The sequence below is a fragment of the Eulemur rufifrons genome, chromosome 16 (assembly GCF_041146395.1).
Source record: "Eulemur rufifrons isolate Redbay chromosome 16, OSU_ERuf_1, whole genome shotgun sequence".
Taxonomy (NCBI): Eukaryota; Metazoa; Chordata; class Mammalia; order Primates; family Lemuridae; genus Eulemur; species Eulemur rufifrons.
Window position 1 is genome coordinate 88,367,258 of NC_090998.1, and position 69,937 is coordinate 88,437,194.

At 52.5% G+C, this 69,937-nt stretch overlaps 2 protein-coding genes across 2 annotated transcripts in view; both read left to right on the plus strand.

Annotated features, from left to right (window-relative positions):
- The window catches only part of SYNGR1 (synaptogyrin 1), a 21,088-nt gene extending 13,587 nt beyond the window's left edge, over positions 1-7,501 (plus strand). Inside the window, exons 2-4 of the mRNA XM_069490055.1 lie at positions 3,614-3,851; positions 5,252-5,397; positions 6,730-7,501. Coding sequence (XP_069346156.1) covers positions 3,614-3,851; positions 5,252-5,397; positions 6,730-6,822 — 477 coding nt within the window. The 3' untranslated portion in view covers positions 6,823-7,501. The remainder of the gene's footprint in view (positions 1-3,613; positions 3,852-5,251; positions 5,398-6,729) is intronic.
- A 19,266-nt stretch (positions 7,502-26,767) lies between these two features.
- On the plus strand, positions 26,768-54,454 carry TAB1 (TGF-beta activated kinase 1 (MAP3K7) binding protein 1). Its single transcript, XM_069490054.1, has 11 exons — positions 26,768-26,823; positions 40,449-40,585; positions 40,925-41,078; positions 42,294-42,380; positions 42,881-43,019; positions 43,962-44,075; positions 44,725-44,836; positions 47,137-47,281; positions 49,329-49,551; positions 50,746-50,908; positions 52,519-54,454. The coding sequence occupies exons 1-11, from the start codon at positions 26,791-26,793 to the stop codon at positions 52,724-52,726; spliced, it is 1,515 nt and encodes a 504-aa protein (XP_069346155.1). The 5' UTR covers positions 26,768-26,790; the 3' UTR covers positions 52,727-54,454.
- The last annotated feature ends 15,483 nt before the right edge of the window (positions 54,455-69,937 follow it).

The following is a 69,937-nucleotide window of genomic DNA, read 5'->3' on the forward strand; positions in this document are numbered from 1 at the left end:
CCGTCTTGGGGACACATCGTCTCCAGCACTTTCCTCTCCTCTCTCCGGGGACTCCCCACCTCTCTCGCACAAGAGGGCCCAGTCTTAATGGTTCCTCTGCTGCTGTCCCCAAGGCCTGAGCTTCTGCCTGCCTGTTTCCCCTCCCACCTCCCTCTGCCCTTGGGGAGCCCAATATTCTTCTGTTTTTAGAAGGGGATCCATACCTGTTTCCACCACTGGAAAAATGGGGTCTCCTCCAGCCCCTGGGGAGCACATGTTTGTGGGGAAGTATTGCTCAAGAGGGGCCTTCTTAGAGTAATTCCTCCCTTCCTGGGGCCTCTAGAGAGGAAATGAACCCTCACTAAGCTCCTGTGAGGCACTGCTCTGCTCTGGGTACTGCTGCAATTCTCCCATCAGGCCCTGAGGGGAGGTTAATTTTCACAGAGGACCAATCTGAGGCTCAGAAAGGTTAAGTCACTTGCCTGAGACCACACAGCATGAGCTGCAGGCCTCTGATTAGAATCTGGTAGGTCTGCATGACTCCTCATTGTCTGAAGTCTCTCTCAATCAAGAGGCTTTCTGTTCTGCTGGTTTGGTAACATCTGGTGACATCCGGGACTAGACCTCAGGTTCCTGACCTGGCAGTTTTCTGGTAGGAGCCCTGGACTTGTCATAGTGCACAGGTCCAAGGGGCTGCATGTTGGCAGTCTCTAGAGCGGTGCAGTCTGTGGAGTTGTGCAGTGCACGACATAGGCAGCCAGCTGTCAGAGCCTGCCTGCCTTTGCCTCCCAGTGCCCAGAGTCTACCTTGTCTGGGTTGTCAGGAGCTCAGGAGCCCCTTTGACAATTGCTTCAGTTTTCTTGTTTTGTTTTGTTGGAGACAGAGTCTCATTCTGTCACCCCAGCTAGAGTGCAGTGGCAGGATCACAGCTCACTGCAGCCTCAAACTCCTGGGCTCAAGCAGTCCTCCCCCGTCAGCCTCACAAAGTGCTGGGATTACAGGTATGAGCCATGGTGCCCCGCCTCTCTTCTCTTTAGGCCAATCCACTGACCCACCTGCACGGTTTTAAGTGGGAACCAGTAATTACTGTGGCCTTTGGTTAAAAGGGGATTGAGCCAAACTGCAAAATAAAAATATTATAAATTTTAAATGTACTGGTATAAAAACATAAAATTTATAGCAAAAAGAAGATTGACAGAAGATCAGATAGTGAAAGATTATTTTAAAATCTATTGTCTGTGGTACATCTAACAGGAAAGATTCTGTATTTTCAAGTTCAACAGAGATACACATCTGGGTAAAACATCTCACAAAAAGGCTATTTCTGAGCATAACACACCATCGGCAGGACTTTCACAGGAGGAATCACCTGGCTCCTCAGAGAGCAGCAATCTCACCTTTTACTTTGGGTCTGCTTCCTCCACACCAGAACCCTGCACCCAGAAGGTGCTCAAGGTCCTGGCTGAACCAGGACACAGCCTCACAATCCTTTCTTTTTAAAAAATTGCAGCCAAATTCACATAACATACAAGGAATCATTTCACAGTGTATAATTCAGTGACGTTTAGTGTATTCGCAGTGCTGTGCAGCTGCTACCTCTCTGCCTGCAAAACGTTTCATCACCCCAGAGAGACACCCCATGCCCATGAAGTAAGAACTCCCCACCTCCCCTCTGGCAGCCTCCCCTCTGCTTTCTGTCTCTTGCCTGGGGTGGGTATAGCGCACAAAAGAAATCCTGATTTGTTACCTTGTATGTCTGGCTCCTGTCCCTTGTTTTTTCTTTGTCTTGTTTTCAGGTTTACGCACATGGTGGCGTGTGTCAATACTTCATTCCTTTTTATGGCCAAATGGTAACGCATCACGTGGATCCTCCTTAACACGCTGTCCCTAAACCAGTGGTCTCCAAACTTGTGATCATGCCCTGCCTTCAGGAAAAATTTTTGAGTCAGTCCTCCCATTAAATGTAAATTTAGCTGGGCACAGTGGTGCCTGTCTGTCCTCCCAGCAACTCAGGAGCCTGAGGCAGGAGGATTGCTTGAGGCGAGGAGTTCAGGGCCAGTCTGGGCAACATAGTCATACGCTGTCTCTTAAAATAAGAATAATAATAATAAATGTAGCTTTATTTGTTTTTTATATATATTGCTACTGTACTAATATATTCTGTACATTATAAAATCCATGTAAAGAATAGGTATCGTCAAAAGATAATTTTAATGCTCTCATATTTTTTCCTATACCTGCCACGGAATCCCGACCCATCCTGGGCAGGGGCTATGGAAGAAAATGTGCGTGGCTCATATGGACATTATAGTTTCTTATTGCACAAAAAATGGGAAGTAAAGAGAAGTGGAAAATGGACAATAAAAGTCCCCTCCAGCTTCCGCCGCAAGCCCATCGCAGGCCACACCTGGGGCCCTGCCTCTTTGAGAGTGTGTCCGTCAGATCTGGCCTTGGCATCCTCACACGGGGAGGGAGAGGCACAACGAAAAAGCGGGAACTTTGTAGAGTCAGGTCCCCTGGCTCTGAAGCCCGCGGTGTCACTTCCATGCCTGAGCCGCAGCTGCCTGGTCTGCAGGGCGCTGGGGATGCTGAGCGCGTTAGTGAGCTATTGCTGCGCAGCACAGTGCCTCGAAACTTAGGGCTTAAAACAACAGACATCTGTTATCTCACAATGTCTGTGGGCCCGGAATCTGCCAGAGTCACAGCGCCGGCCAGGGCTGCGGTCTCCTCTGAAGGCTCAGCTGAGGGCGGGTCCACTCTCAAGCCCACTGACCGGCTGTGGGCAGGATTCAGTTCCCGTGGGCTGTCGGACTGAGGGGCTCAGTTCCCTGCTGACTGGTGGCTGGAGACGTCCCTCAGCTCCTTGCCATGTGGGTCTCTCCAAGGGGCAGCTCAGAGCACAACAGCCTTCATCAGGCAGGGGGGCAGGATGGAAGCCAGAGTCTCTTGTCTGTTAGAAATAAGTCACTCGGTCCAGCCGCTCAGGGGCAGTCGACTGCACAAAGGCATGAATGGCAGGAGGTGGGTTCCTGGGGGCCCTCTCAGCCGGCTGCCTCCCCCGTCGCGGAGGGTCATTGAGGTAGCACACGTAACACCTTGGTACCGTGCAGTGCGCCCTGCATTGGGCGGGATGGTGACTGCTGTTGTTTTCATTCATCACTCCATCCACTTGCTGGGCCTGGGTAGGAACCCGGACACGGCCTGAGACCCCAGGCCGGCCCATGGCTCTGCAGCGGGAAGGGGCACACAAGATGGGGCTGGGCACATGCCAGCATTGGGAGGAGTCAGCCTGGGGGGTGGGGGCTTGGTAGCCCCCGGGCTCCTTGTTCTGGGGGCTCAGTCCAGTTCTAGGATACCCTGGTGTCAGGGCCCAAGAAGGCTTCTCAGGGCCTGGCCGGGGGTTGGCAGGTGGGGCCGCATTTGTGGTCAGAGGCTCCTCAGTGCCTGCGGCTGAGAAAGGAAGCGATTGACCCCACCTGCCGTGTGGCCCTGAGCAAGTGGCTCTCCTCTGGGCCTCCCCTCTGAATTGCCTGCTTAACACAGGCCTTGGGGCTCACAGAGGGGCAGGCAGCAGGCTGAGGGCGTGCTGGGGGCCTGCCTGGGTCTAAGGCGCCCCCTCCCGCCCCTGTTGCAGCTGTTCTCCATCGTGGTGTTCGGCTCCATCGTGAATGAGGGCTACCTCAACAGCGCCTCAGAGGGCGAGGAGTTCTGCATCTACAACCGCAACCCCAACGCCTGCAGCTACGGTGTGGCCGTGGGCGTGCTCGCCTTCCTCACCTGCCTGCTCTACCTGGCCCTGGACGTGTACTTCCCGCAGATCAGCAGCGTCAAGGACCGCAAGAAGGCCGTCCTGTCCGACATTGGCGTCTCGGGTGAGCCCCGCCCCAGCAGGTACCCCCTCTGCACACAGTCTGCAGAGGACTGTCCCAGCCAAGGGAGGGGGCTGCCACCCTTCTGCCCATTTTCCAGATGAGGAAACTGAGCTGCAAGCAGGTGAAGGGACAGACAGGGTCACAGGCTGGCAGTAGGAGGACAGCACCAGGACGGGGCCTGAGACCCCAGAATAGCCCATGCTCCTGGGGGGAGGGGAGCCCAGGTGGGCCGGGCACCTGCCAGCCCGAGGAGTCAGCTCCTGTTTCAGTGGCCTCTTCCGCACCACCGCCCTGGTGGGGCCCCATGAGAACTGGGCAGGGGGTGACTGGACGCCCGGCACACGGTAGGGCCTGAGGGCCTCAGTCTCCCCGTTCCCCTCCCCAGCCAGACCTGGCAGGACCAGGACCTGGAACTGGGGAGCCAACCTGACCTTTGCCCTTCAGAAACGGCCTTTGGCAGAGGCACGTGACTCTGCCTGAGCCTGGGAGTCTGACTGGCGGATGCCTAGGTCAGGGGCAGAGCCACGGGCTTCAGTCTAGGCAGTGCTCTTGGCCTCTGAGCCGGGGCTGCCCCCCTGTTTCCAGGCGTGGGGCTCTCAGGATGCCAGGCTGACTGTAGGCAGTGAGGCCTGGGGCCCTTAGACTAGAAGGAACTAGAACTACCTGAAAAATCCTCAAACTTCCATAGAGCCCCAGGGTCCCTGGTAGGGCCTCTGGGAGGTGGGCTGGGCCCCAGACACCCCACCACCTTGGCCCATGCACACCATGTCCTGAGCAGCTCTGGGCTTCTCTGGGGAGACCCTAGGCACCCACAGGCTTCCACTACTAAAGTCCCCAGACTGCAGCTCTCAAAGATCCCCTCCCTAAACTCAGGGGCGTGGTGAGGCTGCAGCACACCAGGCATCGAGGCCCAGACTCGCCCCAGTCTGGTCCTCCCCTTCCCACACCCCAATTCTCCAGAGGCCTGTAGGAGGGCCGGGGCAGGGGTCCTCCCAGGAGAGCTGTGGGCCTCGGGGGTGGACTGTGGGGCCCAGGTCAGGGGTGAGGCTGGAGATCTGGGTTTGGCAGGGCTGGAGCAGCGTGGCCTGAGTTGATCGCCTCTTCTTTCTGTCTCTCCCTCCTCCTCCCCTCTCGCTGCCCCTGCTCTCCCCTGCCTGGCCCTGCCGTGCCCTCCGTGGCCTCTCTCCCCATCTGCACCTGCCTGGTCTCTCTCCTCTCCTGCACCTTCTCTTGACACGCCCCCACACACACCCCTTGTGCCTCTCCCTTTGGGGGTGGGGGAGCATGGGAGACACGCTCTTGAACTTCCCCCTGCTCCTCGGTTTCCCCGCTTTCTCCTGCTGACTTTCTCCCCCACGTGTGGTGCTGCGCCTGTTCTGCCTGGCCCTGGTGACCCCCAGCCTTCTGGGCCTTCCTCTGGTTCGTGGGCTTCTGCTACCTGGCCAACCAGTGGCAGGTGTCCAAGCCCAAGGACAACCCGCTGAACGAAGGGACGGACGCGGCCCGGGCTGCCATCGCCTTCTCCTTTTTCTCCATCTTCACTTGGGTGAGTACAGCCGCCCACAGAGCCCACACTCCTCCCCCGCCAGCTGCACCGTTGGGCTGGTGGCCTCTGGCATCGCCAGGGACTGGCTCTGCCTCCTGGAGCCCACATTTGTCCCTGCAGCTCTCGAAGCGGCCCTGCCGCCCTGAGGCTGTGGCCCTTGCCAGCAGGACAGTCGAGTGGCAACCCAGACCCTGGCTTTGGTGCAAAGCAGCCTTCCTGGGGTCATGCCCCCCCGCCACCCCCTGCAGATGGGGTTTATTGTGCCCTTTTACAGATGAGAAGGCAGAGGCCTGGATGGGAAGATGAGGCTTCAGGCTGGATGAGCCAGGCCTCGGCGTCAGGAGACCAGGTTCCCGGCAGGGCTGCCTCTAGTTTTCCCACCCTCGGCCTTCCTGTCTGTAGAATGAGGGGGTGGGATCTGGGCCAGCAGAGTCACAAAGTCGGGGGCCCCGCAGGCCCTCCTGAGAGGGCACCCTCTGCTTGGCTCCTGTTGCCATGCAGCAATGGGAACCCAGAAAGGCCAGAAATCTAAATTTTCACATGAAATCTGTTCTTTATGTGTTGCCAGTTTATTCAAGTTTAAAAAAATGTTGCGTGGGCCAGAGAAAACATGTCTCTGGGCCTGACTGGCCAGAGACTGCCCCTTGCAGGCGCTGGCCCTGAGGTCTGGAGAGCCCACCAGCACGACAGCAGGGCTGGCCCCCCTTTCCCACGGTTTCTTCTCTCCTAACCTCCCCCTGCAGAGACGCAGGTCACATCAGCTCCACCCCATCCCAAGGCCTTTCCCTTCCCATCCACAGCCCCCTCCCCTACAGGCTGTCCAGCTATCCTGGGAGACCCTTGAGGCCATGCAGGCTGCCAGACAGCCCTGTCTCCCCCATCCTTCTGGGCCTGCCCTGGGGTGACTTCTTTCTCTTTTTGAGGGCCTCTGGATATCCATTCTTTTCAGAGATACCCACCCCGAATACAATATTGGGAGCTAGAGTTTAGAGGGGAGACCTGTGGTTCAGGCCCTCCTTGGCTGCTCCAACCCTTGGTGTTCTCAAGACTAAGCAGGAAGAACCAGGTGACCCCAGGGAATCTTAGGTGAGAGAAGGCACCCCAGGAGTGGGGACCGCCCAGCCTACAGGGAGGAGTTGGGAGCAGTAAGCCCTGAGATGGGGCGGGGCTCACAGAGGAGTAGTGGGTGATTGGACAGCAAGATTTCTAGGGGCAGGTCTGAAGCACCTGACGGACAGGTGCCTGCCCAGCCTGCTGAAGCCACCTTCCCCACAGGCACCTTGCCCTTCCTGGCTCTTCCCCACTGGCCTCACCCCTGCTCTCTCCTGGCAGAGCCTGACCGCAGCCCTGGCCGTGCAGAGATTCAAGGACCTTACCTTCCAGGAGGAATACAGCACACTGTTTCCCACCCCGGCACAGCCGTAGGCCTCCCGGCCTGCAAGGCAGGGAGCCCCGTGTCACGCCCGGTGGTGAGGCTGCAGGAGCAGCCTGGTGCTGGAAATGTCCGGGACGCAGGGCGTGCAGGGCAGTGGAAAGCTGGCTTGAGGAGCCAGTTAAGATTCGCCACTTACTCATTCATTCATTGCCTTCTTCGTTTATTCTTCATGTGATCATTCATTCAGTAAACATTTATTGAGCAGCTGTTTTGTGCCTAGTGATGAATTAGCCAGGATCCCTGGCTGGGGAGCCTCCAGGCTGGGGAGGGGAAGACAAACACACCAAAATCTCCCCAGATGGACTGCCAGGGGTGTTAGGGGGCTACAGCTGGCTCCGTACACAGGCTGCTGGGAGGTGTCCAGGGTCCCAGGTGCTGAGCTATGGGCATAGGGTGATAGCCTGTCCTGCAGTGTGTAGGTGAAAGATGATCTCACTGTCCCCATGGAGGGCTGGCTGCCAGAGGGTCCTGACCTAGGGTGTTCCAGCTCTGCCCTCATGTGCTGTGTTACCCGGATAAATCTCTGGACCTCTCTGAGCCTTAGTTCACTTCCCTGAACTGAGGGGATGATCATGGATCAACCTCTCAAGGCCATGGTGCAGATTAAACAAAGGCCAGCACAGGGCTTGGCACAGGGATGCTCAATAAATGTAAGCTCTTGTTCATTCATTCACTCATTCATTTTCTCCATAATTATGGAGGTCAGCTGCGTCTCCATAATCTCTACCTTGGAAGTGATTCTCATACATTCTTCCAAAGGACTTTGGCCTTCGGATCTACAGTTTGCTCCTTGGGGCCCTCGGCTGCCTGGGTGGGAATCACCTATCTGTCCACTGTCTGCAGGAGTTAAGGAGGCAGTGGGGCACAAACAGACCCCCCAGAGCAATGCCTCAGCCTTGCTCGGGGCTGAGCACACAGAGAGTGAGCTTCCTGGCTCTGGAGGTATACAAGAGCAGACTGCTTGCTGCACATTGGAGATGCTGTGGAGAGTGTACCTGCTCTGAGAAAGTGGGACCAGGTTGAGCACCAGGTCCCTGGGCTCAGCAGAATGCCCAGCCTCCCGTCTGCAGCCCAGTCCAGCAGGGACCCAAGGCCCTGCTTTGCTCCTGTCTTGTGGCCCCTCGAAGTGGTTGGCCACTGGAGGCCTTGACTTACTGGGGGCAGAGGGCTGACCAAGGAGACAGTACTCGGTGCCTACAGCTGGTGGCCTCTCCCTGGAAGGGTCTGCAGAGGTCATCTGCTTCAGCCCTCTGCCCCTGTGCAGGACACCAAGCCTGGACAGTGGAGCCAGGGAGCTTGGGGAGAAGGAGGTCACAGACATTGCTGTCAAGGATTCTGTCTCTGAGCCCTTGCGGGCTCACCGTTGGCTCAAGGGTGCCCTCCGGGAGCTCTTTAGCTCCAGCATCTGAGCCCCCAGCAGCCGCGACCTCTTGCCAACATAGTGGGAGAACCCCAGAGCGCCACACCTTGTTCTCAGCAGCCTCCGGCTCTGCCTCCCCCAGGCCCCTGGCACTTTGCTTTAAACAGCCACTTCCCAGAAAGGGCTGCCCCTCAGAGTTGTCGTCAGTGAGCACAGGTCAAAAGTGAATCCCTAGTCACTGAGCTTCTGGAACTTTCTGGAATAAAACACCAAGCATACTTCATTCCCCACCCTTTTATTAGATGGCTCTTTTTGGGCCCCTGGTTGACTGTCAAGGCCAATCAAAGGGAAGGAGGCGAGAGGGCCCTGGCCTGGGAAGGGACAGGACCCCCATGTTCAGGGCTGGGTTCTGGCCCTAACTCTGCCATGGCTGCGCCTTCTTCAGGCCTCAGTCTTCCCAGCCCCAAAATGGGTATGGGGAGCATTAGCATTTTCCCATCACAGGCAGATTCCCTGGGCTGGGAAGATTTCTGGAGAAAGCGTCACCATAAACCTCTAAGCTGTTTTTTTAAATGACAAGTGTGATTTACTCCTTAGCTGGGTGTAGTCAGTGTCCCTGTCCTTAATAACAATGTAATTGTTTTTATTGAGATATAATTTCCTAACTATGCATGTGTGCTACGGACAAGTCTTTCCCAGTCTGGGTTCTGTGAAAAAGGGCTTCAGTGGTCAGATATGGTTGGCAAATGTTGCTCGCCATAGTTTCTCCCTTGGGCATCCAGTGTGCATTGAGTAGTCAAGGCTCTGACAAGTCGGATGGTCGTGAAACTTGTTTCACTCTGTTTAACTCAGTTTCCCAAGCTCATTTGACCAAGCGTTTCAGTTAGAGTTAGATTCAACAGCAAGTGGCAGAAATCCCAAATAATGGTGGTTTAAACAAAGTCCAAGTGTGAGGAGGTGGTCCAGGGCTGGTACAGTGACTCCAGAGGTCTTCAGTGACCCAGGCCTCTTACAGTCCTACAATTCTGCTCAGGGTCCATTTTAGCAACTAGAGCTCCAGCCATCACATCTGCATTCCAGGCATCAGGTCAGAGGTGGGACAAAGAATATGTGGGTGCCCCAGTGGCCAAAACTTAGTCACATGGCCACTCATAGCTGCAAAAGAGACGGAAGAATGGCTTTTTCCAACATTTCTCTGTCCCACTAAGAAACTTTTTTCCCCTTCCATGTAACACCCTGGGGAACACAGTTTAAGAAGGAGGCTGTGGGCCTTTGGGCCATCTTAATGCTCCCTAGTCTAGAATTTTGGTGGCCTAGAATGACCTCTGGGATTGAGAGACATGGGCAATTTCTGAGATTCTTTCTGGCTGGACCTGTGGTTCTGGGCCTCTCCAGGGTGCCTGTGAGGACAGCCTCCCTTGGTTTCATCTGCAGTGCTCTGAGGATCTTCAGCCCTCTGCTGCCTGTGTCCTGTGAACTAACCACCACTAACCCAGTGCTCTTGTCTGTCTCTCCCCTAACCATCCCCTCCCACCTGTCCTTGTCCCTGCCGGCCCCCGTCCCCAGGCGGGCCAGGCTGTGCTGGCCTTCCAGCGGTACCAGATTGGCGCCGACTCGGCCCTCTTCTCCCAGGACTACATGGACCCCAGCCAGGACTCGAGCATGCCTTACGCCCCGTACGCGGAGCCCAGTGCCGGGCCGGACCCCGCCAGCATGGGCGGCACCTACCAGCAACCGGCCAACGCCTTTGACGCCGAGCCCCAGGGCTACCAGTCGCAGGGCTACTGAGCCACAGTGACGCCTGCCCCCCGGCTGCCCCTACCCCTCTACCCCTGCCCCCTCCCTCTGCACCCGGCCCCTGCTCCCTCCTGGGCTGCCCTGCCCAGCAGCTCATCAGCCTCGGAGTTGTCCCGCTGAGGTCCAGGGTAGCTCAGTGTTGGGGGGTGTCTACATGTGTGTGCAAGTGTGTCCAGGGGCATGTGCCCGACAGGGGCCTGGAGGGTGGGGGCCGGGGTGTTTGCATTCATTCATAGTGTCATCAAGCATTCATTGGGCGCCTACTGTGTGTCAGGCCTGTGCTCACACAGAATATGAAAGAGGCAGAAATGATCCCTGGAATGGGGAAAGATGAGACGTGGAGAAGACCCTGGTGGCACAGAGGTAGGAATGGTGGGAAAGACAGACTGGATGACGCTGGCTCAGTTGCAGGGCAAGTGTGAACACCCGCAGGACATTGGGGCCGTCACCCCCAGAGCCCTCTCGACTTCGCAGCAGTCCTGCTAGGAGTGTCAGGGCTATCTCCATTTTATGGCTGAGGAAACTGAGGTCTGGAGAGGTCAAAGTCACTCGCCCAGGATCCCCCAGACAGCTCATGGTGGAGGTGGGCCAAGCCCCGGCCGCCCAACAGCAGAGCGCCTGCTCCTCCCTGGCCTCCCACCTCCCCGGCCTCCCACCTCCCCACCTCCGAAGCTTGGGGCTCCACTGCTGAGTGTTACTGTCATGGGAGACCTTAGGGACCTCAGTCCTGTGAGACACCCCGATTCTGCTACCGGCCAAGGCCTGTTCTGCCCCAGCTGTTCCACTCCTCCGAGGGACAGCCCTGCCCTGGGTCCCTCTGTCCACATCCCCACTGGCCCCTGCCCCTGGCTGCCTCCTAGAGGGCTCGCCACACCTGCTTGTTTCCCGTGCACTGCTCTGTGCTCTGCGTGTCCCATGGGGAGCTTGTTCCAGGGTACTCCGGCAACCCCCTTGTGGCCTCCCAAAGGACTGGTCACCGTCTTTTCCTCTAGGACAACTCGCTGAGCCCTTGCCCAGGGCTGGGTGGAGGAGGAGGCCCAGAGGGGGTGTGACTTGCCCAAGGGCACAGTGAGTAAGTGGCAGAGCGGGGCTTGCTGCCCAGGTTTCTTGGCCCCAGCCACCCAGCAGGTTCCCCCATTCCTTGCTCTTGTGGCCTCCCAGGAAACAGAACAGATCTGGGGCACTATGTCATCTCTCCCGTCATCTAGGGTCAGTTAGGGGCTGGGGGGCTGCAGCAGCCAAGCGCACTCCAGAAGGCCCCCTGAGAGCCAGCCTCCCTGTGGGAGGCAGAGTGGAGAGGACAGGGATTTGGAATCATCGAGATCAGCTTGCGAGCTACAGCCACGGGGGTGCATCACCCCCAAGATGACACCGGTCAGAGCCCCTGCTGCATGGTAGGCCCAGGGAAGACCATGGGCTGTAGGGGAGAGTATAGCAGGTGACCCCAAAGGCCCAAAGAGGGCTGCGGGGCCTGAGGGGGCAGTGACTCCCTTCTGAGCAGGGGCATGGAGGGATTCTTGCACAAAGTGGGCTCTTCACTGAGCCTTAAGGGACAGGGAGAGAGCTGGGGGCCCATCCTCCTGTCTGCCCAGCGTCCACTGGCCAGTCTCTCAGGGAGCAGAGCAGAGGGGGTGGTGGGTTGGGCACAGTGCTGGGTGTGTCCATGACCATCACCCCAGGCCCCTCCTAAGAATCCTAGGAAGCAGGTAATCACTCACCTGCTCGTTCATTCAGCACTTTCGGGGCACCTGTGCTGGAGATACGGCAGGTGCGTGTGGTCCCTGCCCTTGAAAAGTTCACACTCCACCAGGGAAGATGAACACTAGACAAATAATGGTGAAAGAGTCCATTGCAGGTGGGAGGCACTAAACAGTTGCAGGGCAGGCCTGAGGCTCCCCTGAGTACAGGCCTAAGGGTAGGCAAGAGTTAAGAGCAGAAGGAACTTCCTAACCAGAGAAGTAGCAACATCGTCCTCATTTAACAGAAGGGGAAACTGAGGCTCTGTAAGCATAAGCAAGTTAGCAGTGGAGCACAGATCTGAACTCCAGTTTGTCCTAGTCCTCCCAAGGGACAGCAGTACTGGAAGAGGACCCCAGACAGCCGAGTGGCAGCTGGTTGTTATTGACTTCCATTTTCCACATCTGGGAAAGGGGTTCTGTCTATGGTCCCCCCCAGGTGGCCCAAGTGGGGACAGATTGAGGACAGGTTATCTGCTGGCCTGAGCAGTGAAACCTTGACCAGGCCAAAGGTGAGGGTGGGTGCAGGAGTGTTTCCGGCAGAGTGAAGTTCGGTACCCACTGCAGGAGGCTGTGAGAGGTGCTGCCACCAAGAGCTTCCCCTGCTAATGGGCATTAGGAGACCCCAGGGTGGGACCCGTTTCTCCCTGGGCACCAACCAGTTGCTGGTGATCATGGGTCAGGGCAGGTACCTGTTAAGCTTTGCCCAATCCTAGGTGTTTATTATAGACCCTCCCCACCAACCCAGGCTAGGAAAGTTTGCAAGGCTCTGGCAGGAATGGGGGGGGCTGAGTCACGTCACTGCCCAGTGTGTGGCCCAGCAGTACACCCCAGGCACAATCCCGCCACCAGGCTGGGCTGTGGCAGGGACCTGCCCATGGTGGAGATGAGAAACAGACAGGGTGGGAGATGTCCCAGGGCAGGGTTTGGATGAGACCCAGGGCTCCTGCCTCTGCCACTGGAACGTTAATGGGGAAGCCCACTCCTGTTGACTGAGGACAGCCCCCTGGGGCCCCAGGCCCACAGGTCAGCACTATCTAGTATCCCCTTCCCCCTCTCTGCTGCCTTCTCTGCGTCTCCCTTGCTCCCAAACCTTTCCTTGCAAAAGGGCCCCCCTTCAGCCTGACCTTGCAGAGTTTGGGCTCCCTCCCCATCAAGCACAAGAAAGGGCCCAGGAAACTGGGTTTTCCATACAAGTTTAGAGCTGCAAAGACGCTTAGAGATGGTAAAGTCTGGGGCAGGCAAACAGTGGCTTGTCCAAGGTCAAGCACAGAGTGAGAGGTTCAGGAGCCAGGTCTTCTGCTTTCTGAGTTGACACTTATCCTGTGCAATCACAGACCGTCTTGCCTGGGTGTCTCCCAAACCACCTGGGGGTGTAAAAATTGAGGGGCTAATTCCCAGGGGACTGGCATCGGTTTCCCCACCCATCCTTCCCTGGTGATTCTTGATCTTCAAAGACTCTTGGGGATCCCAGGTTCTCTCATGTAACCAAGAACCCTCCCCTGTTAGCCCTCGGGGACCCCCAACCTTGGTCTGAGACCCCTTTGATTGCTAAGGAGCATGAAGGGAAGTGCCCTCCCAAGAATTTATGGGAGGACGAGCTGGTCCAGCCATCTCCCAGTGCTGCCCCAACCTGATCTCCCCATCCCCTGGTGCCCGCAGCCCTTGTTTGGGTACCCTGGCCCCTCCTGCAGCGTTACTGCCTGTGTATAGTATAAATATATATATTTTCTATATATAAAATGTATAATATAAGGCTCCACAAATATATCTGTGTGTGTGTGTGTGTGTGTGTGCGCGCGTGTGCGGTGAAGGGCGGTCCCCATCCTAGGCCCCCACTCCAGAACCCCCAACACCTGGTTAAGTCTCTCAAGAGTGAATCCAGTGGCCCTGTGGCACCCTCCTTTATGACATCCATCCATTTGTGGTGAACCAAGTGAAGGTGGTGACTTCTGGTGACATAGTAATAAAGTGAAGACTCAGAACCCACCAGCAGACTGCAAGTGTGTACCGGTGTTTCTTTGTTCTTCGTGCCTGTGGCTTAGGGTTGCCCATCCCCTCTGCCTCCCCGACCCGGGCCGTTTCTTATTTGTTTACTATTATTTATTTAATTATATAATGAACCTATGAATATATTTGCCTTTTATTTATTTACTTATTTTTTAGAGACAGGGTCTTGCTCTCTTGCCCAGGCTGGAATGCAGTGGTGAGATCACTGCGCACTGCAAACTTGAACTCCTGGGCTCTAGTGATTCTCCACTTCAGCCTTCTGAGTAGCTGGGACTACAGGCCTGCACCACCATGGCCAGCTAATTTTTAATTTATTTTTATTATTTGTAGCCATGGGGTCTCACTATATTGCCCCATCCAGTCTTGGACTCCTGGCTTTAAGCTATCCTGCCGTGGCCTCCCAAGGTGCTGGGATTACAGGTGTGAGCCACTGTGCATGGCCTAGTGCCCTTTTAAAAAGTGAAATCCTTACAGTTGAAGCCAAAGTCCCCCACCTTATATGTGCACGTGTATACACACACACCCCATCACATTCCCTATCCTGGTCCTTTCCCTAACTCCCGTAGGTAACCAAGATTAGGAGCTTGGCCTCATTCCTTCCAGACCATTTCCATGCTTTTACATACACATATGTGTACAGGACGTGCCCTTGAGCTGACACAACATTTACCCAGAGCCTACAGAGTACCAGACATTGTGCTAAGCCCTGGGAGTTGGACATTGAACCAGGTAGACAGTCCCTACCCTCACAGAGTTAGACATATAGTGGGGGAGATGGACGTTAAATAAACATGCAAGCAAACTTATAAATTGTGCTAAGTGCTGGGGTGGGGTTGGAGAGAATGTCAGAAGGCGCAATTTGGACCACCCCTCTGAGCAGGTGAGCTAGCGCTATTAGAGGAGCAGGGTTCCGGCAAGGCGGGGTGGGGGGGGATACTGATGAGTCCTGGGACGCGGAGGTCCCAGCTGGGGAAGAGCTTGGAGTGGCAGAGAGCAGGTGCAGTGGGCGCATAGAGGGGAGAGGAGAATTGGGAGGGACAGGCAGAGGACACTGTGGATCCCACTGCGCAGGACCTGGAGGCCTCCGTAGGGGGCAGTTCGGTCTGAGGGATATGGGAAGCCACTCAAGGGTGGGTGACCAGACTGGTGTGTGCTCTCAAAATACCACTCTGCTGGTGAGATGGCAGTCAGGAGGCAGCAAGGTCGCCGTCACAGTGGAAGAGTGGAAGTCAAGATGTATTGGAAGGAGCCGAGCTGCAAAGCGAGAGCGAGGCTGGTGTGAGAACTACTCCCCACCAGCAGAGGGGCGGGAACCCCCGCCAGGTGGGACGGGCAACGGGAGGGGCCTCTGTAGGGCCGCCAATCACTGTGCTGCCACGCCCACACCCTCGAGGGGCGGGGCTATTCGAGGCCAATCGGATTGCGGCCAGCCGGGAGTGGGCGGAGACGGGAGGAGCCTCGCGGCGCGGCGGGGTCCGAGGGGAAACCGAGCGCGACAGGCACTAGGGCGCCCGGGTGGAGGCAATGGACCCGGGTTCTCACCCCCTTCGCCTTAGGTAGACCGGAGGGCTGCCACTCCCTGCGGTCGCAGGAGCCCGAGCGCCCTTGAAAGGCCGCCCCTGGGGCTGCTGCCCGCCCACAAGGAGAGCAGACCCCTTGGATACAGCGGGGGCCGGGCTTCAACCAGTCCCAGTCTGGTCAGGCCACCCACCCTGCTTAATCCCCGGCCCTCACACGTGACAGCCCCTCACCTGCCGCCCCCTGCCCCACCCTCCACCCGAGCCTTCAAGATGAAATGGAATTGGGATCCGTCAGACAGCAGGACACGTGTGCGGAGTTACTGTTACTACTTAATGGTCACACCGGCCTCCATTTGCGTTTCTTTTCCTCGTCATCATTATTCAGGGATTCGCTCCACTCTACAGTTACTGAAGCACTGTCACATAAATTACCTGCTAAAGGGCCCCCCTCTGCCCCTGTGGGGCGATTCAAACGGATGAGCCTCAGGTGCAGAAGATAGCTCCCCGGAAGGGTTAAGGGGGACAGCTTGGGAAGTTTGGAGCCAAGGAGGAGCACGTCAGCCTGTCACAGGGACCAGTCGTGCACACTGTGGTTTTTAAAAACTGATAGTGCGATCTTCATTCATTGGTTGTGAGGGAAGTCATTAAACCCTGAAAGGGTTTTAACCAAGTCAGGACAATTTGGGGAAATATGTAAGCCTTCCAAAGAAATACTAGTTTTCAGAATCATGGCTGCTGAGTAATCTGCAGGGCCCAGGGCTAAGTGAAAATGCAAGGCCTCTTGTTCAAATGGCAGTTTTCAAAAAAAGTGCAGTTAAAGGGACACATAGGCCAGGTGCGGTGGCTCACGCCCGTAATCCCAGCACTTTGGGACGCTGATGTGGGAGGATCACTTGAAGCCAGGTGTTGGAGACCAGCCTGAGCAACATAGCGACATCCTGTCTCTATTAAAAAAATTTTTTTTAATTCCATATAAAGCGTTTTACTTTTTTAACATTTATTTTATTATTTATTTTTATTTATTTAGAGATAGGGTCTTGCTCTGTCACCCAGGCTGGAGTGCAGTGGCACCATGATAGCTTACTGCAGCCTCCAGCTCCTGAGCTCAAGTGATCCACCTGCCTCAGCTTCCTGAGTAGCTAGAACTACAGGCACCTGCCACCGCCCCTGGCTAATTTTTCTATTTTTTTGTAGAGACGGTATCTTGCTCAGGCTGGTCTCGAACTCCTGAGCTCAAGCAATCCTCCCGCCTTGGCCTCCCAGAGTGTTAGGATTACAGGGGTGAGCCACAGCGCCTGGCCCCACCTAGTTCTTAAAAAAAAATTTTGTAGAGGGCCTGGCGCGGTGGCTCATGCCTGTAACCCTAGCACTCTGGGAGGCTGAGGCGGGAGGACTGCTTGAGCTCAGGAGTTCGAGACCAGCCTGAGCAAGAGCGAGAACCCGTCTCTACTATAAATAGAAAGAAATTGGCCTAACAACTAAAAATAGAAAAAATTAGCTGGGCACAGTGGCGTGTGCCTGTAGTCCCAGCTACCCGGGAGGCTGAGGCAGGAGGATCACTTGAGCCCAGAAGTTTGAGGTTGCTGTGAGCTAGGCTGACACCACGGCACTCTAGCCTAGGCAAGAGAGTGAGACTCTGTCTCAAAAAAAAAAAAAATTTTGTAGAGATGTGGTCTTGCTACGTTGCCTAGGCTGGTCTCAAACTCCTGGCCTCAAGCGATCCCTGCCGCCGTGGCCTCTCAAAGTGCTGGGATTACAGACGTGAACAATTCAGCCACTTTCACATTCAGCCATTTCTATATCATTTTAGTAATTTGTTTATGTATTTGATTTCTATATCTTCAATTACAAGGAAAAATTAATTTTTAAATTGCCTTTGTCATTAACAATGAAGTTTCACATAAAAATAGAATTATTTCTGTGCACTTTACATTTAATTTCTATTTCTAAACCTGTGGATATTTGCAATATTGCAGCAGTTTTCAAAACAAGAGGTTCTAAACTCTTTGAAGAATCCTAACGACCCCTTGACATGCTTTGTTGCAATGTCCGTATGTATGTTTTCATTTCGTAATAATTTATGGACAAAGTTTACTGCCTGAGTGCTGGCAGTACCTGTCCCAGCTCTTAGGGGGAACTATATTTGTGCAGATGCTACAGGGATGAGCTCTTCCAAGTGGAGTCCCTTCCCTCGCCATGTCCTCGGTGATGGCATGGCACCATGCTGCTGCCATCAGTTCCTTCTGCTACTGCTGCCAATCTGGGCACAGATCCTGGCCCCTGCAGTCCCCTTCGAAGGCCCACAGTGTTCCAGACTGCCCAGCCATGTGGGTGCACACAGGGTGGCCAGGCCAATTGCTAGGTAACCATGCTGCCCATTGTTTGCCATCCTTGCTGGCCTGAGCCAGTTCGCAGCCACCTGGTGTATCTTCTCTGCTCGTGCACATACTTCATTATCTCACTGGACTTCTCTTACAAAACCTAAGTTCAAAAATAAAATTGTAGAGAATTTCAAGACAATGAAGGCAGAGCATTAAACCAAGTGCTGGGCCTATTCTGAGAGTGGGCTCTGTGGGACTGCACGGTCACCCACCCATGAGTGCAGCCCCCCGCTCAGAACACCAATCGCAGCCCCTCTCCACTTCCCCTTTGTTCTATTCTGAATCTTTTCTTCTCCTTTGAGTCTCCTTGTCAATTAGGTGGATGCTCTTGACTGTGGGCCAGAGCTATGCTGAGCACTTTGTAAAACACCGTCTAGTTCACTTCTTTGATCACCTGCGACAGGGCACTAAGAAGCTCCCATTTTACAGGTGAGGAGCTGGGCCAGAGAGGAGAAGTGGCACAGCAGGGCACCCTGGGGCAGGGTCTGACTTGAACTGTAGTGTGTCCAGCTTTAAAACCCATGCGCTTAGCCACTTTGCTGCCTTTTGTTAAACTATTTTTATACATTTTCGGTAATTCACATATCCTTAAAGCCTATTTTTTATGTGAAAAGTCCCCCAGCTGTGCAAGTTTCTGGATGTGCAAAGGCTTCGGCTTTGGTTACCCATCTGTTCTCCTTTGTGCTCACCCAGCGCTGGGGTCTTCCTAAACTCTGTCCCAATTATGTGACCTAGAAATGCTACTTCAAATGTTTGAAAGATCTCAGACAAAACTGAACGAGCTCTTTTCCTCAAGGATTTTTTTTTTTTTTTAAGAGACAGAGTCTCTGTCACCCAGGCTGGAATGGAGTGGTGTGGTCATAGCTCGCTGCAGCCCTGAACTCCTAGGCTCAAGCGATCCTCCTACGTCAGCCTCCCGAGTAACTGGGACTACAGGTGCACACCACCACGCCTGCCTTCCTCAAGCCTTTCCAAAGGCTGCAGGCTTTTCAAAAGTTGCATCCACTGGGATTGGCATGGGCTGAGCCTTCAGTGTCAACATGGTGGACTCCCAGGCCCATCCTTGGACCTCCTCCATCCACACTTGCTTCCTTGGTAGCTGATCTAGTCTCATGGCTTTAAATATGCTCTGTATACTGACCCCTCTCAAGTGTACACCCCAGCTTGGGCCAGTCATATATCCAACTGCCTTTACTCTGAGATACCTGGCCGACATTTCCCATTTAACAAGGCCCCAAGGGTCTGCTTCTCCCACCCATGTCCTGCCACTCTCCCCCTTGCTCCAGCCACATTGGCTTCCTTGCTGTTCCTAGAACACACCTAGCACATTCCTGCCTCAGGGCCTTTGCACTTATTACAGCCCCTGCCTGGAATGTTCTCCCTGTTCCCTCCTTGCCCAGGTGTCTTGCAGAGACCTGAGACCTTTGCAAGGGACCATCCCTGGTTGTGGTTTTAAAAAACGCAGCCCCACCCCACTTTATGTTCCTCCTTAGCACTTGTCACTGCCTGACCTATATTTACTTGTTGATTTTTTTTTTTTTTTTTTTGAGACAGAGTCTCACTCTGTTGCCCAGGCTAGAGTGAGTGCCGTGGCGTCAGCCTAGCTCACAGCAACCTCAAACTCCTGGGCTCAAGCAATCCTACTGCCTCAGCCTCCCAAGTAGCTGGGACTACAGGCATGTGCCACCATGCTCGGCTAATTTTTTCTATATATATTTTTAGCTGTCCATATAATTTCTTTCTATTTTTAGTAGAGACAGGGTCTCGCTCTTGCTCAGGCTGGTCTCGAACTCCTGAGCTCAAACGATCCGCCCACCTCGGCCTCCCAGAGTGCTAGGATTACAGGCGTGAGCCACCGCGCCCGGCCTACCTGTTGATTTCTTTATTGTCTGTCTCTCTTCACAGAATGTGTAAGTCTCATGACGGCAGGGATTTTGTCACTGCTCTATCACAAATGCAAGAGCACCTGGCATATGGTAGGTGCTTAACTGAGGATTGTTGAATTAATGAATGAATCTTCCCACCAAACCTCCTCCTTTCCCTGTGTTCACCATCTCAGGAAAGGCACCATCATCCCCCGGGGCATTCTCCTAGGGTATTATCCTAGATTTGTCCCTCTCTTCAAAAATCCAAGCATCTACCACATCTTGTTGACTCAACTTCCTAAGTATTTTCCAAACCATCCGCTTCCTGCCATCCCTTTTGCTCCTGCCTGGGTTCTCCCTTTCCACAGCAGATGCCTGGGATACGCACGATAATATGCTGCATTCTGCACATTTGAATGTCTCAGTGTCCCCTCCCCTCTCCGTCTACTCCCAGGCCCCTACCCCAGGCCCAGACCTGGCCCTGCTCTAGTGCCCCGTCTCAGCAGATCCTCCCCCATCGACCCTGGCCTGAGTCCAGAGCCTGGGAGTGATCCTCAGCTCCCCTCTCTTTCACTTCCAATCTGCTGCCAGAGTCTTTCTACTTGACCTATTTGGATATTTTTGAAAATTGTTCATTTCCTTCCATTCTCATGGCCACCACCCCCTCTTACCTGGGTTATTTCAACACCCTCCTAAGACTGGTCTCCCTGCCTCCATCTGGCCCAGGGTGATCTTCCTAAAACACATGATCACATGACTCCCCCACTTAATGAATCCCTACCCTTGCAAGATAAAGCCAGTTCCTGCTGGTGCACCAGTGTCCCTCCCTAGCTTGTTGTCCTCAGCTCCTGCCACACTCAACTTCTGCCGTTGCCCAGCCCCCCATGCTCTGGTCATGCTGTTCCCTTGGCCTGGGATGCCCTTTCTACCTTCTCTGCCTGCTCATTCCTCTCCCCTCCTAGACCCAGCTGGAAGGTCACCTCCCCCATGAAATCTCCCCTGAGTCCCCCAGAAGAATTAATTGCCCCCCTATCCCCGAGCCTGTGCTCCTGGCTCCACCCAGTTTATCCCAGCCCTGCTGAGCAAGGACACCTTAGCTACGACAATAATGGCCCAAAAGCAGTTTGGGGACCTAATAGTGAGGCCTTCGAAAGCACTTTCTGTGTATCTGGAACTGTTGCCAGCAACCCAAAGTCAAAGGGTAGAAGCATATGGCACGAGGAGGGGAAAACAGGTCTGGGGAAGGGAAGAGAAACCCACATATTTGAAGCACGTCCTTTGTTCCTGTGCTAAAGGCTTTGAATGTAACCTTATTAAATCCTCATAACATCCCTGGGAGGTAGGGATTTTAAAAATAATGACACTGGTGTATAAGATTTACAAAACCAGTAAAGGTAGCATTTCAAAACAGTGGGGGAAAGAAGAGATTATTCAATAAATGAATTTAATACAAGATTGGCTATGTTTCTGGAAACTATCAAGTTGGATTCTTTACACTGTACGAAAATACCACATGCAATAAAGATTATCACTGAAGATCACTGAATGAATATTAATATGAATTTGGGGCAGGGGAGGTCTTTCTCAGCATAACACAGAAGGCACAGACCATAAAGGAAAATACCAAGAGAAGGAGACTGAGGTGGGAGGATACCTTGAATCCAAGACTTCAAGTCCAGCCTGAGCAACACAGTAAGACTCCATGTCTGAAAAAAAAATTTAAATGTTTAATGTGTTAATAAAATAAATAAAGTGGAAATAAAAGTAAAAAACTGGGAAAAATATTTCCAACATGTTAGCAAACAGAGATATAGACTCATCATGGCAACAGACAGCTCACATAGGAAGAAATATAAGTGGGCCAATATATGTGTCCAAAAAAGTTCAATTTCCCTAGTAACCAGAGAAATGTGAATTAAATTGAATTGAGGAACCACTTTATTTATTTTATTTATTTTTTTTTGAGGCAGAATCTCATTCTGTTGCCCAGGCTAGAGTGCCGTGGCATCAGCCTAGCTCACAGCAACCTCAAACTCCTGGGCTCAAGCAATCCTCCTGCCTCAGCCTCCCAAGTAGCTGGGACTACAGGCATGCGCCACCATGCCCGGCTAAATTTTTCTATATAGTTTTAGTTGTCCATATAATTTCTTTCTATTTTTAGTAGCGACGGGGTCTTGCTCTTGCTCAGGCTGGTCTCGAACTCCTGAGCTCAAATGATCCACCTGGCTCGGCCTTCCAGAGTGCTAGGATTACAGGCTGAGAATGCATCTTAAAGCCACCAAAGCTGGAAACTGCCATTTTGAAGGTTATAGGCAGCTTTTACATTCGAGGGCAGGAGAAGGAATTTGTTTTCAGAGAAGACACTCCCTTTGTTCTAGAAAAAGGCCACCTCGGTGGGCCCTCCTGGTCAGGCAGCTGTGGGGAAGGATTACTTGAGCTCAGGAGTTTGAGGTTGCAGTGAGCTATGATGACGCCACTGCACTCTAGCCCAGGTGACAGAACAAGACCCTGTCTCAAAAAAAAAAAAACAAAGAAAGTCCAAATTATAATATTCAGTGTAAAAAAACAGGTTAAAAATATTTACAGTGATATCCAATTTTTATAAAAGAAAGTATGGATTATACACATAAATTACATGTTTTACACATATACCCAAAATTTGGATATTTGCCAAATTGTTAACGATAGTTACATGTAGGTGGTTGTGGATTAAGGGTGATTTAGTATTTTTCCCTGCTCTTCTCTTTTCATTTTCTGCATTAAACATATATGAATTTTATAAGACATAAAACCACGTCAAAAGTTTTAAATTTTTTAATTATTTTGGGGGGTTTTTTTTAGAACTCTGCCTCAGCCTCTCAAAGTTCTGGGACTACTGGTGTTCACCACCACGCCCGGCTAATTTTTTTTATTTCTATTTTTAATTGGCCGGCTAATTTTTTCTATTTTCAGTAGAGATGGCGGGGCGGGGTCTTGCTCTTAATCAGGCTGGTCTCTTGCCCTCAAGTGATCTTCCCACCTCGGCCTCCAGAGTGCTAGGATTACAGGTGTGAGCCACCCCACCCTCCGAAATTCAATAGTTTTTAAATGCATGAATGACTCTTCATTGCAGAGCTGTTTATAATGGCTCCCAGCTGAAAGCAAGTTTACTAACTAACCATCTGAAAATGATGGTATAGCCGGTCAAAGGATTATGATGCGTCCATTAAAACCATTAATACAAAGACAACTCAGCCACAAGGCAAATGCTTGTGATCAAGAAAAAAACAGAGAAGCAAAGAGCCGGGTCTAAGCTGGTCCCTGCACTCTCACTGGGCAACCTGGCCAACACATATGCCTGGGTTCCCCACCAGAACAGAGAGGGCAAAATGGGAGGTGAGGATGAGGATGAGGGATGATGCATAAATATCTGTTTCTGCCTTCACAACAGTCTTCAGTGTCCTTACTTACATCATCTTGTCACCCTGGTATTTGCAAACCAGACTTGCTGCAGTGGCTATGTGCAAGGGCAAACAAAGGATTGATCAGAATCTCCCGACTGTGTGGGGAGCTGGGGGAGGCGTGGGAGCGGGCAGCCTCACTGCAGACCTTATGACAAAGGAGGTTTCAACCTTCCACGCAACGCCCTTCTCAGTTCTCAAAAGGTGGCCCAAAGCACTGCGTGGCTGTTTATTCTGTCTGGTGTCTGGGGTCTGGAAAGGCCATGGTGCAGCTATCTGAGGTTCTGGGTCACGTGTGCATTTCACAGTACATCAGGGACTCTTGTCCATGCCAGGCGGCACCCCCATCTGGGTGCATGTGATACAGTCTGAAGCTGGCTCAGGCTGTTTAAACATTATCAAGGTCAGTAGTGGCAGCATCTTTGTTCCTCTGACAGAAGCATATCTTGAATTGATTGCAAACCCTGATGTGACACAGTCGGTTGTCCAGGGGATAACAGGATCCATTTTGCAGCTTGGGTTCCAGGCACACAGACCCGAGAGGAGATGGGGCCTGTGCACAGCAGACGTCCTTTTATCCATCCCCCTGCCCCTGGGAGCTCAGTGCCCTACAAACAGAAGGCACTGACACAGTGCTTGTTCTCCCAAGCGCCGTGCTAAGTCTAGTGTTCCTTTCTTCCTTCCTGGAAAACCAGATGCCCTGGAATTTTGGAGGGAGAGCATGCCATAGTGCACTGTTTAGGAAGTTTGGTGTGGAAAGAGGGGTGAGGGAGGCCAGAAGTCCCAGGTTTTCGTTCCAGCTCCCCTCTAAATTGCTTGGGGACCTTGGGATGGCTGTGCCTCAGTTCCCTCATTTACCAATGTGTCCATTATTCTCTGTCTGACTCTTAAACCAATCTGATGTTGCAAATATTTGCTGAGCAGCTTCTTTGGAGCCTGTGTGGAAACCCAGAGCTGAATTGCCATAGATTCTGCCCTTGGGAAGTTCGCTGTGAATAATATGAATGGTTTTAAATGATGAAAAGGGACTAAGGGAGTCATTTTTGCGGAGAGAATCAAGAAAATTTCCCGAGAAGGGATTTCGTTAGATAGGAGCCGTAAAGACTGAGTAAAAGTTCACTGGGTAATCAAGTGTGGGAAAGCCTTCGGCCAGAGGGAACAGCTTGTCCAAAGGTGGAGGCAGGAGGCCACTTGGCTGTTCGGGAAACTACAAGTAGTTACCTGGAGGCCGAGCTGTGAAGGGATGTGGCGGGTCTGCTTACCTCACAGGGGTGCCGGGGCAGCACCCTGTTCAAACCTTGACATCTATTTGTTGGGTGACTTGCTGAATTGGAGTTTCCTGCTTTATTAAAGAAGGACGACTAGGATACCTACCTCACAAGGTTAGAGTGAGAAATAAATAAGCGTATGGATGAAAAAGCATCCAGCAAGTGCCTGATATATAGCAGGTGCTCTACTTGTATTTATTACCTTAAAAAAACTTAAATTGTAATCTGAATGTAACAAACATCAGTGCCTCCCACAGCTTAGATCTTTCCACTATTTTCATGTAATCTTCGCAGCCATCTGCTAAGCAGCTTGTTATCCCCTCTTTACAGGGAAGGACACTGAGGCTCAAGGAGGGGAACTGGCTTGTCCAAGGTCACAAAGGTGACAGGACATGCAGCTGGGCTTAGGAGGAGGTGGGTTGGGCTTCCAGTCTTCTTTCCAGATTCTCAACGGACAAACCATCTGGCCCCTCCCAGCCCCTTCATGGCAGAGACTGCTCACAGCCCCCTGGTATCCATTTTCCAACCTTTCTTTAGCAACAAAACCCGTTTATAGTTGGGCACACTATAGCTCAATCTAAAGCCCACATTTCCAGACCTCACTTGCAGCTAGATGTAGCCACGAGGCTAGGTTACAGCCAATGACATGTAAGCAGAAGTATCACGTGGAACTTCTGGAGGTCTCCTTAAAAGGGAAGGGAGGTTGCTTGCAAATAATTGTTCGTTTAATTTTTTAAAAGGTGGTGAGGGGGTGGGAAGAGAAGTGTCATCTTCCTACCTTCCTCTTTCCACCTGGCCGAACTTGGACAGAGTAGCTAGAGCCCAGGCAGTCATCTTGGGCCATGTGAAGCTATGCTGGTAGGGTAGCAAGATGGTGAGACTTAGACTGCCTCCCCCATTCCCATTTGAAAAGCTCTTCTCTATTAAGCTTTCCCTTCTTGCCAGGTGCAGTGGCTTACGCCTGTAATCCCAGCAACTTGGGAGGCTAAGGTGGGAGGATTGCTTGAGCCCAGGAGTTCAAGACCAGCCTGGGCAACACAGTGAGACCCTGTCTCAAAAAAAAAAAAAAGAAAGAAAAGAAAAGAAAGAAAGAAAGCCTTCCTTCAGTATTGACAAAGGCTCAAGATTCTCCCAACCTAAAAGAAAAAACCCTTCCTCAATCCCATGTGCCCCTCTCTGTCTCTTAGAGCCCACCAACTGGGAAGGACCACTTTTTCGGGAGGTCTTCTTCTGTTCTGCCATTCCACATTCCACCTTAATTGCCTGGGCCAATGGCCACCAGGCCTCTACGTCTAATGGACTTTCTTCAGCTATCTTCTAACTAGACCTCTGAAACGCATCTCACACTTTGCCCATGCCCTCTTTAAACACTCCTCGCCTTGGGTTCCGTGCCGCCTCGTGCTCCCGCCACTCATTCTCTGTTGTCTTTGCAGGCTCAGCCTCTGCTCTGAGCTCCAGTCCCCTCTATCTAACGATGGACTCGATCTCACTCCTTGCATGTCTCAAAAACACCTCAAACTCAACATGTCCAAACTGAACTCATTCATGGTCATTCCCATCTACCTCTGCCGAAACCTAGCTGTTCTTGCCATAAATCTGGGAGAATCTTTGACACATTTCTCCCCATCACCACTCACAACCAAGCCATGACCAAGCCTTGACAATTTCATCTCCTGAATGAAATCTACCTACTGTCATCATTCACCTCTTGCCTCGAACTATTACAAGAGTCCCTTAATTGCTCTTCCTGTTTCCACTCCAATGCCCCTAAAAATCTGTTTTTGTTCACAGTAATCAAAAGGACCATTTTACCAACGGGACCCTGTCAATGGCTTGCCTAGAAGTCAACATCTTCCCACTGTCCTCCAGATGAATCGCCAAACCGCAGTCTGGGGTCCACTTAGTCAGAGCCTGCTCCTACACCCCTTTCATCTCTCCCTTTCTCCATGTCTGTTCCGGCGCCAGCGCCTTCTGTGACATGCATGCTTCTTGAACCCGCAGGCTCCCTTCCTTGGGCCTTCTGCATTAGCTGTCCCCTCCACCTGGCCTGCTCTACCCTGTTGCCAGTTAACGCAATACTCTCATGCCTCCATCCATAAACTTCTATTCCTAGCGTTTAGAACCACTTGTATGTATGTAAATGCTGTCCTCCCCAATGAAAATGTTAGCTTTTGGAAGGCCTGTTTTTCTTGCTGTAGCACCCACTATAGGGACAATGAGCATTTGCTGACTGAATGAATAATTCGCCCTCCCCTGCCCCCGCTGTTTACAAAGAACGCTAATTGGGGGGCCTTACGAGCCCCAACTTAAAGGCAGGCTGGAGAAAGTGCACAAAGATGGGCGAAGGGCTGTCAGATCAGGACCATGAAAGCTCTTTGCACCCTTCTCAGTCCGACCAGAGAACGGTAGACGAGCGCGCCTGCGCACACGTTCCGCTACGGCCCCATCCCTCTCCGGCCGAGGGGTGGCGCTGGGCGCATGCTCCCCGGCCCGCGGTCCTCCGCGCCTCCTTCAGGCCGCTCTATCCGCCCTTCTCGCTGCTCTGTCGGGAGGCGGGCGCGCCCGCAGAGGTCCCTCCAAGATGGCGGCGCAGAGGAGGAGCCTGCTGCAGAGTGTGAGGAACCGGCCCGCTCTCCGGGCTAGGGGTTGGGACCCTGCCGGGGTGGCTGTCGGGTGCAGGAACGGCTCCCTCTCCGCTTTTGGACCGCCTCCTTCTCCATGGCGAGGTGTGACCTCCACCCTCCCCTCTCGGACTAGCCCTTCACTCCCGAGGCCCGGGCGCTTGGCGCGCACGAGACTCGCGGCGGGTTTGGCCCCGTGGGCCCGCGCGTGCGCGCTGCCGCCCCGGCCCCCGGGGGTCGAGGGGGCCGGGGCCGCTGGCTGCCGAGCTGGCGCTCCAGCCAGGCGCTGAGGGTGGGAGCCTCCTGCAGCCAGAAGGGAACGTGGCGCGGCAGCGGAGCCAGCCAGGGTCGCAAGCCCACCGCGGGACCGAGCAGTCGTGCAATGATAATAATAATGGCAACATCCACTTGTGCACCGCTTACCTGTACCCCAGGCATTGTACTAATTGCTTTACATTTGTAAATTTAATTTTCATAGCAGCCCCATGAGATATGCTATAGTTATTGAATTTTTACAAACTGAGGCACTGAGGGGTGGTCATTTGCCCAAGGCCACACAACTGGTGAGTGTCAGAGGCAGGGTTAAAATCAGGCAGTCTGATTCCAGCACTCTCCTTAACCTCTGGGTTATACTGAAGGAATAAGGAGTGGTGGCCTCTGGGTTCTAGTCCTGACTCTATCTCACTATGTCTCTTTCAGCCTCAGTTGCCTTCTCCTAAGGTGAGAGCAGGGAGTGGGAGGATTGTCTTGAGGCTCACCCCTACCCCCAGTCTGGACCCTCATGAGTTTGACGCTGTCTTCCAGCCCCTGCACCCTCCTGACATGCATGTGCACATAGATGCACACACAAGTTGGCACTATGGCCTACTCTGACCTGCCAGTGTAGGGTGCTGATCCCCTGGGTCCTCCCTCCTGGTGGCACTCTGTTAGAATTGCCTTTGGACTTGTGTGCCTCCTGTGCTAGAAAGTAAACTCACTTTGATCTGTGATCTCTTGCATACCATTGTGTCTCCAGCATCCACCACCACTATGTGCTGGGCACTCAGTAAATATTTGTAAAATAACAGCCAGGCGTGGTGGCTCATGCCTGAAATCTCAGCACTTTGGGTGGCCGAAGTGGGAGAATCCCTTGAGGCCAGGAGTTCGAGACCAGCCTGGACAACATAGCAAGACCCTGTCTCTACAAAAAATGCAAAAATTAACTAGGCATGGTGCATGCCTGTAGTCCCAGCTGCTTGGGAAGCTGAGGCAGGGGGATCACTTGAGGAAAAAAAAAGAATAGTTAGCTTTAAACACATAGCATCTTGATGCAAAGCAAGGGGAAGGCAGGAATGTCTACACAAAGCCCCGCCTGCCCTCCTGAGGATAGGACATCCCTGCTCATAGGGTGTCGGAATGTCTATGCAGTGTGTGAGACTTGCAAGTGAGAGTAGCTTGGACACCTGCATTCAACAGATGGGTGTGAGGCAGGGGTGGGGAACCTTTTCATGTTGGAAGGCCACATTAATTTAGCTGTAATCAAATAAGACTGCATTCAAGAAACTTCAATTAGATACACTTAATAATATACATTATTTTGTAAAAATCTAACTATATACTTAATAATTTCAAAAATTGAATACTATTTGTTAAAGTTAACTAGCGTTTTAATGATTTTGTTGTGTCTGCTTTCTGTTGGAAAGCATTTGAGTATTTGTTTGCAGCATGGAGGTCCGCAGTTTCATTTGATCCTCTAGATGGGTTTCAGTCATTTGTGACCTTAAGGGCATCTTGATTTGGGTTAGTTAGGAGAATGTAGATTCACAGCAATAAGTGGTTGAAAAGCAAGAAAGCATTTTTCAGGCGTGTTGCTGAAGGTGTGGGTATTCAACTGCATTTTTCCATATTTCAATTGGATCTTTCTTAGCATCAAACAATGACTTTAAAATGTCATCCACGGCCAGCTGTGGTAGGTCACGCCTGTAATCCTAGCACTTTGGGAGGCCAAGGCGGGAGGATCGCTTGAGGTCAGGAGTTTGAGACCAGCCTGAGCAAGAGCGAGACCCCGTCTCTATTAAAAATAGAAGGAAATTAGCTGGGCGACTAAAAATATAAAAAATTAGCCGGGCAATGTGCACACGCCTGTAGTCCCAGTTGCTCGGGAGGCTGAGGCAGGAGGATCTCTTGAGCCCAGGAGTTTGAGGTTGCTGTGAGCTGAGCTGATTCCATGGCACTCTAGCCCTAGCAACAGAGCTATCTCGAATGAATGAATGAATGAATGAATGGTCATCTACTGAGAGCTCAATCAATTCCATCTGCAGTTCTTTAGATATCTTGGTGATAACTAGGTGAGGCTGAAATGCTAATTTTAATGTGATGTCATGATTCTCTTTTTATTCTGAAATCACGCAGTGAGATGATGTCATGATTCTCAAAGTCAGTGAACCTTTCATTGTATTCTCCAATTAATAGATCTGTAACAGCTGTGTATTCTTCAAATGATCTGCAAATATCATCCTGCTCATCAATGAACTTTGCTAACTGGGGAAAATGTTCATCCAAAATTTCCTTTTAAAGAGGTGTTTTGAAAAAAATAGCTTTTTTCAAAATGCTTGGATTTTTTGCCACATATCATATATAGACTTAGTTTTACCTTGCAAAGAAATATTCAGGTCCTTTTGATTTGACTTGTCACATGGAAATGCAGCATTCCTATAGAAATCTTTAAATAATTCATATTGCTGATTCTGTTCTTCATAAAATTTATCTATTCTTATAGAGATAAAATTTTGGCTAACACCTGTCCCTGTAATTAGCCAATGCACTTTAGAATGATAGGGCAAATATGAATACCTCATCGTTCAACTTTAGCATGTTACAAAACTGATGATGCTGTGTTGCATTTGCACAAATATAGTTACAAATATTTATAACTTGTTGCAAAGTATCACTTTAAATAGGAGCTTTAGCACAGAGATTTTGCTGATGCAAGATACAATGAAAAGAAATGAGAGCATCTGGATCTGTTAATGCTTTTTTTTTTTTTGTCTGTGCAATAAACCCTTCATGTTTTCCTGTCATGAAAGGTGCACTATCTGTACACACACTCGCTAAATTTACCAAATTCAGTCCAACTTCACGACATTTATCTTGAAAGTTGTTGAAGATATCTATTCCCCACGTTCTGTTCCCAAGAGTGCCCAAAGCGAGTAACTCTTTATGGCAAAGAAAATCTTTATGACCTGAATGAAGTATAAAACCTGCCCCAAGTCAGTAGTATCAGTTGATTCATCCAAAGCAATTGAATAATATATATTTTCCTTTTGAAGTTGTTCTATTAAGTTGAAGGCCAATTCATGTTGCCAATCAGTTATGGTTCTCCTTGAAAGAGGCAGTTGTTTGTGCTTTGAAACGTTATTGGGGTCTAAGCATCCTACAACTTCGACAATGCATTCTTTCACAATTTCTACATCACTGAATGGCTTCCCTTTTTTCCTGAGTGTATAAGCTACTGTATAAGTTGTTTCAGTGGCATTATTTCCTGGTCTTATTGCTGCTTAAAAGAATTGTCTTGGCTTTTGCTTTTCATCTTTTAATTTCTGCAATACAATCTTTTGCGCTTCTCCCTCTAATTTAAAATATTTGTGGTCCTTATGAGTGTTATAATGATGAGCGTTGAATTTCTTTTTTTTTGTTTTGTTTTGTTTTTTGAGACAGAGTCTCACTCTGTTGCCCGGGCTAGAGTGAGTGCCGTGGCGTCAGCCTAGCTCACAGCAACCTCAAACTCCTGGGCTTAAGCGATCCTACTGCCTCAGCCTCCCGAGTAGCTGGGACTACAGGCATGCGCCACCATGCCCGGCTAATTTTTTGTATATATATATTTTAGTTGTCCATATAATTTCTTTCTATTTTTAGTAGAGACGGGGTCTCGCTCTTGCTCAGGCTGGTCTCGAACTCCTGACCTCCAGCGATCCACCCGCCTCGGCCTCCCAGAGTGCTAGGATTACAGGCGTGAGCCACCGCGCCCGGCCTGAATTTCTTTAATGTTGATACTGCAGTATCACAAGGCAAGCAAATCATCTTTAGCAGAAACAAGGTAATATTGCAATTCCCAATCCTCATTAAAAAATCTGTTTTCTGTTTCCTTCAGCATTCTTTTGGTCTTCTTTGACACGATGGGCTGTTCAGCAGATAGAATTAAAAAATACTGTCGAGCTGTGCAACTATTCACAAATTCCACTTCAAACAGAAACACAGTGCACTGTTGTCAAAAGCTGATAACAGACTGGCGTACTTGACCCCCATAAACTCTGGCCAACTAGCCTTGTGTGGTAGTGGTGCCAGTCAGTCGGGGAAAGTTAGACCTAAATCAGGAGCATAGCAGCCATCAATTGAGCCTGTGGCTAGTACTAATGTGCTAATTGTGCCAGTCAGTCTGGGAGGATTATTTTGTTGAAACTTATTTTTTCTTTGGTATTTTAAATACATTCATTTTAAAAATAAAAATATAAAAGACAAATATGTGAATAAAAAGAAAAGGATTTGTTTTGTAAAATTTGGATTCAGTCAAAAGGCCACTTAGACACCTCGAAGTCCACGTGTGGCCTTAAGGCCGCAGGCTCCCCACCCCTGCATTAGACCATCACCTATACCCATGTCGTCCACTCAGCTGCTGCTCTAGCACACAGGAAGTGCCCACAATTGTTAGTAGCCACTTTGAGAATGAATTAGGAACTCTCTTTGTGATGATGACACAGAGAACCTTTGATGAAAACTCCAGTGGGAGAGGTGGGGGCCAGGAGTGCTGTTGGTCTCAGAGCCGTGGGTCATCCAGAAGGTCAGAGATGGCAGGAAGCATGGGGCCTTGTGAACTTTTTGGAGAGAAAGAACTGTTGTCTCCCACCCTGAGCCATCTTCCTGGGGGCATCATTCTCACATTCTGAGCTTCCTTTTCGCTTCTAAGGAATTCGGGTGCTTTTACCACAAAAACACTCAGCCTTTTCGTACCATAATTTGATAATTCTAGCTGTAACCTGAACTTGGAACCATGCTTTGTCCACTTCTGCTGCCCAGGAGTTTGAGGTGAGTCTGTGCAAGGACTTTGATGAACTATTTTTATGTGACATGAACACGTATGTATTTCAGGAGCTAACGCTTAAATATATGTGCACAAGGCATTTGTAAAGCCCTTAATGGGTTAAATACAATTGGATCACTATAGAAGCTTTTTGTACCAAGACATGAATTTTGGAAATTAGATGGTTATTTTTGTTTGTTTGTTTGTTTTGAGGTGGGTCTCACTCTGTTACCTGGGCTAGAGTGCAGTGGCATCATCATAGCTCACTGCAACCTCAAACTCCTGGGCTCAAGCCATCCTCCCAAAGTGCTGGGATTACAGGCGTGAACCACCTCGCCCAGCTGAAGTTAGGCCTTTTGAAACAGCCTTCTTTTTTACCAGATTTTCTGTTACATTTCTCGTGAGCAATTAATTTTTAAGACATGGAAGAGTTAAAGTCCTCTGTGTTCACTGTTGTGTGTGTTTAAACGGCTCCGCAATGAGGCTGTGCTTAGTGTGAGACACCCCCTTCTCAGCTTCTCGCAGACTCACTCACCCTGTGCTCAAGCACCACTCGCTGCTGGTGCTGGCAGGCCTGGCATTTGGGGGCGTGGGAGAAAGTATGCATCAGTGTGTGCAGGGGTGGAGAGGTGGGTGGTTTGTGTGAATAGAAAATGCATGACCTTTCCGAAAATTCTTCAGAAATGTGGAGGAAGGAAGCGAGAGACTTGGCAGTCTGGTAGGTTTTAATAGAATCAGCAGTGGATGCTTGGTATGGATAATCCCACATGGAGGTGGAACAAGGTGGGAGAATATGATCAAAGCTCACCCAGCCACAGCAGTGCGAGAGTGATTCAGGTCCACTGGTACAATCAGAGGGGACCAAGTACTCTCGCATTGGTAAAACCTCCTGGAATTCTCTGGCCATTTGTTATTGAATCAGTGTCTGAAATGCTGTGGGGACTACTTTCCAGGCAGGGCCTTCCACTGAAGGAGCACCCAGATTATATGAGAAACTGCCCATGAGTCATTGGATCTAAGACACCGTTATTTTAAGGACACATTTAGTATTTTGTATCCTGCTCAGAAAGAAAGTGCACTGCTAATTAACTTGTAACATACCAACTCCAGAGATGTTAAAATGTGGAAAATGTAGATTTTCAAATCAGTGAAATAAGATGTCTAATTAACAACACCAGGCTACAGCATGAGGGTTGCCACAAGGCCACATGGTTAGTGGCCAGTGAGTGGGGTGCCAAGTAAACACGGGGTGAGGCCACTGGGATATATTTCTCAGGGAAGGTGCTCCATGACCTTGGGCAGTGTTTTCCCAGAGTCTGAGACACAAGGAGGTAGTTTGGGATGTGTCAGGTACAAATTGAGGTAGTCATGTACTTTTCAGGTGTCTTTCAAACTTTCTAACGATATCAAGAGAAAGACTTGGTTTGGTCCTCCTAGTATTTCCTTAACGCCTTTCTGGTACTTGCTAATCTCCCTTTTTTGATAACATAAAATAAGGCTGTAGCTCAGAGTCTATAACAGGTAATGGGTTCAGCTAGAATTGAATAACCTTGTTTTGTTTTTGTTTTTTATTATCCTCTAGATATGGCAAGTAATACTGGTCTTCCGCTTTATAATACTAGAAAAGTTTACATTCAAAATGAAATCATTTGAGCAAAAGAAAATGTGGCAATTTAAAGATAAAATAAGAAATGGATAATTTCTTGAAGATGGTGAGTGGATGACTGAGGTTTGGGAAACACGAGCCTCTGGCACCGGTTGGATTTGAGCAGGGCCTTTGGGGATGGGTCGGACTTGGAAAGACAGAAAAGGGCAGGCCTGCCTAACCATGGATACTTTGAAATAAGCTCTTTGGGTAATTTTCTTCTTATTTCTCCTTCCTTTATTTTAATAGAGGGACAGGACAGATTGGCTAGGAACTTAATGTTTAAAAAGTGCCAAGGTAAAATGAATAGAGCTTTGCTCAGCAAGGTGCATGTATATAAATAGTTGGTTTGTTGTGAAATGTGTGCTTGTCTCTATGACTGTACCTCTGGGGTCAGCAGCCTCTTCATTTGAGGCTTCCACGATACATTTGGCTTTTTAAGTAGGGCAAACATTTGGTGAGGTGTTACTTCCCTCCTGTGTTTGGTGCAGACACCTACCTCCTGCCAAAAGTGGGTTAGCTTCCCATGCTTTTTGTTCTGGTCACAGTTTTTTAGAAGTCATTTGGAACACTGTATAGAGAGTCTTATCTTTATGAGATAGACAGCTGAGTTAGATTGTTAATCTGTCAAAGGGTGAGATTCAAAACTATGTCAACAGTCTGGAAGGCTGGGATGAAAGCATTAAGATATAATCCAACTGATATAAATTTAGGTTTTTAAGAAAAATCTTCTGCGGGAGTTTGGGGGAGACTGACATGGTAGAACCTCACAGGAAAGAGACTTTGTTATTTCAGTTCACAGCAAGTAGGAGTTTTCATGTAGAGACTAGATGCCCGCCTTTTATTTAGGTATATAAAGACTATTGTTTTCGTGCGTTGATTTTCTATCCTGCTACGTAACCGATTTCTTATATTGTTTGAGTTAGTTTTTCGTTGACTTTTTTTTTTTTGAAACAGAGTCTCACTCTTGCTCAGGCTGGTCTCAAACTCCTGGCCTCAAGCAATCCTCCTGCCTCAGTCTCCCAAAGTACTAGGATTACAGGTGTGAGCCACCGTGCCTGGCTGACATTGATTCTTTAGGGTTTCCAGGTATACTTTCATATCATTCTGCAAATAGAGATAGCTTTACTTCTTTCCCAGTTGTTATGCTCTCATTCTTTTCTCTCATCTAATTGCCTGGACTAACATCTCTAGTATGAAGTAACAGAGTAGGCATCCTTGTTGTGGCCCTGATCTTAATGGGAATGTCTCTTCTTTGTGTTTCCCCACTAAGACAGTTGCTAGCATTAGGATTGACTGACATATACATGTAATAGCATGTTCAGTATACATATAATAGCGTGTTCTGTTCTCTTCTGTGTTTATATAAAAAAATGGACAAAGGTTGTCCATGGAGTCTATACCCGTTGACCCACATACCATTTGCCAGTTTATAAAATAATAGATTTCTAAAATATTAACTAGCTCAACATTATGAAAAATCAGATTTCCAAAAAAAGTACGTAACAGTGTAGAAGTGTCCAGATACTAGTCATATATACTTACTGAAGAATAAGGCACTTGCTAAGTATATTGACCTCTGTCATACACACAGGTTTTCTAATTTGAGAGGATTTGTTATTCCTGTATCAGCCAAGTATGGCTGCAGTGTCCAGCAGTCATAACGGCATCAGCCACTCTTTTTTTTTTTTTTTTTTTTTTGAGACAGAGTCTCACTCTGTTGCCCAGGCTAGAGTGAGTGCCGTGGCGTCAGCCTAGCTCACAGCAACCTCAAACTCTTGAGCTCAAGTGATCCTCCTGTCTCAGCCTCCCGAGTAGCTGGGACTACAGGCATGTGCCACCATGCCCGGCTAATTTTTTCTATATATATTTTTTAGCTGTCCATATAATTTCTTTCTATTTTTAGTAGAGATGGGGTCTCGCTCTTGCTCAGGTTGGTCTCGAACTCCTGAGCTCAAACGATCCGCCCACCTCGGCCTCCCAGAGTGCTAGGATTACAGGCGTGAGCCACCGCGCCCGGCCTACATCAGCCACTCTTGATAGCAGCGTCCTGGGCTCCCATTGTGAAATGCTCTAGAGGAGTTGCTCCTGTGCCACAGCACATTCACATGGCAAGTTCCTCAGTCACCTGAGTTTGTTTCCTCCTTTACTTGTGCAAGACAGTTTCACTGGCCTTTTTAGTATCTCCAATGTTGAATGGGCCCGTAAGTTGCTTGAGTGATATTTATTTGTTTTTGGAAAGTATACCTGGAAAGATTTAAGTCCCTGAAAGCCTGTGTCTGTCCCTGTGGGAGTTAGATAATGGTAGAGGAGGTACTGTGATTGCAGCTTCCATGACAAGTTTTGCATCTTGGGCAACACAGTTGTATTGTTCTATCTTTTCTTCCTATGCTTTAAAACACCTGTGGCACCTTGGGGTGCTGATTATTGACTTCTTGGCCCCTCTTTTCAGTTGGAGGACATGGGGTACTCCTGACTGAGGAGATGCATTTGTGCTTCTCCTTCATCTTATGTTTAATTTCATTCCCACTGGAGATGGGAGACAGACCCTAGAGAAGGAGCTTCCTTTTGGAAGTATATTTGCCAGATTATCTGAGACCTTTGTGAGCTCCTTGGCAATGGAGAGATACTAATCAGATCTGAGACATAGAGGATGATTGGCAACAAATCAGTTCCTTGAAAAAATAATTAATTCCCTGTCAATTAACTCCTTACCACTGCCCAGAAGCCTTGGACTGCCCTCCCACCTGGGCATACGTACATGCAAACATGGCCTCGAGCCCTGGTCACTACAGAGACCACACTGGCATTCTTGCACTTTCTCAAGCCTAACACCCTTTTTTCCACCTGAGGGTCTTTGCACATGCCCTTCTCTCTGCCTGGAAGGCTGCTTCCCCACTTTCTAGAACAGCCGCTGCCCCATAGTTTGTTCAGGTCTGGCTCAGAGTTCACCTTTCTGGAGAGGTCTGCTTTTCTTACCACCTCATCTCAAAGAGCCCTCCCCATCACTCTCTGTCCTGTACTCTGGTGTGTTTTCTCCATACCACATATCCCTGTCTAAAATTGCCTTATGTATTTATTTATTGTATTGCACGTTTGAAGCCTCTCTCCCCCTGGAAGGGTGGCTTCAAACAAGGAGCCCTCTTGTTTTCTCTGCTCTGTCCACAATACCTAGAATAATGCTACCTTTTGCAAATGCTCAGCAAATACTGTTGAATGAGTGTATGTATTAAATGAATATACTGTAATCACGTGTGGGTTCCAAAGACTTTAAATTCCCATTTATGTTAAGAGAGACATTTATTTAGCTTTAAAATAAGACAAGTCAAGATTAGACTAGAAACTATTTTATGTTACTGTGAAGAAGTTTTTCTTTTGTTGTTTCTTGACCTGAAAGCTTTAAATGCCTGGTGTCGTCAGGAGGAGCGGAGCAGAATTTCAGAATTGCTGCCATTTCTTTTCCATTGGTAGATTTTAGTCATATTTGCCATTTTCAAAGACTATTAGAAGGCATTAGTAGCTTTTCAGACCTTGTGGTGAAATTGTGTGAATAAAAATAAATAAATAAAAGTCCTCTCAAAAAGATACAAATAAGTGTAGAGACATACCATGTTGATGGATTGGGAGACTCAACATAGTGAAGATGTCCATTCTCCCCAAAGTTAAAACAGTTCTAATTAAAATCCCAACAAGACTTTTTGTAGATATAGACAAGCTGATTTTAAAATGTATATGGAAAGGCAAAGGAACCCAAATAGCCAGAACAATTTTGAAAAGAATAAAGTTAGAAGAATCACACTAGCCAATACTATAGAGCTACAGTAATCAAGAGTGTGATATTAGTGGAGGGATAGACACATAGATCAATGGAACAGAATAGAGTCTAAAAATAGACCTGTACAATATGACTGGTTAATTTTTGACAAAGGTGCAAAGGCTGGTCTTTTTAACAAATGATGTTGGGACAATTGGACATCCGTATACAAAAACAAAGAAAAATTGATCGACATCTCCTGCCTTATACAGAAATTAATTCAAAATGGATCACAGATCTAAATGTAAAACTATAAAACTTTTAGGAGGAAATACAGGAGATCTTTGTGACCTGAGTCTGGATAAAGAGTTCTTAAACATGATTCCAGGCCAGGTGCAGTGGCTCATGCCTGTAATCCCAGCACTTCGGGAGGCCAAAGTGGAAGGATTGCTTGAGACCAGAAGTTCAAGACCAGCCTGGGTAACATAGTGAGATCCTATCTCTAAAGAAAAAAAAAAAAAAATAGCCAGGCATGGTGGCACACACCTGTAGTTCCAGGTACTCTAGATCACTTGAGCCCAAGAGTTCGAGGCTGCAGTGAGCTGTGGTCACCACTGCACTCCAGCCTGGGCAACAGAGTGAGACCCTCTCTCAAAAAAACCCACAAAAACCCAAAAACATGATTCTAAAACCATAAACCATGAACCATGAAAAAACAAAATGGATAAAATGGACTTCATCAAAATTTAAAAGCTTTTGCTTTACAAAAGACACTGTTAAGTGAATGAAATGCCAAACTACAGATGGGGGAAAATATTTGCAAATCACATATCCAACAAAGGATTTTTATCCAAAAATACATAAAGAACTCTTAGAACACAATTTTTAAGAAGATAACCCAATTTAAAATTTTAAGATTTAAAGAGACACCTCACCAAAGAGGATATATAGATGGCAAATAAGTACATGAAAAGATGCTCAGCATCTTTAGCCATTAGATAGGCGCAAATTAAAGCTACGATGAGCTATCCCTACATACCTCTTAGAATATATAAATTTAAAGAAACTAAAAGATAATACCACGTGGTGGTAAGGACGAGAAACAGCTAGAACTCCCATGCATCGCTGGTGGGAATGCAAATGGTATGACCACTCTGGAAAACAGTTTGGCAGTTTCTTATAAAGTTAAACATACTTAGCATATGACCCAGCAATCTCACTCTTAGGTATTTACCCTAGAGAAATGAAAAGTTACATTCACACAAAAACATGAATGTTTATAGCAGCTCTCTTCATAATTGTAAAAAACTGGACACAGCCCAAATGTCCTTCAGTGGATGAATAAACAAACTGTGCTCCATCCATACAATGGGATACTGTTCTGCAATAAAGAGGGACAAGCTATCGATGCACTCAAGCAGCGACTTGGATGAATCTTAAAGGCATAATGCTAAGTAAGAGAAGCCAGTCTCAAGAGGTTATGTATTAATATACAAAATTTCATTTATAGGCATTCTGGAAAAGACAAAACCATAGTGGTGGAGAGCAGGTCCTTGGTCGCCGGGGGTCAGGGGAGAGGGTGACTCCAAAGGGGCAGCGTGCGGGAATGTTTTGGGGTATGGGGTCGTTCTGTATCCAGCGTGTGGCAGTAGTTACACAGATCTTTACATGTGTTAACATTCATAAAACTGCACACCCAAAGAAGTTTTACTACATGTCAACTTGAAAATAAAACAAACTCTTGTACCCTGCAGAAGTTGCTCTGAGGTGCAAAGTATAGAACTAAAGCCTTAAAATAGATAAATGCAGCATAAAAACAACTAAAATGAAAAAAATTCATAAAGTCCACTCCCTGTCAGTATGTAAGTAAACAGCAGAAGAAATTTGCCACAGAAGCTAACCACAGGCTTTTTACATATCTGATTGCAAAAGCCTGTTAAAGTGGCTTTTACATCATTTTTTGAAAACTTACCACTAACTTGTAAGAAGTTGCACAAACTGTCTGTGTTTAATGTTTCAATAAAGCTTTTAATACGAATTTTCATTATTTTCCTTGAAATTGGACTTTGGTTCTCCCAGCTATTTTAGTTTGCTCTAGTACAACACGGTGGTTCTGGGAGTGCCCTTGTGAACGAGGCCTTATTCTCAGGTGGGAGGCTCGAGGTGGGGCAAGCTTTCAGTGAGAAGCAGGCATTGCACCAGAGCCTTTTGGCAGTGTCATTTCTGGGGCTTAAAAAAATAGATGCTCAGGGTGCACCCCTAGGAGATTTAGTAAATTCATAGTCGGTGTGTTTGGGCCAGGGCCTGGACAGCTGTGTCTGTGTGCGTTTACAGCTCTGCAGTGATTATGCTCAGCACCTGTTAGATCCCATGGGTGGAATGGGAGTCAGACACGGGCAGGCAGGGGTGATGGAACGGAGGTGGAGGAGGGGGACATGAGAGGGGTGACTCCTAGAGGTGGTGACTCCTGAGCCAGAGTCCTGAAGGACATGGAGAATCACAGACAAGAGGGAGGAGGCTGTGGACTGGGCTGCAAGCATTTGGGACTGGCAGGGGAGACGGGAGAGGACTCCGGGGCAGAGTGAAAACAGGTGGAGGCCCCTTACCAGGGAGAGGGAGTGAGACTAGCTTTTAAGTCGGATTTCTCAAGGCTAGGTCCGTGGCCACCTGAATGAGAATCACCTGTGAAGAGCTGCCTACAATGCAGATGTCCTGGGCTCCATCCGCACCAGACGTTCTGCGGCTGGGGCCTGCAGTTTTAACCAGTGTCCAAGGGATTCCTTTGCACTGTGCAGTCAGCGCCACTGTGATGGGAAGTGAGGCCACCAAACAGTTTCCTACTGAGAGTTTGCTTCATTTGTGTGTGTGTTTCACTGGTGTTTCCTAACATAGCTCACTCCTGGAAACCATTGCCGAGCCTTGCATTTGGGAACGCTGTTGTCTTTCTCAGGTTTCCTGGGGAATCAGTTTGTGGACTAGCCAAAAAATAGCAAACCCTTCTGCAGGTGTCTGTTCATACAAGCATCATGTTTTTCCAGAAGGAAGTGGAACCCTCTGTGTGGGGCCCCGGGCCTGCTAGGTTTCTGTTGGTGAAGAAAAAGGTGAGATGGGGTCTGCCCTGGGGAAGAGGTGGTGCCTGACAGTTTCTGGTGTCCTCCTCCAGGAGCAGCAGCCAAGCTGGACGGACGACCTGCCGCTCTGCCACCTCTCTGGGGTTGGCTCAGCCTCCAACCGCAGCTACTCTGCTGATGGCAAGGGCACTGAGAGCCACCCGCCAGAGGACAACTGGCTCAAGTTCAGGTGTGCGTGCCAGTCTTGCTCTCCTGGGCACAGAAAGTTGGTTTGCAAGCAAGGAAAGGCACCCATCTTGTTGCTGTCATGTATGGGGCTTGCTGGTGAGATGTGGACCTTGGGAGGTGGCCTCCCTTATTGTCCCTTCCACAGCTGGACTTCAGACCAGCTGAGGGTCTGCTACAATGGGGGGTATGGAAGGAGCATCCAGAAGGTCATAGCCAGAGTGAGGTGGGGAGACTAGGTGGGCACCTGAAGCCACAGCTGCTGTATCTTCAGTCTCCCCGACTTCTTCCCCCTCCACCTCTGAGCCTCCTGTCTCAATCTCCTGCCCTTTGCCTCTGCTAGGAGTGAGAACAACTGCTTCCTGTATGGGGTCTTCAATGGTTACGATGGCAACCGAGTGACCAACTTTGTGGCCCAGCGGCTGTCTGCAGAGCTCCTGCTGGGCCAGCTCAACGCTGAGCACACTGAGGCCGATGTGCGGCGTGTGCTGCTGCAGGTAATGGTGCTGGGGGGCTAGCGGGGACCCAGCCGAATCATGTCTCCCCCGCCGTTCTCCTGGAGCTCCGGCCCTGCGACTATAAAATGTTGCCAGGGTTAGCCTGAAGATCCTGCTGGCATCTTCACCCCTGGTGAACACCCCTGGTGTTTTGAACCAGCCTTTGCAGAGGAACAGCTCTGGGAGCAGCTTCCAGGGGCAGGGGCTGCCCTCCCCAGGAGTCCAGGACCAGAGGGCAAGCAGCAGGCCTTCCACGGCTGGCAGGGTTGGCTCTGAAGGGGGTACTGCTGGAGGAAGGGGAGTTTAGGGATGTCAGTTTGGACAGAGCTGTGCAGTGGGGGCAGGGCAGGGCCTGGTAGAAATGGGGTCATTTAGAGCCATCTCTTTCCTCTGAATGTGGTCTGGTGCTCAGCCTCTAGGGGCTGAAAGCATCCCTGGGCATTGGGGAAGAGACCTTGCCTCCCCACCTCTGACTGGCTGCTGCCCTCATTGGCCAGTCCTTTCTGCTTGCTCCAGTTTGGGGGTTTTCCTCCTGGCATCCCCTTTTAAAAGCATGTCTGGAAGCACTTTGTTTTAGTTGAGAGGATGGATTCCTGGTCCTCAAGAACAGTGATCTCAGCCTCTTCCTACCCTTGTGGCCCCTGTGCTCCTGTGCCAGTCATGCTCAGCAGATCCCACACCCAGGGGAAGGTGTCAGTGTCACCAGTGTCCAGGGGCCAGCAGGATGTGACAGAAGCCTCTCAGGAAGAGGTTGTAGTTACCACGAGCTGTCACTGATCTGGCAGCTTCTCGGAGCCAGCTGCTGTGCTAAGGGTGGATTAACTTACTTTGCCCTCAGAACAACACTTATCTCCGTCGCATAGATGAGGCTGAGGCGGCAGAGCTGCAGTTCACACCAGGTGGTCTGTGCCAAGACTGTGCTCGTGGCCTCTGTGCGGTCTTCTGCCTCTGCTCCCTCTGCAGTGCCACCTGTGCAGTGTGCCCACCCTCTGGGGCGGAAGGTCTTTGTCGAAGACCTTGGTCTGCAGGAAGCAGCAGGTGCTTTGCAGTGCCGGCCCAGGGGCAGAAGTGCTGCGTGTAAGGCCCCCATCACATGAGGCCCTGCAGGGAATACAGTGACTTTGTTGCTGTTCTATTAATAGCATTTGAGCATCAGGTGACACTGGTGTTTTGAACCAGCCTTTGCCCTGTCCTCTGCACCCTCCCACCCCCCAGGCCTTTGATGTGGTGGAGAGAAGCTTCCTGGAGTCCATCGATGATGCCCTGGCTGAGAAGGCGAGCCTCCAGTCCCAGCTGCCGGAGGTAATGTCCCCAGCCTGCACCCCGGGAGAAGCAAGTCAAGGCCTGGTTTTGCTTTTGCTGGGAGCAAGGACTCATCTGCCTTGCACTTGCAGGCCATTGACATAACTGGGCCAGAACAGCAGGAGTTACGGGAACAGTTCCTGCTGGGGGACGCTGGCGAGTGGCAATAGGTTTCCACTTGAGGGGCCTCCCTGGCCCTCGGTGGGCAGCTTCACCCTGAGGCTCAGCATTGGGTGGGCCGTGATAGGTGGAGACCTTTCCAGGGCCTTTGACTTGAATCGGTCCACAGCCTGTTCCCTCACCTGCTCACATCACCCACCAGCACTTGCAGAGCCGGCCTCTGCAATTTGGTTCTCCGAGTTAGGTCATCTCCGGCTCTCCTGGAAGAACCTGCCCTGGAGCTGCAGCACGGGCTTCAGCCTTGCTCTTAAGGGAGGGGAGGGTTTGTGGGATCGTCCCAAGCCCCCATGTGCTCTGACCTCTCTGGTGATGGGTTCTAGGGTGTCCCTCAGCACCAGTTGCCTCCTCAGTACCAGAAGATCCTTGAGAGACTCAAGGTGTTGGAGAGGGAGATTTCAGGAGGGGCCATGGCCGTCGTGGCCGTTCTTCTCAACAATAAACTCTACGTCGCCAATGTCGGTGAGCTGCCCGTCTGTCCCGGGGCGGGCAGTGAGGGCTGGGGGAGAGGACGTCAGCCGCAGGGGTTGGTGTGTTATTTGGCGATGTGCTTTCCAGACACTTAGAAGCATTAGTGCCAGAGTCTCCTGAGGCCGTTGGGTATGTTTCCTCCTCACTGCATAGGAGTGTCTCAGCCCCAGCTGGAAGGGAGAAAGGAGGCCATGGGAGGCAGGTGTCCTGGTTTTAGTCCCCACTCTGCCTCTGACTGTGGCCATGGGCGAGTTGTATCCCATCTCTGGGTGGCCTCAGTGGCTGCTGCTTCTGGAAAAGGCTACCTGGCTGTGGAAGACCCAGTTGGCGTCCCCATGAGCAGCTGCGGGGTGGGGCTGTGACACGGACATCGGGATTTGTGGGCAAAGGAGGGGCTGTCTGGGAAGCAGAGAAGGCTGCGGGGTGAGGGTTACCACAGGAACTCTGTAGAGACCCCACTGGCGAGGTCCCTCCTACTCTTCCTCCTTTCCTTAAGATTTCAGTGTGGAAAAGCTTCCAAAATATCAAAAAATGGAGTGAGTAGTATTTAATGAACTTCCACGTGCCAATCCCCAACCCCAGTTATCAGCTCATAGCCAATCTGATTTCATTTGTAGCCCTTGGTCCCCACATTATTTTGAAGCAAACCCCAGACACTGTCATGTTATCTGTAAATGTTTCAGCATATACCTCTAGAGAAAAGGTCTTTTTTATTAAAATCATTATCCTAGGATTAGGCTGCAGAAGTTTAACCTAATTCCTTAATATCATCAGCTGCCCCTCACTGGTGACTGTCCCCAGTGTTCTTTGCCTCTTTTGCTCTTTTGTCGTGTTTCCCTGTGTGAGATGCCTGCTTTTCTCTCTCTGTCTTTTGAATGTGTCCTATTTTTCCCTATCCTTGGTCTTTGCTTAGCTGCTCAAATTCTGCTGCAGGTACGAACCGTGCACTCTTATGCAAATCTACGGTGGACGGGTTGCAGGTGACACAGCTGAACGTGGACCACACCACAGAGAACGAGGATGAGCTCTTCCGCCTCTCCCAGCTGGGTGAGTGGGGGGAATGCCTGGTGGGGGTCGGTGGGAGTGGGCCCAGCCCCCGTGGGCTCGCCCTCGCCCTTCCTCTGTTGTCCGGGTAGACAGGGGCGGGGAGTACAGGGGCTGTGACCTTGGCTCTGGGACCAGCCTGCCTGGGTTGGATCCTGGCTCTGCTGCTTACTAGTTGGTGACTAGAACTTACTGAAGTTTTGTGTGCCTCAATTTCCTCATCTGTGTAATGAGGATGTGGTGTGGTGTGGTGAGGATTAAAAGAGTTGGTTCATGTAAAATGCTTCCTAGAGTACCTGGCACATAGCAGTTACTCACGGTTGTTGGTGGAGACCAAGAAAGGCCAAAGAAGTCCTGCGATTCCAGCTGCCATAGTAGCCTCTCCCTCCCTTCTGGGGGCCCTTGGGGGCAGAGGCAGACCCAGGGCAGTGCTGGGCGCCGGAGGGGGCTCTGGGTGGGGGTGTCCTGATGGGGATGGGGACTGAGGACCTTGGGGACTTGGGTCAGCTGCTTTCCAAGGTGCCCTGGTGTTGTCTTCCTTTACTATTCAGTGGGTCCTCACTGCCTGGTTTTCACGGATATGTCCCTGTCCCCTTCTTTTTGTTCTTTATGAACAAGGAATGGGATTGTTGCGTCGTTCCTCCTCTGACAGGTTTGGACGCAGGAAAGATCAAGCAAGTGGGGATCATCTGTGGGCAGGAGAGCACCAGGCGCATCGGGGACTACAAGGTCAAATACGGCTACACGGACATTGACCTGCTCAGGTAGGTGCCAGCCCCGCTGTCCCCCGTTCATTTGTAAGATCAGAGGCCCAGGGCAGAAGCAGATTTTAGGGTCCAGCAACAGAGGTGCAACTGAAGTAATTCAGATCCCAAAGCGACTCTTTCTTCCTCCCAGGGAGGTTGGTGTGGGGCGGGCCCTGGGTCTGGCAGGCCAGGAGCTGGGATCCTACAGAGCTGGGCTGGCAAGGAGTCAAGTTGGGGAGCTGGGCTAAAGCCAGGGGCAGCAACAGTGCCATAGGGCCTGGCCGGAGAAGCCAGCGTTGGCATGAGGTGCCTGGCATGGACAGGGATGGACGGACCAGAGGCCTGTTGGTCGGTGCTGCCCATGGTTGGGGCTAGGGCAAAGGTGTGAGACAAATTGTAACTTCCCTCCAAGGACACCTCCATTCTGGGTATCACTCAAGTGCTTGCAGCAGCCAAATGGACAGCAATGATAATTATGAGTTTTTATTGTGCCAAGCCTGGTCACAGTTCCATATGTACATTCTGTTATTCGTTCCTTACTCAGACCCACGAGGTAGTTACCATCACCGCCCCAAAGGCGTTTTCATGAGAGGAAACTGAGGCATGGAGACGTAAGGTAGCCTGCCCGGATCAGAGGGCCAGTAATGGACCGAGGCAGACTTGAAGGCAGGCGGCCTGAATTTGGAGCCTGTGTCCTTAACCGCCGGCTAGCTTGTGTGTGAAATGCTGATTGGGAGATGCGCATGTGTACTTGCGTGATGCCAGTTGTGGCATTTAAAGTCATGGCCAGAGCCCTGGAGGAATCATGCCAAAGACCCCATCAGCAAAGGCCAGGTCTTGTGGCTTAGAAAGCACATGTTAAAACTCCTTACCCTCCCAAGATTTAGAGAACTGAGCTGAGAACTTTTATCCCTATTTTGTGGGGTTCTGTTTGCTTTATTGGAAAGTCATCTGTGGTTTAAAATGCTTCAAACAGTGCTGCGATCTATACAGAGAGAGGGAGTCTTCTTCCCACCCCACACCAGGACTCCCTCCCCGGGGGCTGCTAGTTTCTGTGTATCCTGCCCTCTGACCTCTGTGCACGTGCACATATGCACACATGCGTGTGTTTCGTGGGGTCTCAGGCACAGGCATCCTCTTCAGGACACCCACAGATGCTCCACTCCCTGCCCAGTGTCCTGCCCCTCCCTCTTTGCTTTTCTTTTCTTTTTTTTTTTTCTATTGGCATGTGAAGTAAGAGCTACTTTCTTTTTTTTTTTAAACCTTGAGATATGACTGACATACACAAAGTTGCACATATTTAATACATACAACTTGATGAGTTGGGGATACGTTTATACACACCTCATTGTTGTCAGTAAAGATGCCCATCCCTGGCCCATCCCACACTTTGGGAGGCCAAGGCAGGAGGATTGCTTGAGGCCAGGAGTTTGAGACCAGCCTGGGCAACACAGAGAGACCCCATCTCTATAAAAAACTTTAGAAATTAGCGAGACATGATGGTGTGCACCTGTAGTCCCACCAGGTGGGGGAGGCGGGAGGATCACTTGAGCCCAGGGGTTTGAGGCTGCAGTGAGCCAAGATCACACCACTGCACTCCAGCCTGGGCAAGTGTGAGATGAGTGAGACCTCATCTTTAAAAAATAAAAATTAAAAAAAAAAGATGCCCATCCCTCTGTTCCTGCACATCTTACAACCGGGCGACATCATTCTTCGCAATTGTCGGTAGGATTCCGGCTCCTACTGACAGACCCTCAGGATGTTTGCAGACTTTACTCTTCTGAGCGTTGTTGCCAGGAACTCCTTGTATACTCACCTCCCTGTGTACTTACATGTGTTGGAACTTTTTGACATTCAATGACTCTGACACCACATCAGCAAATAATGATTCTTGTGCAGGTAGGAGTGTGTTTGGGGTCTTAGTTGGCTTGGACACCTGTTTTAGGGGAGCCCAAGTGATAGCAAGACGAACGGTCTTTTAAAAAGTAACCTCTCCCTCTTGCTAGCCCATGCCCTGCCCTGCCACTGCCCAGGTTCTGTGGACAGGAGGTGCAGAACTGGCCAGAATGAGGCATTTGACCTTTGCCCTCATGACCTCAGCTGCCTGCCAATTTTTCTGGCTCCTCTGAGTTTTGTTTTAGTAGCTGCTGTAAGAAGACAAGTGTGTTTTCTGATTTTCTCTTTCCCCTATTTCTTTTCCTCTCATCAGGTTGTGTGTTTTATTTTACATTCTGGGTACAGGTTCCTCCCCTCAGCAGAATCAGCATCCACCTGGGGCCATTCCAAGCAAAGCTCTTCCCTCCACTCTCTCCCCATAGTGCTGCCAAGTCCAAACCAATCATTGCAGAGCCAGAAATCCACGGTGCACAGCCACTGGACGGGGTGACCGGCTTCCTGGTGCTGATGTCCGAGGGGCTGTACAAGGCCCTGGAGGCAGCCCACGGGCCTGGGCAGGCCAACCAGGTGAGCTGGGCCTGGGTGAGCCAGCGGCTGCGGAGCATGGCTGACCTGCAGGCTCCCTGGCCACTGGGAGCTCTGATTCTCAAGTTCTGTCTCTGGGTTCAAAGTGGTGGCCCACACCTGTAATCCCACAATTTGGGAGGCCAAGTCAGGAGGATTGCTTAAAGCCAGGAGTCCAAGACCAGTGAGATCCCATCTCTACAAAAAATAAAAAAGGCTGGGAGAAGGAAAAGCCCAGAGCTCTGAAAATACCCACTTACTCAAAAACTTTGCTCATTCTGGGCTTGAAGCAATGTTGGTCCCCAGGGCCCGAGTGAGGCCTTCAGGGAAGAGGGTGAGGTGGAAGTGAATTTCCATGGGCATGGCATTGCTCTGGGCCCCTTGGGAAGAGGCCTGGGCTAGGAGGAGAGCCCAGAAAGGGGTGTGGCCTGCTGCATGGCTCCCTGGCTGACTCGTAAGTCCCACAGTCCATCACATCCTGCCCTGGGGCTTCGCTTCCCTCTCTGGGCAGCAGGTGATTTGCTGACCATTCCTCACTCCGCAGTGGGGATGGTAACGTCTGCATTTGTGGGAGTGTGCTAAGGTCAGGTGTGGTAAACGTAGATCCTCGGCCAATGGAAGCTGCTTATTTTTCCTGCACCTTGGAGTATACACAGCCGACCGTTGTCACCCAGGCATGACCTTGAGGCAGTCACTGCAGGGGTGATTTTGAAGGGAAGCTGCCTGTATCTAACCTTGGATTGCTGAGTGGCTAAGAAAAGTTCCTGTTGTATTCTTTCTTCGTCTGTGATTCTTATAGGAAGATAACCTTTTCTGCTTTGTCTTTTTTAATTAAAAATCAGGAAGAAAAAGTTTTAAGTGCCTAACTATGCCCTGATCCCTGTGTTGCGTTTTTCACCTATTATATCTTATCATTCCTTCCAGCAGCCTGTAACGCAGAGGGCAGGGGCTTGGGGCCCATGGGATTCAGGGTTTTGCCTGAGGTGACATAGCTGGTTAGCGATGGAACTGCTCCCCCCACCCCCCCCACCCCCCGCCAGCCATGTCCAAGCCATTTCCTGTCACCTGCTTCTGCCCTCCTACCTCTAAGAGACTAGGCCAGCCATCATACAGAGCATTGTTTGTTTGTGTTTCTGATCTGTCGATGTGATTTTTTCCTTCCTTTTTTTGTTTTTTTCTTTTTGGTTTTCATAATAGAATTATCCAGTGGCTTCTACTTACTAGGTTCTAGAATACAGATAGTCTGTGACTTGTGATAGTTCAACTTAGGATTTTTCCACTTTATGATGGTGTGAAAGTGATATGTATTTGGTAGAAACTGTACTTCAGGTACCCATACGATCATTGTTTTTCACTTTTAGTACAGTATTCAATAAATTACATGAGATAATCAATACTTCATTATAAGATAGGTTTTGTGTTAGGTGATTTTGCCCAACTGTAGGCCAGTGTAAGTGTGCTGAGTGCAGGCTAGGCGAAGCTGTGCTGTTCAGTAGGTTAGGTGTATTAAATGCATCTTTCAGCTTATGCCATTTTCAACTTGATGGGTTTATCAGGACGTAGCCCCGTCCTAAGTCCAGAAACATCTTTACACTAGACAGTGACTTCTCTGAGGGCAGGGACCGTGTCTGCATTCCATATCCCCAGAATGAATCCTGACAAAATGCCTGGAGTTTGTTCCAGGAGAGAAAGCTTGGTAATAACGCCAGTCTACACCGGGCTTATTAATAGTCTGCCGAGTGCTCCTGCATCCATTGTGTTATTCAGTCCTCATAGTGACTCAGTGAGGTGCAAATTATCCCCATTTTAGAGGTGTGGAAACCAATAATCAGAGAGATTGCAGGGTCATATGCCTTTTCTAATGAGAAAGTTCTGGAAAGATTATCCTGAATACCTTGAAAATCCCAGATTGCAAGCTTGGCTGGCAGGGACTTCCTCCACCTGTGGGGCCGGTGACTCTCGAGTCTCCTGACTCAGAGCTCTGGAGTTACGGCCCCAGTCCTGGGCCTCCAGTTGTTCCTCACCAGGTTCTTGCTCCTCCGTCCTCCAGGAGATTGCTGCGATGATTGACACTGAGTTTGCCAAGCAGACCTCCCTGGACGCAGTGGCCCAGGCTGTGGTTGACCGGGTGAAGCGCATCCACGGAGACACCTTCGCCAGTGGTGGGGAGCGTGCCAAGTTCTGTCCACGGCACGAGGACATGACCCTGCTGGTGAGGAACTTCGGCTACCCCCTGGGCGAAATGAGCCAGCCCACACCCACCCCGGCCCCAGGTAGGTGTGCTGTGTGGACTGGCCGTGCCTGTGGACACCGTGGGGGGCTGGAGGTGGGTGCAGAGCAGCTGAGGCAGTGGCCTTGCTGCTTGGCATGGACATGGAGTCGGGAGGCCTGGCTTAGTGTGGTTCTAGTCCAGGCTCCCTGACTTTCAGCCTTTCTGAGCTGTGTGCTGATTTTTGCCTTTTGTCTGTAAAATGAGGATAATTCCACCTGCCCTGGCTCCCTCCTGAAGACCTGAGTGTGTGAACAAGCAATTTGCAGAGCCACAAGGCCGTGTAATAGACACGAGAGCTGCCACTGGTTGAGGGCCTACTATGTGCCAAGTGCATTAGCTGTTACTTCCTTTAGTCCTCATCAACCCTAGAGACAGGTGGCACACCCATTTTTCAGAAGAGGAAACTGAGGCTTAAGAAAGAAGGTGCCTAGTTGTGGTTGGGCATCTGGACAGACGGTCAGGCCCCAAAGCCTGGTCTGTCCCTGGGCCACACTGTAGGAACTGGGGGGTAGACGGATGACATTTTACTTTGTACCTGTTTTTTTTCCTTTACTGTACAACTCATAAACAGACTTTCTGCCATTTTAATTCTTAAACCAAGTCGCCTGGGAAAAGAGGTGATTGTTCTTTTCTTGTGCTCCTTAGTGTTAAGGCCTGCTTAGTGTTAAGGCCTTCAGTTCCTGAGGCCTGCATTTCTTTTCCTTTTTTAAACAAGCAAACCTTAGAGCCCAGGCGTCCACAGATGGGTTTGTTCTCCCATGGACGCCAGGGTTGCTGGAGTTCCTCTGCTTGTTGTTGTTGCGACCGTATTTTTATTGGGTCAGCCTCCACTAGGAGCAAACTTATCCTCTGGATTAAAGCGTCCATGGGAAGCCGGGCAGTAACCCTTTCACTGAGGCAGCTCAAGCACTCGATTTTGTTCCTGCTTTGAGCAGCAGCAGGCTTTCCTGCTGAAAGGAGGTCTTGGCCTGGCTGAAAGAGTGTCTGCCAAGGAACACTCCTCCTAAGCTGTCCCAAGGGCTGGGGGTGGGGTCACACTGGGGCTTGGGGAGCCATGGGGGGCCAGGCATGGCCACCACCCACGCTCTCAGCCCTCAGACACCACCCCTGCCAGGCCTTGGGGCAGCTCTGCCCCCACTAGCCCAGCTTCCCTCCTCAGCTGCTGCCTATGCCCACTGCTGTCTTCCGCCCAAAGCTGCAGGGGGACGCGTGTACCCCGTGTCCGTGCCTTACTCGAGCGCCCAGAGCACCAGCAAGACCAGCGTGACCCTCTCCCTCGTCATGCCCTCCCAGGGCCAGATGGTCAACGGGGCCCCCAGCGCACCCACCCTGGACGAAGCCACCCCGACCCTCACCAAGTAAGCCCCATGCACCACCACCCCCGCCCCCCGCCGCCAGGCCTGCACCTCTTGGCATGTCCTGGGAACAGCCCAGGTTACCTGGGTGGAAATGGCCACAGAGCCAAGTCCTGTGGCCGAGTATCCGAGGGGCAGATGCCCTGGGGTCCTGTGTCTCCCGAGTCCCCCAGCTCCATTCCAGGGAGGGAGGTCTCCCTGGAAGCTGAGCAGGAGGCACAGCCGTACTGGTCAGCCGCTGTTGGATCTGGGGCTGGGATGGGCTGGAGGTTAGGGGGCAGGGTTGGGACAGACGGGGTGTAAAGTCAGGTAGCTGGTGGTGACAACCTGCTGCTTGTGTTTTCTCATGGGCCCCATAGCTAGTTTTCATTCAACAGGAAGGTTCTCTTGTCCTTTTCTCCCATTTTGGAGTATGTGATGGAGGGTGGCCTTCCTGTGGTATCCATGCTTGGGGGACATTTTTGGCCTGTACTGGCTTGTCCTGTGCTCTCTGACTAAAATGTCCAATTTTAGCTTAGAAGTGAGTTCAGTTTAAGGCGGCGGAGGTGGGGGTCGGGAGAGGCGGTGGGGGTCAGGGGCGAGGCAGCGGCAGCAGCCTGGGGTGAGGGGTGTGGGCAGGGCCCCAGCTGCAGACCTGCCTGACAGGTTTGGAGTCCGCTGACCCCTTCACTGCTATGGAATGCACACCCCCACACCCCCCACGCCCCCCACACCGGGGACCAGGATCTGGTTTCCACATTCCAGCCCTGCATGGAATAATAGAGATGCCACACCCAGCCCACGCTAAGGACGGTGAGGATGGAGCTGAGCAGGATGTGGCCAATTAGAAGGGCCCTGGGGAGGGAGTGGCCCTGTTGGCCTCTGCTTCACCCAGCACCTTCCTTTCCGTCTGCGCCCGGGTTGCTGCTGCTAACAGCGCAGCTGCCACCGGCCTGGCAGGGCCTGCCGCGCAGTGGGCATCTTGAGTGCAGGACAGGGTGGCCTCCGCACCACCCCTCCGAGCTGACTAGAGGAAGCCTCCCACTGTGTCCACAAGGTAGAGTGTGGTTGCTGTGGCCACAGATGAGGCGGGACATGCGCCCTCCTCCTCTACCTCTAACCCCTGGCCCCAGTCAGCCTCTTGCCTCCCTCCAGCGTCTGCGCAGCAGCCCGGGCGGCCCATGGTGGCAGCAAAGGGAGGGGGCAGAGGAAGGTTTCCTGGGGGAAGACAGCCCGCCGGCCTGTGATGAGCGCAGGACGGGTGGCGGAGTTTGGAATGGACACTCCGTGGCTCAGCGCTGCGCTGCGGAACGTCCTCTGACGGTGGGAATGTTCCGTGTCTGTGCTGTCCACACAGTAGCCGTTGGCCACACATGGCTACTAAGCATTTGAACCAAGTGTTCCATTTTATTATTTAACTTTAGTTAAAGTAGCCACATGCAGCTAGTGCTTTAAAAATACATTTGACTTTTTATCTGTCTCTAAGAGCATCTGGCCAGGCCTGCTCTTATGGTCACCTCTCCCAGAATGGCCTGCAGCCTGAGGGGCTGGTAGAGGCAGGGCTGTCCCCACCTGGAAGCCAAGGCCCCCTTGACCTAGCTGCCCCTGACTGTCCCCCTCCTGTGGTCCCACAGCCAGAGCCCGACCCTGACCCTGCAGTCCACCAACACGCACACCCAGAGCAGCAGCTCCAGCTCCGACGGGGGCCTTTTCCGCTCCCGGCCCGCCCACTCTCTCCCGCCCGGCGAGGACGGCCGTGTGGAGCCCTATGTGGACTTTGCAGAGTTTTACCGCCTCTGGAGCGTGGACCATGGCGAGCAGAGCGTGATGACAGCACCATAGCACAGCCGGGAAGTGCAGCCCAAGCAGGGCCTGGCGTGGGGATGAGGGATCCAGTGCTGGGGCGGGACAGGGATTAGCCTTTTCCCAATACTTGCCTGGGCCATGGTGGCCAGTGGGTGTCCTGTCCTCAGCCTGCATCAGACTTTATCCCACAGCTCTCGGGGCTGTCGCGGGTGTAAATGCAGACTGGACCTGTGTTCTGCACCTTGCACAGCAGGCTGGAGGCCACTCCCTCCCTGGCAGCCTCAGCCAGGACTGTCACTTGCTCAGAACAAAGGGCCCAAGTGTGGAACTGTGGCTAGCCTGCAAGCCCCGCCGAGGGTTCCTGCAGCAGTGCGCGGTGGAACGGGAAGAAGGGTCCCGTGCACACCCCGACTGTCCCAGGCCCAACAGACACTGCTCTCAGGCCACCCCTCCTCCTGCCACTGCCTGCCCTGGAATAGCCTGTGGCTGCTACAAGTGCCCCTCACCTCCGAGTGGTGGCTTCTCCCCTTCTCCAGCCTCTCAGCCCTGTGCTCCTAGATCCAGAGTAGAACCCTGGGCCCCATTCCTGGACCTGCCCTAGTTGTCAGTGGTGAGGGCTCAGGAAGACCAGGGGAGCATCAGGGGTCTGGGACGACCACAGGGTGCGGGGTGGGTGGCAGGCAACCGAGGGAGCTGGTCTAGGAGAAGCACTGGTCCTGGAGCTGCCAAAGGAGAGTGGGCCGGGCACCTGGGCTTCCCCAGAGGTGGGTACGTAGGAGATGGGGGCGGGGGGCGTGATTGGGCTGCTGTGGTGGCTGCTCTTGTCAGGCCCTGAGTCGGGTGAGCCAGTATCGGCCTTGTGTTTCCGTGCTGGTGCCGGGGAGGACTGGGGCGGGGGGCGGGGGGCGGCCGGCTGAGGTGGACAGTCTTTCCAACGGGTGATGGGGCTCTGCTGGCTGCCGCGTAGCAAGCAGGGCTCCCAAGTCAGGCAGTGGGCACTTGCTCGAAAGAGGAGCGTGGAAAGTGGCTCCAAGAGGGCAGAGACCCAGCACTCTGGGAGGCCAAGGGCTTTGGGGATGTGCCCTGTTTCTGTAGACACAGGGGAAGGGTCAGACCGGCCCAAGGCCTGAGTTAGACTATTTCACGCGTGTTCTCCGCCTTCGGGGAGGGGGGTGCCCCCAGGGTTGTCTGCTGGGATTGCCATTTCTCTTTTCAGAGGAGGAAGCAGGCCCAGAGACGTGTACCTTGTTCAGGTCACACAGTGGTGGAGCCAGAGCTCAAAGCTGTGGCCATTTTGTCAGTATCCAGGGCCCTGCTGGATTCTGCCCTCCCACCCCCAGCCTCCCTGCCCCACCCGGTCCCCGTGGAGCTCCCCGGGGACTGCAGTGTGCAAGGCCTCTGAAAAGCCAAAGGCCCGTCCCAAGGCCGCCTGCTCCCTCTGTGGTGCAGGGGTGCGTCTCCCTGCAGCCGGTGCAGAGCCAGGGGCAGGCGGGGAAGCCACAGCATAGGCGGGGGAAACATGGGTCTCAGCGGAGGGCCCTGACTCCCCCTCCGCTTTGAGGCCATCTCCGTTCTGCAGGTGAGCGAGTTTAAAGTCGGTCACAAAGGAGGCTTGGGAACAAAGGGGATTCTCTCCTGAGAATGTCTCTATGATGCTGTTCCGTCTCTAGAAATAGAATCACTTTCTTAATGCAATAAAAAAGTAATAAATGGTGGCATTACACGTTGTAGTGTTAGTAGTGCTGTTGCTCATGTCTCCTGTAACTCCCCAGCTCACTGCCCTGCAGGTTAAAGAACTGTGCGCACCAGGCCGTGAAGCGGCAGGGCTGGGACTTGAACCCAAGCCCCCTGGCTGCGTTCCACACTGCCGCCCTCACAGCCAAGGGGCACACGGCTTACCGAGCGTTCCCCTGTCCCTGCTCACCCAGCTCCATGCCCGTGCATGGGGGGACAGCTTTCCCCGCTGCAGGCCAGGTCCTCTAGCCGTGGCAGTGGCAGGGCTGTTGTGCCGCCCCCACTCTTCCTGAGCGCAAGTCCGGGGTCTTGGCATTGGTGGTGCCGTGGCCACCCCGTGCTCAGGTCCCCAGGGCAGAGGTCTTGCCCTCTTGCCGGCTAGTTTGCTTTATTTGGTTTTGTTTCGGTGAAGGATATTCTATAAATACTAGTCCATAGAGTACCTCTTCCTGCTTTCTGGGACCTAAGAACTCATCCTCTAAGAAGAGCATCTGCGATAGAAACTGAAACTGCATCTGCCTAGGAACAAAGCCAAGCTCTGTGTGGTGCGGTCTGAGGGTCCCAGATGCCCCTCCGCTCCCTGCCGGGCGGGGCTCTAGGCAGAAGGCTCTGCCTGCAGAGCTTCCTTTCAGGACCTGTCCCCTCTCGGCTTCCGCAGCCGTCTCTTCCGGGGTCCTGATGACCACCAGGGCCCTTGAACATCCTGAAGCCTCGGTGTCAGCGCAGCCACCTGGGAGACATGGTGACTAGCTGAGGAGCAGACAGGCTCAGGCACAGTCCTGGTCACGGGGCCACCGTCCAACCCCAGGCCTCTCCCAGCACCTGCCTGCCCTAGGTGTGGTGCTAGAGTCCTGCCCTGTTGGCCTTGTCCCCTGCCCCTGGCCTTGGTGTCATTTAGCTGCACTTAAGTCTGTGTCCTGGGGGCAAATGGAGATGAGAGAGATACTATTTCAGCCCCGGGTTCCCTTTGGGGTACCTGGGGGGCAGTTTGAGGACTTAGGGGCCAAGGATCAAAACAAGGAAAAAGAGCCAGTGCAGCCAGGCGGAGCTGTGCGCCCAGGGCGGATCACTGTCCCCACCCGTTTCTGTGGTGGTGTGTGGCGCAGGTGGGCAGGCTGCCAGCGCAGGGCTGAGGGCCCTCTCCAGCCTTGTCCAGCTCCTGCCGCCTCGATGGGGAGAGCACTCGGTTCCCCTGAGGCTGACCAGACAGAACCAGAGAGCCCCACCACCCACCTGCTCCCTGTGCCCCTTGGCCCCAGAAGCCATCTGGTCCCTCCCCGCACAGGATTCCGCCGCAGGCTGGACCGAGGGCCTGGCCCTCATGCACCTGCCTGTCCCAGGTCTGTCCTGGTCTGGTCCTCTGATCTTCTCGTGTTACAGGGCCACAAAGCAGGCTGCCCAAAACACCCTTGTCAGGGCGTCCCCACCAGTGCTGGTGGTGGCAGCAAGACCTGTCTAAAGGACTCCAGTGTCACTCGGATGGGAAGAACACCTGAGTGTGTTCCTGGCACAGCTGGTTCCTTCTTGTCCCTCGGGTCTCAGCACAAACGCTACCTCCAGAGAGAAGCCTGCCCTGGCGACCTGCTGCCCCCTCCCTGTTGAGTTTGCTGCACGGAAACTCCACTGTCTGATGTTTCCTGCTCCTTTATCTGAGTCGATTCTCTCACCCGCTCCGTGAGAGCAGGGCTTTGTCTCCCTTCTTCCACTGGGTCCTGGCCCCACGGTCAGTGCCAGGTGCGTAGTGGTGCCTCGCAGGTGTTAAATGGGGGAACGAATGAGGAAATAGCCGTTGACCTTGGGTGAGTTACTTGGGCTGGGCCTTGATTCCTCCGTGACAAGGCGAGGATACGACCCACCTCTCGATGAGGTTGCCTGACGCATCTGGGTTGCCATGGCTGTGAGAAGTGAAACCAGGCCTGCTCTGGCGACGGGGAGGCTGGGACGGGACGGGTTACAGGAGCATTGGCTGAGACGTCCACCCCGCACCACACGCACACCGAGAAGTCACGGACGGTGAAGGCCCAGCCTAGGCCCTGGCGTGAGCAGGTGCTAAGTCAGCGCTACCTACAGCTCCTAGAACCCAGATGTTGGGCAGTGGGTGTGGTTCTTGCCTCTTCTCAGCCGAAGCGCAGACGGAGACCGTGGGCCAGGCTCCCAGACATTCCCTCCGACAAGGGCATCTTTCACGATCTTCCTTCTGGGCCTCTGTTTTGAAACCACACAGGGACGCAGATCTGCCAGTCCCGACGGGCTCGGCATGAGCACACGCTTTGTTCCCACACAGAGGTGATGTCAGCCCAGCGCAGAGACAGGCACTTGACATTTCCACGGGCCTGGGCGGCCTCCTCAGGGACAGACCCAGTGTCTGGCAGCCGTCTTTGAGAAATACGGACACCAGTCACGACTCCATTCCTACCTTCAGAGACCCCCAGCGGGGTCAAAGGACCCCGAGCTGTGTGGGCCGGTTGGCTAATCCAGCCCCTTCTTGTTCTGGTCCTCCCGAGTCACAGAGGGACCCTGTCAGGGGCAGGGGTGGCCTCAGAGCCCCACGACTGGTTTCCACATGCGCTGTGATTAAGCTCCTGCACGGTGGCGCTGAGCTCGGGAATCCTCCGTGGCTCCAGCCTCCCCCCTCCGGGCACCGCATGGGAGTCACTGGTGTGCCCCCTCACCCCTGCCTGGACCCTTCTCCAGGCATCTCAGCGGCCTGGGCCAGCCCTGGGAAGTGGTTAAGGAGGGTCAGATGAGCATGAATGAACAAATAGACAAATTTCCCAGGGCAGAGCTTCTGGAACCTTGTTGCAGGTCGTGTCATTACCCTACAGAAAGCTACTGCCCCCACCCCAGTACCTCCAGAGTTTTGGGGTTTGTAAGAAATTAGATGTCTAGTCACTATTTTGAGTAGGTGAGTTTTGTAGTCAAATCCATAATATCCGTGTGCTCATTTTAGTACAAAAATAGCATTAATTTTTTTCAAAAATAACATTTAAAAATTACTCATTATCAAGTAAATTGATGCTTCCAGAAGAGTACCATGTCAATCCTACAGGTTTACAGACCCCACATCACAGGGAACCCCAGCAGGCCCCAGGCTGAGGGGCCCAGGTGACCCTAATGAGACCGGAGCCTGCTGGGAGCCTGTGCAGCCTGAACCCCCGGAACCCCCGGGGCCTTGGCCCAGCCCTCGGGGCAGGGATCTGTGCCTGAAGCTTCCCTGGGTCCTGTTGCTAGCACCCGTTTTGCATTGAGGAAGGAAGACACAGACAGGTTGGGCTTGGGTAGAGTGATCAGGAGACCAGACTTCAGCTCCACTTCAGAAAGAACTTTCTAAGCCTTTGAATTGTTGGACCTAGGAAGGGGCTCCCTGTGGGAGGTGGGGAGCCCCCCGTCGTCCCAGGTGTAAGCAGCTGCACAGCAGTCCTTCGGCAGTGAAGAGGGGCTGGCTGCTAAAAACAGATTCCTGGGCCCTCCCCTGGGTTCTCAAATCAACCTCCAGAGGGAGGCCCAAGGCTCCGATCTGGAATCTCAGGTTTTTGCCTGGAGGTGGGACTAAGGGACTCCCACCCCCAAGACCACATGACCCTTCCTAATTCGATGCTTCTGTAAGTCCTGCTTCTGGGTGCCCCTTGGAGAAGGCCCATAAATCTCTCTGATCCTCATCTCATTTCCAAATGAAGATCTACAGCTGTTTTTTATTTTAAAAAAAAAACCTCAAAACTATTTAATGAGCTTTAACTGTTCTAGGCACGTAGCTGACAGGTAACATCCCAGCAAGGAGTAGGTGTCAATGACCCCATTATAGAGATGAGGAAACCAAGCCCCATGGGGTTAAGCACGTTGCCCAAGATCACACGGGGGCATGGGTTTGAACTCTGGTCTCTTCATGTACCGTGAAGTTTCCTCCTGGTTTTCAAAGGCCCTCCCAGGCCTGCAAGGGGACTCGCCCGCAGTCTCAGTGCCAGTTTCACCGCTGGGACATCCTCACTTTGCCAGTGTAGGAAGGAGGCTTTCACACCAAGGGTCCTTCAGCTGAGATCATCCTGGGTTTTGTCAACCTGATCTGACTTGTCCACTGGGATTGGGGGCAGGGGCACCACTGGGCCCTGCCCCTCAATTGCGGGCCGCAGGAGTCAGGCCCAGCCCTGTCCTAGAGGAGCCCGCAGCCTGGGGGCATGCCCCCACCAAGACTTGGGGTTCCTGGAAGGTTGCCTGGAGGGAGCATCTTGAGAGGAAAGTGGGAGTCAGCTGGGTAAGGGAGGAAGAGGCACGGACACAGGAGTCGGGTAAGGGGACTGTGGGGTGACGGGCATTGGGGCTGGGGAGGCTGTAGAGGTCCTGACATCCTCTTCCCGAGGCCTGGGGAGACTGCAAGCTTTTAACAGGGAGAGTGGGGCTGGGCTGGCAGAGGGGTGGAGGGGCTGCCATCGCCCAGCTTGTCCAGGCCTGTACAAGGGTCCCCCTCTGAGGTCGAGCCTCAGCAGAGCTGGCCCAGAGCACGGCCTGGAAGCTGATGTGCGCACCGGCAGCCTCCAGGACGGGGAAGGGGTCTGCAGGCCCCAGGCATTTCAGGCGCAGAAAGAAGCATTTTCTGACTGTGCAGTTGGTCTCGCCTGCCCGGCCCCATCCTGCAGCCTCTTTCAGCCAGACCAGGCCCCCCACCCGTCTGGGACTGGACAGAGCCCTCCCTGCATCTGTGATTTTGCCAACGCTCTCCAGCCAGAATTGCCATCCTCAGGGCCCGACTCGCTGTCACCTCCCTTTCCAGGACGCTCCCCGCCCGGCTCCTCCCCAGGCAGCGTCCTCTCCAAGCACGGGGTTATCTGGCACTTGGTCCGCAGTGAACCTGGGGCTCCTGGAGAGGACCCACGTCCACCCGGTTCGTGGGTTCCTTGCTGGGTCCCAGCGCCCTGCACAGGGCAGTGTTTGTGGTGTTGAGTTGAGCTGGGCCCAGCTTGTAGGAGCGAAGGGGCACGACCCCCATCCAGAGTGGCTCTGAGCATGGGGCATGGATCATTGTGACTTTCGTTGGCCTCTTCTACAAAAAAATTGTTTTGATTATTTTTTATGACTGTTGGTTTAAAGATGAATATATTAATATATTAAAATTTCTCTTTGAATAAAAGTTCATTTTTCCTTCTGATTTAAAAGGAAATAAAACATTTCCGTAGGCCCCTGAAAGCATGAGACTATGCCTCCTGTGCCTGGTCAAGAAGTCGGCCCTGCCACGTGGGGACCAGCAGGGCCTACGCCGGTTCCCTTGAGTGGTGTGACCTGCAGTTAGGGTCCCAGCCCAGCCTTCCTCAACTTCCGAGCACCCAGGGGTCTCAGATCTGAAAAGCGTTCAAGAACAGGTCAAAGAAATCCGGAGATGACAGCAGAGGGGTGTCCCTCACACTCCGTGCTCCTTCCCGCCTCCAAGCCTGGGCCCAGGCTGCCCTTCCCTCTCCCCTCTGCCCAGCACCTGAGCCTGCGGAGCCCCCTGTGGGGGTCAGGGCTGTGGCTGGGAGGGTGAAGAGACCGGTGGGGCCAGAGATGACCCGCAGTCTCTGCGGGAAGATAAACCAGCACCTGGAGGTGCAGCCAGAACGGGCCCGGACCCAGGCTGAGGGCAGACCCCTTCTGTCTGACGGGTTCTGGGAACCTGCGCAGAGCAGGTGGGCTGAGTGCTAGGCCCTGGGGTATTTCTAAACGATGTGGGCTTCCTGGGACTGTCGGGTTAGTCTTGTCCTGACAACCTGGCTAAAGATGGCAGGTTAAACACAGTCATCCACTTTCTCTCTGCTAAAACCCTGTGAAACCTAGAGAAAGGGATTTTCTCTCTGCTTCTTTCTGTTCTCCCTCCCTCCCTTCCTGGTATAAACCCACAAGAATGGGGCAGACAGGACAGGAGAGACAACCACACCATTTTTTAAGCTGGAAAGTTGATACGGACTCACAACTGACTTAAGGGACACAGAAAAGCCACATCCCAAGTGTACAGGGTTGGCGGCTGAGCAACAGCATGATTTACCCTGGAGAACCACCAGAGGCTCCGCCTCAGCCAGCAGCCCCAGGTCGGGGCAGATGAGGAGCAGTCGGGTCCCAGACTCCCACCCAGAACGCCCATGCAGGCCCCTCCTCAACCCAGCAGAAAGCCGGAGTCCATCCAGGGGTGGGACATTGCACAAAAACGGAGCTACGTGCCAGGTGCTTCGGGGTGCTGGGCCCAGCCCTTTCCCCTGCCCTGCTCCCAGCGGGCAGCCAGGCCCCCGCCTCCACGCAGGACCGGGAGGCATCCTGGCTAAAGAATCTGATCCTCCTAAGAACAAAGTCCTGAAAATACTGACCGGCGGGGGAGCAGCTAACAAGTGCTCCCCACACCTCCCTCCAGTGACGTCGAGTGTCTGTCCTGACACGCCCTTAGCAGCCAGTTGACCCTGACAATGTATAGCCAGAACTTTTCAAAAGTAAAGTGAATATTTAGAGACAGAAGGAACCAGCCATTTCCCTATGACCCAGTGGTTCTACTCCTAGAAAATGAAAACATGTATCCTAGGAAATGAAAACGTATCCGTACAGAAACGGTACACGAATGTTCCCAACAGCATTACTCATAACAGCCAAAAGGTGGAAACGACCCGGATGACCATCCATAGACGGATTGTGAGCAAATGCTGGAGGAATGAAGTGTTGACGCGCTGCAGCATGCAAGACCCTTGAAAACACCGTGCTAAGTCAAAGAAGCCAGTCACAAAAGGCCCAAAAAGATCCCTTTTAAATGAGATGTCCATGAGGGACAAATCCATGGAGACAGCTGCTTAGTGCTTGCCAGAGGCTGAGGGAAGGGAGAGTGGGAGAGATTGCTGATCCACGGTGTTTTTCCCGGTGATGAGCAAGTTCGAAACTGGAGTGAGCTGGTAGTTGCACCACATGCAGGAGGCGGTGGGGAATGCACTGGTGCCAACTGCTCTCTTGCACGTGGTCAATTGTGTGTTATATGAATTTCACCTCAATTAAAAAATCCCAAGGCTTCCTCCTCTTAGAAAGAAGAGCTGTAGGTGGCTCCTCTAGGCCCAGAAAACACCTGCATTACCCTCTGGAGCTAATAGTCCAACAGAGAGATAATTTGAACGCCACGTGTCATTTTAGATGTTCTAGTCATCACATTTGGAAAGGCAAAAGAAACAAGTGAGATTGATTTAACTGCTATAGCTTCTTTAACCCAATGTAGCCAAAATATTATTTCAACACACAATCAATATAAAAATTAGGCTGGGCATGGTGGCTCACACCTGTGGGAAGCCAAGGCGGGAGGATCGCTTGAGGCCAGGAGTTTGAGACCAGCCTGAGTAACATAGCAAGACCTGGTCTCTACAAAAAAATAGAAGCAGCCTAGTATGGTGGCACATGGCTATAGTCCCAGCTATTCAGGAGCTGAGGCAGGAAGATCACTTGAGCCCAGGAGTTTGAGGTTGCTGTGAGCTCTGATGACACCACTGCACTCCAGTTCAGGCAACAGAGTGAGACTCTGTCTCAACACATGTGTATGTGTCTGTGTGTGTGTGTGTGTGTGTATATATATATATATATATATATATATATAAAACTAATGAGCTATTTTACATTCTCTTTCTTACTAAGTCTTTGAAATCCGGGTGTATTTTACTTGCACAGAACATCTCTGTGCAGGCCAGCACATTCCAGGGTTTCTTGGCCATAGCTCAAGGTCACCCCACTGGATCGTGCCGTTCTAGACTATTTCAGGCTGGAGTGCCTGGACACAATCTGAAGAAGATGAGAGGGTTAGATTTTAGCGGCTCTGAGTCTATGAATTGAAGACAAATTGGCTGTAATCCAATTTAGGAGCATCTAACCACGGCCTTAAAACTAAGTCCTAAATGAAACACAGAATTACCATATGACCCAGCAATGCCACTTCTGGGTATTCACCCCAAATGATTGAAAGCAGAGACTCAGCCAGATAGCTGCACACCCACGTTCACTGCAGTGCTCACGGTGGCCGGGAGGTGAAAGCTACCCAGTGTCCACCCACAGATGGGGATAAGCACAGCGTGGTATGACTGTACACCATGCAATATTACTCAGCCTTAGAAAGGAACAAATCATGACACCTGCTACAACATGGATGAATCCTGAGGACATTACGTCGAGGGCATAAGCCAGTCACAAAAGGACGAATGCTGCGTGGTTTCACTCATGTGAGGTCCCTAAAGTGGTTAAGTTCAGAGAAAGTAGAGTGGGGTTTCCAGGGCTGGGGAGAGTGGGAAATGGGGAGCGAGTGTTTGATGGGTACAGAGTTTCAGTTTTGCGAGACGAAGAGTCTAGAGATGGAGGGTGGTGATGGTACCTCACCAGTGTGAATGTACCTGATGCCACTGAACTGTGCACTTAAAAGTGGTTAAAATGGTACATTTTATGTTGTGTATATTTTACCACAACTAAAAAAACACCCTCCTACCCAATGAGTTTGGGTTTGTGTTGACCAGGGTGTTGACACTCTGTAGACACTGGCGGCTGATGAGAAGGGTATGTGGCGACTCCGGCCGGGTGCGGTCCAGGCGTTGCCCGCTCTCAGGGCAGGCGGGGAGAGGTGGGCCTGGCTGGGCCCCGCACCGTGGTCAAGGCCACGTGGCCCTAGGGAGTCAGCTGCTCCTTGGGCACCTCCACCACTGACTGCCCTGTCTGGTGAGAGCCAGGGGGGCCCCTTCCCGTTGTCAATTTGAATTTTTATTGGTTCTGTTATATTCTTTATGTTTATTTGCAAATTTGCTCTGTAAGGCAAATGTAAGCATGAGAGCTTTATACCTGGTTTGGCGTCTGTGCACTTGAAGAAACGCTATAATAAAAATGATTGAAGACAACCCCAGGATCCGTGAGAAATGTTTTCTTTAAAAGAGCGTTCATGCATTGCTCGGATTTGATTAATGCTGTGGTTTGGCTTCTGGGTCTGTCTCCCTTAAAGCTGGGTCATCTCCATGTCCCCACGGGGCCAGCATCCAGGGCCAGCCCCAGAGTGGTTTCCTGAGTGAGTGAGTGCATGGATGCAAGGGTAGAGGAGGAGAAACGCACTGTGGCGGGGGAGGGGAGCAGAGGAAGCAGGGCAGGCTGCCAAGAAGAGGCCTGTGCGTCCTGGGCCTGGAAGTGGGAGCAGGAGTTCCAGGAGTAGGAGACGGAGCGGGGATGGGTGTATCTCAGGGCGAGAGGTGTTGAGGGCACCCCGGCTGTGCCTGGCCATGTCACACCTGGAACTCAGCCTCCAAGCCCGGCTGTCAGGGGTGGGCCGCTGTCCCCAGCAGACCCCTGCAAGTCCGCCCCACACACCCCCACCCCATCCCACGCAGCACCTAGTCCTGGGGTCTCATCTCTCTCCAGTGCCACCTCCGCCCCAGCTGCCACCCCCTCTTGCCCATGTCCCGGTGTCTCCAGTGGGTCTCCCTGCTGCCAGTCTCGCCCGTCCGATGGATCCAAGGCCAGCAGACATCACCCCTGCATCCAGTGAACAGCACTGAGCGCCTAGGACATGCCCAGCCCTGATTAGGAACCACACACAGGCCCCACGCAGTGGAGAGAGAGACGAACAAGGAAACAGCAAGCCGCAAAGCACACCAGGATGAGACAAAAGGAATGCTGAAGAGGTCCTGGTGACACCTTTCCTGTGCCCCAAGGGCCGTGGCTCCAGGCCCTCTGGCCTCCTCAGGCCTGCTGTGGGCTGCGGGTCTGCACCTTGCCAGGCTGGCCTTGGCCTGGGCCTCTGGCTTCACTTGGCCGCCTCACTGCATGGCACGGCTGTGCGATCTTGGGCAGGTCACTCTCCAGTTCTGAGCCTCAGCTTGTCCACCTGTAGGATGGGCTTGGGCCTGGTGGGCAGGAACAGGAACGGGGCCCCAGGTCCAACTCCTGGCCCCGAGGCTGGACGGGGTGGCCCAGCAAGGAAAGAGTGACTCACAGCCCCACCTGATTTAGAAACAGCCCCTCCCTTGCCGGCCCCAGTGGCCACCTGATTCAGTCCTGGAGAACTTTTTCATTCAAAAGACCCAAACTCCAGGAGCCTGGAGACTTCCCTAAGGAGGGGAGGAGAACGACCCCATTCTCCTAGCACTATCCCCCCAGCCAGTGGGTGGAAACCTCTGCTCACTCTGCGCCTGGGTCCCCTGCCCAGGCCTCCCAGTGGGAGCAGGACTTGACACTGACCCGACTGTCATGTCTTTGGGGTGGCCGGACCATTCGCCCTCACAGATCTGGCGCCCCAGCAGGGGGTGGCTGGGATGGGGGGTGGGGGGCAGCCTGGCCTCTCTGCTCCCTCTGTGGTCTCAAGGCCTTTCTCTCCTGGTGGCCTCTCTTGGATTTTCTTCCATGGCCTCTGGCTTCCAAGCTGGAGAGAATGGACACAGCCAGGCCTCTTGAGGCCTCGGCCCGGAAATTTCCAGGTCACTTCCACCTCGGCCTGCTGGTCAAAGCGAGTCTCAGGCCAGCCCAGGTTCCAGAAAGGGGAGATGGTGGGCGTGTGGCCCAGGAAGGTTGGTGGGCAGACACTGTCCCACCCGAGGACCCTGGCCCTCGGACAGCCTCCCGTGTGACAGGCGGCGGGGGAGCTGAGATGACCCTGAGAATGCTGAGGAGGAGGCCCAGGGGCTCGGGGCCCAGGGGGAAGGGACTAGAAGGCTGAGCCTCAGAGCCCTGCCCTCCCTAGGCCCGCAGCTCTGCCCCTGAGCTGAAGGGTGGTTCCCAGGCCCCGGTGGGGAATGAGGCCGGGCCTGCTCCTCCTGTTGGTGGCAATGCTCTGCGGGCCCCGCCTGGACTTCCCTGAGGCCCCACCCTGCCTCACAGGTCTGCAAAAACGTCCCCACAGTGATGCTCCCCCCGGGTGGGTCCTTCCCCACCCCACAGAGGCCTCAGGAAGTCACAGCGGCCACCTGCACAGGCTTTGCCGCTCATTAGCTGCATGATCTTGGGAAAGTTACTTCACTGCTCTGTGCCTCAGTTTCCTCATCTGGAAAATGGGGACAAAGGGTGGACAAGCATGAGCACTCTGTGCCAGGCCCCATTCTTAATCCATGTTCTTACCCGCAAACCTATACCATAATGTGGCTGAGGCGTTTTTAAACCAGAATGTTTCTGAGCACCTGAGCCGTCCCCAGTGCCAGCCCCCAGCCCCGCACTTCACGGGCAGCTGGCAGGAAGCAGTGACAGCAGAAGCCTGCGGCAGAAGCAGGCTGTGTTACCTGGAGCACGGGCCAGCCCGGGGGGGTGGCGGGGAGGGGCCCTCTGTGTGGGGGCCAGGCCCTGTCTGGGGCTGGGGACAGATGGGAGAGTGGCTGGGATGGAAAGGTCTGGAAACCACGTCATAGGAGGAGTGGTGGGGGGACTCTTGCCAAGTCTCTGAAGGACTGTGGTGCAATGAAGACACGGACTTGCTCTGACCAGTTCCAGACGGTGGATTCTAGCATCTGTGACAGCCAAGCACCCCGCCACACACAATAGAGTTGACTTGTGAGAGAGTGAGCGCCACGTCACGGGAGGTGTGTAAGCAGAGTGGCCTGGGACGGGGACTGGAGGACATGACCTTGAGGCCCCCGAGTCCCCTGTCCAGTGCACAGGTGTGAGGCCCAAGTGAGCCACATTTGGCAGCTCAACAGCCTCAGAGTGCGCAGGGGTTAAAGGCCAGTGGCGGAGCCTCTGCTGGCAGCTCAGGCCCCTGGCAGAGACCCTGCAGTGGACCCCTGATTTCTTGGGTGAATTTCTCTCTTCCACTCTCCCCACCCGCCTGGGGCCAGCTGCACAGCTTGGTCCTCTAACCAGGGCTCCCAGCAGCACCCTGGTTTATTTAAGTTTCAGGTCATCTAAAGGATGAGAGGAAACTGCTGGCCCCGAGCAGGCCACCCCTGGGCCTGTGGTTTTCAGGCTCAGAAAGGTAAAGATAGACCGGCTGTTCCCGAAGTCGCCGTCTGGGCCCGGCCCCTGCCCACCTCCCTGTGGCCAAGTGGCTGCCAAGTGAGGACTTGGTCCAGGGGCCGTGAGGACGGAACCTGAACCTCTGTCGCCCGAGAGCCAGCATGGCCAGGCTGGAGCCCCACCTCTGCGGCTCAAGGCAGGTGGCTTCACCAAGGCAGGTGGCTTAGAGCAGGGCCGGGAGGCAGGAGGGGCACCACCCCTGTCTGAGTCTCACCGTTCCCTGCCCTGTCCTCCCTGCGGTGACCCTGTGGAATGTTGTCCTGTGAGTCTGTGGGGAGCGCCCAGCAGGGCTTTGTGGGTTCAGGGGTGTGCCCTGTGTGTGCGTGGGCGTGTCCGTGAGCACAAGGCTGCGCAAGTGAGTGTGCCTGCGTGACACTGGGGTGGGCAGCCTCCCCGTGGGCCCACGTGCGGGAAGGCGGGGCCTGCTCTGTGTGTGTGCACTGAGGGGGCCCGCGTGCCAGGCCTGTGCACTCGGTGTGGGGGTGTCTACTTCTTGCCAAGAGCCCCGAGGCAAGAGAAAGCCAGCTGGGGCAACTGGTGTGACTCAGCCCGTTCCCCTCCAGCCTCCTGAGCCACCACAGGCTGCAGGGGCTGCCACCTGCACGGCTTCCACCTGGTGACGCAGTCCAATTCTGAGCATCTGGGGCATCCTGGGCGCTTGCAGGGGTCCTCGGCCTGAAGTACTGCCCACCATAACCTCCCCCGACCCTGAGCCCGCACACTTTCTGGCTGTGCCCAACCCCCCTTCGGGCTCTCCCCGCACCCCACCTTTGCTTACACTGTTGCGTCCCTTCTTTCACGGTGTGTCCGAATCTGCCCCAACCTTCCCAACCTGGCTGAGATGCTGCCCACCTGCCCGGGTGGACCGTGCCTCTCCCTCTCTGCCGCCCCCACTGGCCCAGGCTTTCCTCCGTCCCTGCGCCGGCCTGGAGCCCAGGGCCGGCAGACAGCAAGGCTCGGCACGCACAGGGCTCTAACCTCGCCCCCAGGCGCCCGCCTCCCTCTCTCTCTGCGGGGTCAGCGCAGTGGGAGAGAGGACCCACCGGCAGGGAGCTCGGAGGGGGCCTGGCCTCTGGTGGCCAAGCACTGGCTCTGGAGTCGCAGACTTGGGTCCGAGTCCTGGCTCTGCCACTTGGCCATTGAGTGGGCTCAGTCACTTTCTTCTTGCTGTGCCTCAGTTTCCTCTCCTGGGGGTCCAGCATGTGGGGCTGTAGGGGCTGCCCGGGGAAGGCAGAAGGGCCCGCACAGCACAGTGGGGGCTGGCGATAGGGCAGGCTCCGGAGTCCCCTAGGCGTGGTTGCCACAGCCCAGCCACATGTGCAGTTCATGGTACAAACAAAAGTCCATTAGTCCTGGGTCACACCCATCTGTCCCCCACGGCAACCCTGGCCCGCATGCAGCAAGTCCAGTGTAAAGGTCTCCCCTCGCCTGGAGGGCTGGCACTTCTCTCTCTGGGCAGCCCTCAGGACCTCAGCAGCAGACACTTGGGCTGTCCCCACAAAGGCACACACGGAGGCCAGGCAAGGTGCCGTCTGTGGCTACCTTCCCACGGCGCGGTATTTACCAAGCACCTATGATGTGTCAGGCTGTGCCAGGTGCTAGAGACACAGCAGCAAGAAACGGATGGACACAGATCCCTGCCTCGGAGCAATTTTGTTCTAGTTGGGGAGGGGCAAAAAAGTCAAGAAACATAACATGTGACTAAATTCCCTAGTAAGCTGGAAAGGGAAAAGTGCTAAGGAAGAGAGACACCAAGCACAGGGACCAGGGACCTGCACTTAAATAGGGTGGTCAGGGAGGCCCAGGGTGGAGGCTCCGCCTTGAAGGAGGAGGCCCCATGAGGGTGCCTAGGACAAGAGCATTCCAGGGAGGGGGGAGGGAATAGCAGTTGCAAAGCAAGCCAGGGCGCCCATGGGCCAGCAGAAGGGAGGAGGGCAGGGAGGCCCCTGGGCTAGACCAGACAGACCTCGGGGGGCCTCAGAAGGACCCTGGCCTCACTCCAGGTGAGATGGGAGCCACATCAGGGTTTGAGCAGAGGAGGGAGGTGAGCTGACTGTGCTTTCCCGGATCCCTGGCTCCTCTGTGGGAACACCAGTGGGGAAGCTGCGGCAAGAATGTGGGCCAGGCGAGGGCACTGGAAGGGTGAGAACAGGCTGGGTGCTCCTAGAGCCCGCAGGAGCCCCTCCCGTGGGGATCACAGGTGCTGAGAGCACAGGATGCCTCACCTGGGGCGGCCGTTTGAGAATCTGATAACAAACAGCCTTGGACCCTTCCCCAGAAAAACATGTACTTGCACATGCAGTACACGTACACACACACAAACGGGCACAGCACACACCCAGGTTCACGCGCATGCACACACGCATCCACACGTGTACACTGAATCCGTGTTCATACATGCACACGCACACGTGCTCACAAACACACGCCATGCTACCGGGAACTGAAGGAGATTCCTGGACTCCCTGACCCTCCAAGTGTCAACTGAAGAATGACAAGGTTCATAAATTTGGAAAGGAGAGCTTTATTTTTCATAAAGGGTTGCAGACTGCAGGCGACCATCTTGAAGGCTGGGAAGTGTAGCCTCGGGCAGGAAAGGAGCGAGTGCTTTGAGAGAACAGGAATTGACGCTGAGCAGTGTGGCTGACTGCACATATTGAATAAGCTACAGGAGGAGTCACGAATACTTATGAAAGGAGAAACATGCCCATGTGCAATTGAGCTTCATGCCCCTTCATGAGTTGCATGTACAAAAAATGGTAGTTGGCATGACCCAAGTGTGGAGTTTTCAGCCCTCTGACATCAAAAGGTGAAAGAGGCTGGGCGCGGTGGCTCATGCCTGTAATTCCAGCACTCTGGGAGGCCAAGGCGGGAGGATCGCCTGAGGCCAGGAATTTGGGACCAGCCTTGGGCAACATAGCGAGACCTCCTCTCTACAAAAAATTAGCCTGGCTTGGTGGTACATGCCTGTAGTCCCAGCTACTCGGGAGGCTGAGGCAGGAGGATCGCTGGAGCCCAGGAGTTTGAGGCTGCAGTGAGCTGTGGCCCTGCTGCTGCACTCTAGCCTGGGCGACAGAGTGAGACCTTGTCTCTTAAAAAAAATGGAAAAGGGTAAAGCAGAGGACAGCCTTCTGCACGTAGCCTCTGTAGACTGGTCAGAACCACTCCATGGTCAGTGGTCTCTTACCTGGAAGGAATTTGGTGGGTTATTGTGTGGAAACCCCAAAAGGGAGGAGCGAGTGACAGTAGGTGGTTGCTTGAAATCAGCCGTGAGCTAGTCCTTCTACAGGGCTGCTTTCTGTTTAACCCTTAGGGAGGAAAACCCAATGGCAGTTAAAGAGGGCGGGCATCTAATGAGGCATTTCCAACCTCCCATCCCGCCATGGCTGGGATTTTGGTTTTTGAGATTTCTCTGGGTTTCCCTTGGCCAAGAAGAGGCCCATTCAGTTGGTTGAAGGGTTAGAATTTTATTTTTATTTCTCACAAGTAACGAATGGATCCCTGTATAATCCTCTGCCCTTACTTGACAAGTGTGGAAACTGAGGCTTGCAGAGAAAAAGG

Excerpts from the sequence above, each read along its gene's own strand:
- TAB1 (XM_069490054.1), top strand. The coding sequence starts at position 26,791 with ATGGCGGCGCAGAGGAGGAGCCTGCTGCAGAGT. Across the intron at positions 41,079-42,293 it reads TGCGGCGTGTGCTGCTGCAG|GCCTTTGATGTGGTGGAGAG; the intron begins GTAATGGTGCTG and ends CCCACCCCCCAG. Across the intron at positions 49,552-50,745 it reads CACACCCACCCCGGCCCCAG|CTGCAGGGGGACGCGTGTAC; the intron begins GTAGGTGTGCTG and ends TTCCGCCCAAAG.